The sequence below is a fragment of the Lytechinus pictus genome, chromosome 3 (assembly GCF_037042905.1).
Source record: "Lytechinus pictus isolate F3 Inbred chromosome 3, Lp3.0, whole genome shotgun sequence".
NCBI lineage: Eukaryota > Metazoa > Echinodermata > Echinoidea > Temnopleuroida > Toxopneustidae > Lytechinus > Lytechinus pictus.
In genome coordinates, this window is record NC_087247.1 from 32,426,207 (window position 1) to 32,490,696 (window position 64,490).

A 64,490-nucleotide genomic window follows, 5' to 3' on the forward strand; every position below is an offset into this window, starting at 1 on the left:
CAGTATAATTTTTGAATTAACTGGGTCTGAAAAAAGACTTTGGACTTATATTATAATTTTTGAAACAACTGGGTCTGGAAAAAAAAATTTTGAAGTATATTATAATTTTTGAAACAACCGGGTCTGGAAAAAAGACTTTGGACTTATATTATAATTTTTGAAACAAACGGGTCTGAAAAAAAGACTTTGGATTTATATTACAATTTTTGAAACAACCTGGTTTGGAAATAAGACTTTGGACGTATATTATAATTTTTGAAACAACCGGGTCTGGAAAAAAGACTTTGGACTTATATTCTAATTTTTAAAACAACCGGGTCTGAAAAAAAGACTTTGGACTTGCATTATAATTTGTGAATTAACCGGGTCTGAAAAAAGACTTTGGACCTATATTATAATTTTGAAACAACCGGGTCTGGAAAAAGACTTTGGACTTGTACTATAATGTTTAATTAACCGGGTTTGGAAAAAAAGACTTTGCACTTTTGTGCTATATGAACGCATTACTATAGGATTTTAGTTTAGAACGGACTCGCCAAAAATCCCTTCAAATTTATTACATTTGTGGGTAAAGTCATTATTACATTTGTGGGCGATCAAAAATTATTACATTTGTGGGTAAAGTGCATTATTACATTTGTGGGTGAAATTATTACATTTGTGGGTAAAGTGTTATTACATTTGTGGGCGTTATTACATTTGTGGGTAAAGTGTTATTACATTTGTGGGCGTTATTACATTTGTGGGCGTTATTACATTTGTGGGTGCAACAGGGGCACTTGTACCCAAAAATTTCTGTACGAAAAATGTGGCCTTTTCAAAATGGAAAATACCCTTTTTTTAGGATGAAATATGCCTTTTTATAAAAATGAAATACCATTTTTGAAGTAAAAAATAATACATTTTACCGGGTTAGAAAATCACACATTTTTTGGCTCGCGCTTATTCGCTCTCGCATCAATTATTTTTTACAAGAATGCTTAGAAATTAATGTTCAGTTTTCAGGTTGAAAAATCACAACTTTTTGGCTCGCGTTTCGCGCTCGCAGCAATTATTGTATAGTAAGGTCCTTAACAGGTTACTTTTCTGGTCAGTAGGCCTATACAAACAAATTACAGCTCACGCGAAGCGCTCGCGTTAATTTTTTAGTTAGATACACATCTATTTATCTATCTATACATGTATTTTTATGACAGAAAAAACCCAACAAATTAAATTACACCATAATTACAAAGCTTGGTTTGTACGTACATTGTGATCATCCATACTTTTGACAATTCTTTACAAAAATGAAGTACACATCGATAAAGCGATATCGATATACGATAGACGATAGCTTGCCTAAATGTTCGAAAGATGGCTGTTTCTGCTTCGTGGACGTGGACATGTAAAAGCGTTCGCATAGTTTGCTTGATTCTTCTCATTATCACCATTCAAGTCCATTGTGAAACTGTACAAGATGAACTCCTTTTCGCGCCTGGAGGACAACTAAATATGAAAATGGGACAAGCAAAACCGCAAAGGTAATGCGCCCGATAATTTGTTCAGTCCCACATATTGATAATTGTGTGTCTCATCTGAATCCTCAGTGAATGAGTGGTACGAAGTTGTCATTGCTGCTTTAAGTTTAAGCCTTAACGTTAGAGTCCTCTGTTAGATCTAGAAATTAGAAGAAAGCTGTTGTTATACTTAGTTTAGTATCTTCCTGTTCTTTTCATGAAAACTTGTATTAAGGTTGGTTAATGTAATTCCATGGATGTCAAATTCTTTCTTTGCCAAAATGAGTTTGCTTAAGCCTTAAGTTAGACTTAATTTTAAGTTAAGTTAGACTTAACGTCCTGCGCAGTGAGTCGCCATCGGCAGTCTTCAACCTTCAATTTTGCAACCAAAAAAAAAATTCTTACCCAAATCTTTGTATGAGATGAAAGTATCCACAAATCCTTTGAAATATATGATAAACTTTTCTCCTGAAATTGCTACAGTTTTTAGTAAGAACATCTTGAATTACACACTTCCGGAACGGCGACACAATGATGATGGGTATATTTTGAGTCGCAGATTCAAAAAATCCAATACATTTACTACACAGACATATCGCGCATGCGCACACACACGCACCGATCGTACACAAAAGTGCATTGACTCAGCTGCATTGTTGAAACCTCTCCGTGGGTTAAGATATACGTTGAGTCGCCAAACCCTCTTATTTTGATAACAATTGTCACCCCCACCTTCAAAATGAAATGATCGTGAGCATTTTTTTATAATCTATATTTTGATACCAAATATTGGTAACTTGAGCGGGCAGTTTTGGAAACATCGATTGCTTAGTGTGGGCGTCTCAAATCGTCGCCCGAGAAAAATGGCAGCTTAAATTCGCACCGTAAGGACCAAGTTTGCAAGTCTGATTTTGACTGCGCTTAACTCCTTTGTCTTTTGCTGGATCTTTTAACCAAACGTTGCAGCATTTCAGGGAATTACTGAGGATTAATATCAGATGCCACAAGACACTTTTCAACATTGCAAAAGATTTCTAGAACCATTGTAGTCAGGCAGTGACAGGTGAGTGGCGCAACAGTAAAAAATTGCACATGGCGACTCACTGCGCATGGACGTTAGTTTAATTTCTAACGTTTTTTTTCTTCGTATTTTTGGCAAATTGTCCAGAGACCAGACCAGGGGCAGGGTCCACTCAGGGAGTATGTCTTATTATTCTGAGGCCGTGTTAGGGGTAATAAAAAGCTCTCCTGACCTTGGCCTGACTTTTGTAACTTTTTATAAGAGCAGTAGCACTACAAAGTCAAAAGTCTCTTCTTTGACGTAAATAGGGCATGCAAAGAGGTGCTTAAGAAGGAAAATAGGGGGGGGGGTGAAAGAAAGAAACAAATGATGAGAAAAGGAAGAAGGGATGAAAGTGAGAAATTAAGAAATAAAGCCAAAGAAAGAAAGAAAATAAATAATGGGAAGTTACAAAGAAAGAATGAAAGAAAAGGGGGGAAAGGAGAATGAATGAAAATGGAAAGAATGAAAGGTAAAATGAAAGAAAGAAGAAAAGAAAAAAGGACACAAATAATCTGGAAGAAAGAAAAAGGAGAGAAAAAAAGTGATAAAGAAAAAAAGGAGAGAAAAGTAGAAAAGAAAAGAAGAGGAAAGAAATGCTAAAACAAAAAACATCACTCTATATTTTACGCTGGCAGCTAGAGGTCATGGTCCTGACACAAAAATCAAAATTCGCCAGGCTAGTGTTATTGAATCGTACCGGTACTACAAAAATATAAACAAAATAAAATAAATATAAGTACATACACCCACTTGTTTACACACTCCCTACCATCTAATCATGATTCATAGCTCTTTTCCCCCCATCTTCTCTTTATTTTTTCTTATATTTAATAAATTATATCATTTGTTCACAATCATTTACGTATATTCACTTTTGTCTCTAAATTGATACAGGTTCCTATTGTACGATGTGAATCCAGGAGAAGGCTTCAATCTGAGAAGAGATGTGTACATGAGAATAGCAAACCTGGTCAAGAGGCTTCTAGAGAAAGACAACTGGGTTCTTGTTCTTCCACCCTGGGGCAGGCTCTACCATTGGAAGTCAAGGAATATGCAGCAAATCAGAATACCGTGGTCTACCTTCTTTGATGTGGAGAGTTTGAATCACCATGTTCCGGTCATTGAGTTTGAAGATTATATAAAGAGTAAGATCCGCAGATCAGTTGAGGCTTCATTCTTCATGTATAAAACTTTTATTACTGGCGCAAGGTCACTTTTCAAATGGGCATAATTTTATATTACAGCATAAATGGGAAAAAATTAAATGGTACAGAAGTATCCAAGGCAAGTAAAAGGGGCATTGAGGCATGGCCTTGGATAGCCTTGGGTTACTTAAGCCCTGACTCTATACCTGTATGTGTATTTATGTTTGAAATTTTTGTTATGTCTATCAAAAATGTATTGCAATTTTTACATTGAAATTCTTCTATAAATCTACATGTATAAGTGCTTGGATTGGAGATATGGTTGCATAAATTTTGAGGTGACTTTTGTAACCTGCCTAACCTTTTATGATTAAACTTGCCTAACATTTAAATTCTGCCTAAACTTTTATAGTTATCCAATCTTCCTAACCTTTTATATGTATCCAATGTTTTTTTGCTTTGAATTCCATCACAGTTAATGGGGGAGCAGCTATTGATGAGCATGTGTACCTTCAGAGTTACAAGGAAGGTTGGACCGATGGTAAATGGGAAGAGAGGATGCATGAAAGAGAGTGCAACGATCAACCCACTTACCAAAAGAATGGCGAAGGGAAATACAGGGGCTGGTACTGGGGGTACTCAGAAGCCTATGCAAGAAACTTCAGGTGTCTTTCAATTCAGGGTGTTGCTGGCACCCTCGTCCCCTACCTCACAAAGAATATTACTGCTAGGTGAGTCCAACATGTGATCAATGTCTCCCTTGTTTCGTCTGGATCCATTTAATTTACCTCAATAATTAGTGCTGGTTTTTATTTTTATTTTTTTTTTATCAAATAAAGTATGAGTCTGAAGCTACTTCATGGCCAAGACTGATTAATGTTAGAAATGTTAGATTTTATGATGGGGATAATATACATTTGTTGTGGAGATTACAGGTGACTGTCCACATGCAGGTCAAATCTCTTTGACCACAGAAGTGTGTTTGACAAAGGCAAACTTTGACTGAGCATATTATTGTTTTGCCATATTCTGGACTTAAATAATGCTTCAAACAAGTCATGCGATTATTTGACATATGGAAGGTTGTATAGAATACAGAGTCTACTATACGATTCCATGTGAGGCAAAAACATTTTATACTTGTAGATAAAAATTATGACATAATGCAAAAAGACAATAGTTTAAGCTTTAGGATCTTGGTCACATTGGAAAATAATCTCAGATAAAGTATTTTGATGAACCTGTTAATGGAAATTCACTGATGCAAGGATGATGGCTGTTGTAGGAAGAAGCACATACGGGTATATACACTCGGCAAAAAAAGTTCTTGGACACTTAAAAGAAGTTAAAATATTCTATATAGATATTTGATTAAAGGCAAATTATTGTATGTCAACATGACCCGACAATAGTCCTCTTCCAGTATAACATGACATTTTCATGTGAACAGTCATGCATGGGTGGTTAAATGCTTTAACCCTATCTAGGCCGGGGGGGGGGGGGCCTCCGAGGCCCCCCCCTCAATGAGTCGCGCAATATTTTCGCCTCGCAAATTTTTTTAACCGCGATGCTCGCTGACTTTTTACTTTCAAGTCTTGTGCAACTTTTGAGACCAATTTTGTGTCACCCGGATACGCGGTTCCGAAATTACGCAACGTTATGTAAGTGCATGTCAGACCAAAAATTGCTCAAAAACGTGATTTCGTGTACAAAGTCAATGTAAATTGTGTTTTCAACCAAAAATCATAAATGTATGATTATTTTTAGTTTTGCTGGTCTAAATGTATGTATTTTATGCTGTTTATGATCTTAGAAGAGTCCCCAACGAATTTCATTGAAAAAACAATGAAAAACAAAGGGTCCAAAAAACAACGAAATACATAAGAAATTGCAAAAAACAGTATAATACATAAGAAATTGATCTGATATCACAATTTTTTTCATGTAAACTTGCTAAGAAAAAATGCCAAAAACTAGAACATTTGGAGCTTTATTTATGGAGTTAGAGGAAAAAGTATGATTTCACATACTAATTACGCATAAATTAGCATAATTACTCAATAAGTATTCGCATGAAATAAATTACTATACAATTTTGTAGATTATATCCCAGACAACCTGCGTGCCAATTTTCGGCGCGATCACGCAGTCGACGGCCGAGATCTCAAGGGGGGGCCTGGGAGCCCCCCCCCCCCCCCCGGCCATGGGAGCCCCCCGTGGAGCGTTGTGGCCCAGTGGATAAGTCTTCGGACTTTGAAACAGAGGGTCGTGGGTTCGAATCCCAGCCACGGCGTAATTTCCTTCAGCAAGAAACTGATCCACAGTGTGCTGCACTCAACCCAGGTGAGGTGAATGGGTACCGGTAGGAAGTAATTCCTTAAAAAGCTGTGTGCGCTATGAACGCCTAGCTTAGCCGGGTAATATAGGAGCGCCTTGAGCACCTAATAAGGTGGATATGTGCGCAATATAAATACCCTATATTATTATTATTATTATTATTATATGAACTCCCAAAATACCCCGGCCTAGATAGGGTTAAAGTTGAATTAAGAAGGGGGTGAGTTTCCATAAATATAGGTTCTACATACAATATATAGTATATATAAGTTGTTCAAACACATAGCATGTCACAATAATCCTCTGCCTTCTCGATATTTTGCTTTGAAAGTCTATGAAATTAGCCACCTGTCAGAGCCCGAGAGACGAGTGTACAGAAAAGTCACTCGGAGTGTGACGTCACCGGGGGGAATTTAGTATAAGAGGTGCCTGAATGTCATACAGAAATGCTATGCAGAGAGAGAAAGATATTTTACAATTTTTTTTCAAAGCAACTCAAATCAAACAAATAGGACTGATATGTACAAATCTTTACTTTCCCTGTATAAAAAACAGTATGAATAACCACCATGAACTCTTCAATCATGATGTAAGATAGCAAACAGTGAGTTATTGAATGATATTTTCACTATTTCTCATTTATTTTATAACGATGTTCAATCAAGTGAGTAGCTGGAAAGTAATTCCGGCGGCTAGCTCAGCGCGCGCTGAACGCATAATACTAGTACACACAACACCCAGGCATTGAGTGTACTGTTATGGTCTGGTATGTCGACTTAGTTCATGGCCGTGCAGCGATCCCCTGGCGTTTTTTCTTCTTTTCTTTTGTCTTTGACTCCACTTTTATATCCTCTGGATCATTTCCACTCATAGCTCATTCCACAGAACAATCTTGAACCAAACGTATAGTATTCTTTCTCGGCCTTCTGAGTTGTTTTCTATATTTAATTACGCTAGGGGTCACCGTCACACATACAAACGCAATTCGGAAGTGAGTTGAAGACAGAAAGATATATAGTAATAATTAGTATACATCTCTATGGTTGAAGACAACAAGAACGGTACGGTAGCTCGACAGCTAGCTGCGCCGGAGCGGGCGGCCGGTCGGCACAAAGCAATTCCGCAACCAACTGTGTTTTTTTGCAAGAGCCGCGTCACACGCGGATAAATATGTCATAATAACACGTCTGCTACGTTATCGACTGGTGAGAAGATCTCGATCAAATTTCATATTATTCACCTTGAAATTATTCCTTTAGGGTCTATGGTATCATTCTGAGGGAATTCACATATTTGGAATAATAGTACGGCCACAAATATTTTAATCATTTCCTCTTTGCAAGTTCTATGGCTCGCAGATACAACTTCAACTGCAGTTATTCCATATGAAGGAGTACGTGCATAGTACACAAAACGGCACTGCCTTGATTACTACACCGGGACCGAATACCCCCCGGTGACGTCACACTCAAAGAACACCCGTCTCGGTAGGCATTGCAGGAGCGAACTCAGGGAAAATGGGTAGGGATAAATCGTTCAAATTCACTATTTTGAAAAAAGAAAATGGGGGGTCGAATCACCTATTAGTGTTTGGGGGGTTGTAAGGTTGCTATTAATGTAAATATCTCAATATTTGGAATCGTCTTCTTAATTCAACTTTAAACAATAGCAATGTCAGTAAAAGAAAATTACAAGAAATGGATCAATCAGTGCATGGCTGGTTACAGGCATTAAACAATAGCAATGTCAGTAAAAGAAAATTGCAAGAAAACGATCAGTCATTCTTTCAGTTGTGAAAGTTTATGTGGCATAAATATCCATTAAACGATAAAAGCAAACTTAAAGTAAAAAACAGTACCACTCTAAAAGAGAAGAGAAAGTTATCCACCTTGGATGCATCACTATTCCTCTGAAATTTTAAGTCAAAGTTAGTCGATGAAAAAAATGTCAAATTTCAGTATCTTGGCATACGCAAAAGAAAATTCAATATCTCGTTTGTCCACCCTGGCTCTGAATGAGTGCAGCACATTGACGTCGCATGCTTGTCACAAGTCGGCGAATTTGCTCTGGGGTGATGTTGTCCCATTCTTCCAGGAGATAATGCCTGACATCTTGAAGAGTGTCTCCTGGTTCAATTCTTTGAAGTTTGCTTAGATTATCGTTTAATGGATATTTATGCCACATAAACTTTCACAACTGAAAGAATGACTGATTGTTTTCTTGCAATTTTTTCTTTTACTGACATTGCTATTGTTTAATGCCTGTAACCACCCATGCATGACTGTTCACATGAAAATGTCATGTCACACTGGAAGAGGAATATTGTCTTGTCATGTTGACATACAATAATTTGCCTTTAATCAAATATCTATATGGAATATTTTAACTTTCATAAGTGTCCAAGAACTTTTTTTGCCGAGTGGATTTGTTGACATGAATAAACCATACACATGAATTTGAATACATGCTACCTAGCCTACCAAGAATTCAAGCAATAAAATAAGAGATTAGTTTAGGAAACATTTCATTCTTTTACATGTGCTTTGATCTTCAGATCAGTTATGATCGACAGAGCAGAAACTGCCCTGCATGACACATTTGGGAGGTCTCGATATTGGGAAGTAAGTTGTTTGTAGCAAAAAATACTAAATCGTTTTTTTGCCTGCAGTGGGTTCTGCGATCACTTATATTTCTTGGACAAGTTTGTTTGTCTTGTGAAGCTGTTTTGCATTCGAAGGCACCTTTACTCACACCTTTCACTTTCAATGGCTTGTTTCCTTTCTTATCAGTGGATGCTTTAATAGTTATATGCAATCATTGCTAATTTCAAAATCATTGTCGTATATTATCTTCTCTGTAAGTTCCAGTCTGAAATCAGTATCACCATTCATAATATGTACATCACAGATGTATGTGGACATTACAATTGTAGCATGGTATGTGTGGTGTATTAGAAGTAGAAACCAGTTTGGGATCATATTTGTAGCACATTGATCAGTGTTTCACTGTAATGGTGGTGGTTGCCTTAATAGCATAACGAGATGAATCATAACATTGTTTTCTACCAAGTGAGTAAAAAAAAATTATGCCTCTAAAATTGCCAACTATATTTCCTGAAAGAGTTTCTTTCAAATATTCTGTACTTTTTTCATATGATGTTAAGTGCTTTTATCAGAATGTATTGTATGAGTTGCTGTGGTGTGAAATTCGATTTAAGATGCAAAGATGGTATAAAGATTTGAATGAGTTCTTGTGATGTGAAATTTGATTTAAGATGCAAAGATGGTATAAAGATTTGAATGCAGTGAAGGAATCTAGATAATCCTACAAGAATTACAGTAAAATTGATTGCAAAATACCTATTTAAACATGAGCATTGTTTGATAAAAACAGTTCAGGATCAATTATCATGTTAGTTTAATTGGAAAAGTAAATTGCAATGAAGTTTACTGGAACTCATCTAGGATTGAGATCTCATGGATTTCTACATTCATTCATTGCAGTCATGCTTTACCTTGACACAAATCTAATCGTACAGTACATCAAAGAACACCTCCTGATTTTCCAGATATGACTGATATCAAACTATTAGGGAAAATATACTCTTTTAGGACATTTACAGTATGTGCTCATGACAAAGACATTCAGCAAATTGTCAATTTTAGAGGTGTTATTTTCTTTTACCCACATGTTAGAGTATACACATATTCATGTACATGTTGTAACAAAATGTCCTATTTTTGTACAGTCTTTTTGGTCAAACTGAGGTGACTAACCCTTCTTTTCTCTCATTTCTTTTTACCGAGCCACTTTGGATCAAACAAATTATAATTAGACATTTTATTTTACATCATGCAATTTTCCTTTTTTTTTTCTTTGGAATGGTCAACAACATATAGTAAACAAAATGTTGATAACATAATATAACTTTTAATTTATGCTATATTGTTATTATTCAAGCACAAACTATTTTTTTTTCTTTATGTTGCCTCATTCCTTTTGAACACAGAGGTAGTCTTGTAGGTTCTTTATCCCGAATTCTAGCAATCACACATGAAATAGGTATTAATAAGTAACACAACATTTTCTGATGCAAATCATATGATTCACAGTGCAATAGGTTCTTCTGTATGTGAGTAAAATCTGTTTGATGTCAAATTGGCAGTGCAAGGAAAAATGATGCAATCAATATTAATGCATTTATGCATGTTGGTATTTTTAATTAAAAAATATTTTTAAATTCAAACTGGATATCATAAAAGATAATGAAAATATTTAACTCTTTGCAATCTGCAGTGTGGTCATTTTATTCCGCTTAGATTTCAAGATTTCACAAAATTAGGTCAAGGTGAATTAACCAGGTTTAGATATATGGTGACAGGTAACCTTGATATTACAAACTTTATATTGAAAACTTTCTCATGAAACCATTGTTTTCTGCAATTACATTAATTTAGCTGTAATCCATTTCTGTAATATTTTCCATCACATTGTTATCCTTTACTCCCTGTATCCATCATTATTGGTGAAATCCTTTGTAGATCTGTTGTATTATCCCGCTGTGAAGAAGTTCTTCATGATTACTATGGACAAACCCAATACTGGAATGTAAGTTCACAGTGGATTTTAAAATTAGCATCACTTTGGATTATTGTTTCGATATTTCAAGTTTCACTCGGGTTCTCGATTTGACGTTGTGTGGAGGTGTGTCCTATTCCCAAGCACCTTCATTAATTCCATCATATCAAACACGATGTATTCATGAAATTCATCAAACTTCAAACATACATAAATACCTGCAGAAAATAAAGATGTAAAAGTTTTGCCAAGATCATGACCATTTTTATTGCATGTGCAACATTTTAGTGACTTGAAAATGATAATGTATTTCCAATATTTTCTGTGAGAAAATTTAGACAATTTTATTTTTTAATGGCTATTTTGGCCATCTTGTTTTTAAGAAAAAGAAGGCATTGAAAATTGAAATTGTGTTTTTACCTTTTTTTGTTATTGTTTTTTATAAATTCACTTTAGGAAAATGTTGCAAAATTTTAAGCATCCTATTTGAAGTTATTCCTGAACATTGCGTAATTTTGTGCATTTGGTAATGAAATTCTGGTCGGCAGTGGCGTAATGAGCCAAATATCTTGAGGGGGCTCTATATGGCGAATCGCATAAAATTGATAAAATGTTGTGAGCAAAGCAAGCAAGCAAGCAAAAATTAGGACACTTTATTACAAAAGTCCAAGTTTGTGATAGATTTTGAAATAATATTCAGAAAATAATATAATATTTCACCCTTATCCCTTTCCTTTTCTTTCTTTTCTCTTTTTTTTCTTGGTTGTTAAATTCTTTTTTTATGGGGGGCAAGAACAAGAGACCCCCCACCCCATCTGTACGCCAGTGCTGGTCGGTAATACAAAAGCTTTCTATACCTTCATGTATTCTCACTTTGTGGGCTATAATATAAAGAAAAGTAAAAGGAGCAGAAAGATACAAGGAGTATTATGATATATATCTGAGCATTGTAAGGAATAAGCAAAAAGAGGAATTACAAAAAAAAAAAAAATTATGAATCATTTATAATTGAATGCATGAAGAATAATAATTTGCAATATTTTAATTACATTTTTGCATTGGTGTTAATATTGTTTTGATTAATGGGCTATATTTTCCAACTATTGAATGCACATGCTTAAAAAGGGAAATGGTATTTCTTTGAAAGAGATATGGCAATGCTACAGCATGTCTGATACTGCACCTTTTATTTATTTTTGTACTGTTAACATTTGTTGTGTTTGTGTGTCAGCTCACTAAAACCGGTCATGTTTACCACTTAAGTTCATATGTGCCCAACAATTTTTATTTTCCAGTTTATGATAACTACATTAACTACCTGTATTAACATAGACAACTGTACCAGGGGGGGGGGGCGACTTTCATTGACGAGTGGATACCATGCGCGACCAAAAAAACATGTAAAAAGGATATCTTTTTCAAGATAGGGCACGTTTAGTACGTAACGTAATAAGGGTGTCAAAAACACTAAAATAATGAAAAAAGGGTATCTATTTTGCTGGGAAAGCTACGTGTACAGGGTCAAATTTGTGAGGGTAGAAAAAAGACTAAAATGTTTTATAAAGGATGTACTTTATGTAATTTTTCTCTTATTTCCTTTTCGCAGCGCCTTGAGCACATAATTAATGTGGATTTGGCGCTTTAGAAATACTCTATATTATTATTACTTTTTGCCCCAACAGTCAACACTACGTGTTTAGAATCCGATTTGCGCGAGGTGTGGCCGTACTAAACCCAATGATGTAGGTAAATGTAAAACCGACGTCTGTGACATAACAATTAAAATATTGCTGTACTTGTTTAGGGATTCAATTCAGGGAATACTTGCCAAGGGTATCATTTTGTTTCCAATACTTGTTAAGGGTAGGGTTTCAAACGCCAATACTTGTTAAAGGGTGTATTTTCAGAATATGGAAAATACTTGTTTAGGGAGCTTTTCAAGACCCCATGGTCGCGTATGGTATACACTTGTCAATGGAAGTGCCCCCCCCCCCCCCCCCCCCCGGGCAACTGTACTGATTCATGTGAGGGAATTGTTTCAATGAGATCTTTATGATTGTTTGTAAGAGCTGTCTTCAGCTCATACATTAGGGTCTGTTGCACAAAGTGCTAAATTATTGGGAAAAAAAGGCCAAAACTTTGCTTACTCTATATGTTTCTTCCTGTGGACAGTCTTCTTTTCACATGATATATTGGTAAAGAATAAAATATCTCATCATTCCCAGACAAATGACATAAATTATAATCTATTTTTAGTGCTTAATGTGTAAAATATTGATTTTTTTTTTTAAATATGTACTTGGATATATCCATACTAATACTGCAGTGTTATTAAGTTACACAGGAGTGCTGAATACAGGCCCAAATTTAATTTTGTCTGTATTATTTCCCTTAGTTTGCTAACCAATTTTCATTCTTTAAAGAAATAACTTTTCCTTTAGCTCACTTAACTGTATAATTGTTCATTTTTCCAAATAACCATGCTACAGGGGCTTTCTTGCATTTATCAAAACCATGTCTGTGAATGTGTCTTTTACCAAAGTTCAATAATTCTTTTCAAATCTTTTGAATCTTCTATTGCTATTTCTTATCCTGTGTGGTGTTGAATGCAGTAGAGCAGCTCTCTGTTGCATCTTTGTCTTAGGTATTCATTCTGTCACAAATATGCATTTGATTTGCTGCTTGAAATGGTGAAAATTATTGTAACTTACTTGTATGATAACGCTTGTATTCATTTTTCAACCACAAAACATTTAAATCATATATGTGTATTCATAGTAAAACAAAGTTCCATAAAAGTGGACAAAATATTCCAGAAAGCGTTTTGATGTTTTTATTTGATCTAATTGCATGTTTTGGTTTTTAAACCCATATATTTCATCTACTATGAATTTGATCTAATTGACATTAGGTCTGCAATACACTAAGTCTAATACACACTTAGTTTTAGTCTACTCTAATAAAAATTTGGTAAAATTTCCCCTTTTTCTTAAATTTATTTTGACATTGTTTAATAATTATTTTTGTTTATGAACTAACCATATAAAGACTGAGTGGTATTAGACCAAGTGTATGTTAAGACAAAATAGGTATAGCCTAACTGGAAATGAAACAAATTGGTTAATGTGCTAAATGGTCCAAATGACATTTAGAGCAAATGGTTAGTAGGGTATTTGAACAGGTTTTAGATTAAGTAAGATTAGACCATGTCTTGTGGGATGAGACCAAACTTAAAGTTGACAAAAGAATCCATATTGAATTACTTTAAATTGAAATTGATTCAGAATTGTAATGGATTTACTCAATTATGATATTTGTTTTATTTTAGGCAAGGCGAAGCTTGCGGTTTGCCAAGCATCTTAGAGACATCGGTGATGAGTTCCGTAAAACATACTTGGATTCTACTGATGCTAAAGATAAAACACCCGTTTTAGAAGACTGGAGAGAAATGAAGGTAAGGTAAAAACAATGAGAAGAAATTGGCCAAAATGAATGAAATTTTGCTTTTTTTTTCATTTGTAAGAACAATTATTTTTGTGATAGATTTTCAGCTTAGATTTCAAAAAGTTTAGTTTGTAAAACTAGACCAGATCTAGGTCCATGATGTTATAGTGACAACTGATCTTGATTTTACAGACCAAACTTTTTGAAATCTAATCTGAAAAACTATCACAAAAATTTATTTCAATTATCTTTAAGACAACAAACTTAGCATTAAAACTTGGTATTGCCAGGAATTTGCAGTCACCACTCAGAAGTATCTAGTTTGAACACTGCTTGATTCTTTAAGAACAGCCCCTTTTGTCTTTATTTGTCCCAGCCAACTCCAGGAAGTGCTGTAGGTGGGCCATATATCGCCGTTCATCTTCGGAGGCAAGATTATGCAAGGAGTAACAGGAAAGAGGTAGCATCCTTACCTAAAGCAGCTACACATATTAAGGAGAAGTTGAAGGAACTGAAACTAAAGAAAGTCTTTATAGCAACAGATGCACCTGTTAGCGGTATGTAATGCTTTCCTCTGGCAATAATATGTATAAGTCCATGTACTGCACACAGGCAGGACTATAAGGTGGTGATGGGGCGACTGCCCTCCCTCCCCCCTTGTAATTTTTTCAATGAGTAAAGCAAAAAAAAATTGAAGGGAGAAAGAAGAAAAAAAAAGTTTAGGTCATGTAAATCTATATCACCTCTATTCAATGAAGTCTTCATGAATGTCAAATTAAAAAAAAGAAAAATATTAAAAGGAAAGTAAATTGCCATAAGTTTGAAGAAAATAGTTAAGACAGTGTTACATGGCCGCAAATTCATTTCAAATGTATCCAAGGATTAAAACAGCTAGAGATATCTATCAACATTAGTTAAGACTTGAAATTAGCTGAGGAAAACAATTGAAAAGTTGAATAAATGTACTTATTCATCTTTCAGGTGGTACTATTAAATGGCAGTATATGAAAGGGCCTTTGAGCTTTGTGCACACGTCAAGCTTTTGAAAATATCCACCGACGCTTTAACTATGGTTGATTTTATCTCTGTCTCACACAGAAATTGACCAGTTAAAAGTTCATCTGAAGGGGTTTGAAGTATATAACTATATACCTCCCAGGACTGTTCATGATAAATTCATGGATGGTGGTGTCGCTATTATAGACCAATGGATCTGTGCCCATGCAAGGTAGGTACTCTTTGATTGCACATTGCAAGAATTATATTCTCCAGGAAGTGGAGACTGTGCACACATTGCATGTGGTTAAGCTCGGTTAAACTATATGCATGTACTTCGACATACAGTTCTTGATAAATTCTTGCAGAGCTGCCAGCCAGTACTGATTTTCAATTTTAGTACTGAAAAATGAGAAGAAAGCTTGTGGTTTCAAAAAAAATACAAATTTTCAAATTGTCAGTTTTATGTGTTTTCCTGTGGTATTTCTTTGAGAATATTGATTTCCTCACCAAAATACTGATTTTCAGTTTTTAAAATACTCAACAGTTCTTGTTCAGGTTGGCAGCTCTGTTTATGAATGATGGTGTTGCTATTACAAACCAATGGATAGCTTGTCTTATTGCACATTGCCTAAATACTCCCCAGGAAGTGGAGTTTGTGCATACATTATACACTGTTGGTCATAAAGGTGGAATATTTTTTTTCACCAAATTTTCTCAGCGTAATTATTACAACATGATTTGAATATGGCATTTATGGTGCATGATAACCACTTTACTTTATAATTCTGCCTTTTACACACGTTTGACAGTGATATCTTACAAGTTTATGTCCTAAGCGATGGATGTCATGAGCATAGAACAACACTGACGACAATATACAGTAAATTAAAGGATCATGAGATATTTATTTTCAATCTCTCTCAGTTTTCCAGATGACTTTTTTTGTGATTTCATGGACAAATTTGCATCAAACTTGAGTCATTGTTCTTACTCGGTCACTAGTATCGGGTATGTCCACCCCTGGCACGAACCAGCGCATGCAGACGTCGTTACATGCTGTCCACTAGCTTGTTGATGACGTCAACAGGCATAGCGTCCCATTCTTCCCTCAGAGCATCTGCCAACTCCTGCAGATTTTGAGGAATGACCTCTCTGTCGTTGATGGCTCGGCCTAGGGCATCCCATGCATGCTCTATGGGGTTAATATCCGGCGAAAAAGCTGGCCATGGCAACTGTACGACGCCCTCTGCCTCCAGGAATTCCTTTACTGCAGCGGCCCTTTGCGGTCTAGCGTTGTCATCCTGCAGTCGGAAATTGTGCCCATACACTCGTCTTGCATATGGAAGACAGTGGAACTCCAAGATATCCCTGTAGGCGGCGGCGTTGACGTTTCCGTCCGGAACCACCATTGGCGTTTTCCCTCCATAATGGATGACGGCCCATATCATCACTGAGCCGCCTCCGACTTGAGTCGTCTCGTGGATACATTCATCACAAAGTTTTTCCCCGGCTAATCGACGAACTCGTTGTCTCCCATCCTTTCGGTCAAGGATGAACCGGCTCTCGTCCGTGAAGACCACATGTTGCCAATGTCCTGGATGAAGCCTTCTGTGCTCCCTAGCCCAAAGAAGACGAGCTACTCTGAGGTGAACAGACAGGCGTGGACATTTGGTCAACCGTCGTGCTCGGTAACCATGTTGGAGCGATCTGCGATTAACGGTTGACCGGGAAACGTTGATCCCAAGATATCTCCTCCACAAGCGACGGAGACGGTTCTTGGGCAATTTCCGGTTTCTGCGGCTGAAATTCAACAGTTGGCGATCATCTCTTCTTGTGGTCAATCTGGGACGTCCTGGAGATTTCCGTGGCCGCACATTCCCCGCCTCACGTTGACGTTTCAGGATCTTAGAGACTGCACTCTGTGATATCCCTAGGACTTCTGCGGTATCAGTCTGCTTGTAGCCCTCCTGTCGCAGTGCTACCACTCTCTCGCGTGTTGCTGTTGCCGTTGGACCAGGCATAGTCCAGGGAACGTCTCTACCGATTTTTATTTCAAACGGTACAAGGAACTCGAAATAATGCAACCTTCTTATACACAGTGCTAAATCAGGGAAAGGGACAGAATGTCATATGCACAGGCTTTTATAGTCTACAACAAAATAATTTATTACGTAATCCAAATTTCTCATGTTATAATGTCACCTGTGTAATGGGGAAACATTATGTAATCACTCAATTACCATTTTGTCTACGCGTAGCCTTTCAAATACCAACAAAACTGTCGATTTTTATTCAAAAATATTTTATTCCACCTTTATGACCAACAGTGTATGTGGTTAAGCTAGGTTAAAGTATACTACTGTAATTCTGTGGAATGAGTTTCTTCGTAAATGAGGAAAATAAGTCATGCAACTTAAGAGTTGATTCCTTTTGTCATGAGACGGCAATATAAACTTCCCAAGAGTGTTCATGATTTTTATCAAATTTGGTATCTGTCTGCAGGAATTCTCTTGGAAAGGTTTTTGAAAATGGAGATGATTTTATCATTATTATTATTAAATGAATCTGTAAATTTTATTCACCAATCTTGCTGGAAAAACAAAATTTGAAAAAAGTCTTTTCAAATAATATATATGTTTTTGTCTATCATCAAGCAACATATATTTTTTTGGACAAAAAAGGAAATGACCTTAGTTAAGTAATCGTAATATCAGATAAGCTGTGATTGAATTTTCTCTTTTATTTCTATTTGACTTCTGGCTGCTATTATACAGAATGAAATTGTTTTATGTGAATAATTACAGATTGTGAAACTGCTCCACCCCCTTCCCACATGATAGGATATCTGTCATTTCTTTGAGAAAATTATTGAACGTATATTGTAATGTCATTTAAAATTATCTATATAATTTGTCTTCTTCTACTTTTCTCCTTTATTCATTTTTGTACTTCAGATATTTCATAGGCACTGGTCAATCTACTTTTTCATTCCGTATCTACGAAGAGCGGCAGCTACTTGGGTTTGACACCAAGATGACGTATAATAGATTCTGTGGTGATGGGGAACCAAAAGACTGCGAACCCCCATCGGTATGGCCAGTCGTCTACTAATCCATCCACAATGGACATTATTTATTTGGCTGAAGAAACTTTCACCCTTAGATTGGCAATAATAATATTTGTATTTAATGCTTATTTAATGTAATGAGATGAAGGATGTTTGAAAGTAACCCTTGCCAGGTTCATAGAAAATTAGTAATTTTGGACCTTTTATTATACTGCCAAACTGAGCCTGTGCTTGGGTTGACACCAAGATAATAGATTCCGTGGTGAGGCCTTAAAAAAATGTTTGTTTTCCATAACAGAGGGGAAAAAATAAGGGTTCGTCATTTTTGTCTTGCCTGCATGGCAGAGCAAGACTATTGGTGCTGCTTTTCCGTTGGTGGTGGCAGCGTCATCAACAGTGAAATCTTAATAAAGATTAAGTTTGTTAAATATGAGCATAACTTACAAAGCATATGGACCTATTGTTTTGGAAATCAACATTGAAACCTTAACCAATTTAAGTTTTAGAAATGTCATAACTTAAAAAGTATATACCTATGTCATGAAACTTGGACATCTGGGTAAACAAGTATCTCTGATCATATTGCATGACTTTCTGGTCACATGATCTAGGTCAAAGATTGTTTAGGGTCAATGAACTTTGACAATGTTGTGGTATTGAAAACTTAACTAAGGTTAAGATTTTGAATTATTAAGTTAATTTTGCAAGTATAAAACCTTCAAATAAAAGTACGGGCAAATGTATGAATGTTCAAATGAACACAAACACATACATTAACAAAAGATCCAAGACACATTGTAAGAGGACCTTGCCAGTTGATAGAAAACATTCCTTTATGATTTTGAAATTTTCAATATTTTTTAAATTCTATTAAGGATAATAATTTCTGATTTGAGTATTCTGACGCAATGGATATTCATCAAAATGTTGACACATTGTTTAAAAAAAAACTGCTGTTTTTACTTCAAAATCTTGAGTATTTTTAATGGCTTAAGTGAAGTGTTAAAGCGACCTTTCATTGACAAATCATGGGGAAATCAAGGCTTATCTTAGAACAGAGAAGGGATTCAAGTCTTTCACTCAGCTGCATGCCTGGGGGTGTTATGTAATAGACGCCGGCATGTCTGGGAGCTGTAGGAGAGCAATAGCTAGTAGACTAACCAACCAGAAGTAAACTGCGTGTTTTCACTTTGAAACATGTTTCTACTCAGTGGTTATTTATTTTGGTTTAGCAATCAAGAGACCTGCTATGAGTCTAGGAAATGGGATTTTTGGAAACTGGTACTGCGATGATCCAAAGTAAATAACCATCACGAGTTCGGTCAAATTCATGCTGTCCGAACTTTTATCGCATTAGTCCGACGGGCGCTCATGACGGACGGATTATATTATGCAAGTCAATTGGCCTTTTGCAAATTTCGTATTGATTCAATTTCCCCATGATTTGTCAGTGGCTGGGCCCTTTAAACCAAAATTTATTATGAAATTATAGATATTTGAGAAATGGGTGTGCCTTATGTGTGCTATTATCACATCTCAGTATTGTCTTCCAAGTGGAGGGATAGTTCTATCAAACTCCATGGTTCTATTGTAAGATATTGAATAACATTACATAGGTCTTATTGAAATCCTTATTTTTTTATGTCTGTTGTCTATAATGTTGTCTGTAATGAATGAAAAACACCCAGGAAGAAAAAAAATTATATTTGTGCCAGCACTTTCAAGATATCTTGGATTGACAAATCATTTGACTAATCTCCCGGGAAGATTAATTTTAACACATGTAGAATATTGAAGAAAATTGGGAAGGTGTTATAACCAATGCCTTTAAAATGAAGATAATGAGAGGAACATACCTTTGATATGTGAATAAACAAATAGATATTTTCAAAGTTTCAATCAATCTTGCACAAATGTGAGATACATGTATGTCTGAAGTCATTCATTGTGCACTGCAGGAGAAAGGGGGAATCCCTAGATTTTTAGTGAAAAAATATTTTCTTTTCACCTGTAACCTATCAATAAATTTCAAAAATATATTTATAAAACTATGGAAAAGGAAACCCTAATGCTGTATAAAATGATGAAAAAAATGTGGAATAACTTGATTAGCTTGCAAGTTATGTCCAAAGATTTATTAGATTACAATATTATTTCATACATTCTTTAATAGTTTCATCATCATTCTATTGTACTTTAATTACTTTTTCCTATATTTTCTTCTACTTTTACATAAACCAAATCTAAGTCAGGAGGATGTTTCCCTGAATAATGTGTTTGTGTTACTATATGTGTGTCTATATTGTGATCCGTGTTAGCATATTGGTTTTATCAGGGAATCAATAATATATTTATTATTAATAAATGTCACTTTATGCTCATGTATTTCCCCATGATTGAAGACATTATTAACTTAATGACAATATTTGCTGCATTTGTATCTATTTGAATAGATGTACTTTCTGTCATTCACATTTGCTGTTAGTCTAATCAGTTGGTCTATTTCTAAGATAATCTTATACCACATTGGCTGAACCCATTTGGTATACTATCAATTTGGTATAAATGCTGAGAAGTTTTACTTCACCTGGTTTAAAATAGCCATTTAGTCTGGTAATTCTCAGTTGGTCTAATTTCCAATTTGTATTAACATCGTCAAATCAAATTTTAGCGTAATAGCAGTTCATCTAACCATATAGATGAAGTGGTGCTACGCCAAGTGGATGTGATATGAAATGGGTGTTACTGGAAATTAGGCAATTGTTATTGAGCTAAATGACGATTAGTTGATGAGTTGATAAGATTAGACCATGTGAGATGAGACCAAATGGAGAGTGGACAAATCTGATGTAAACCAATCAGCATTTGCCGAAATTTATGCAAGTTGAATAATATTGTAATTCTCGTACTATGGGATATGCAAAAACATAGATATGTTATTTATTACTCACTGTCAGAGTTATTTCATGATTAATGTAGAAATTAGAAGGAATATTAAACCTGGACAGAATCTATTAGCAGTGCTTTAATATTGTTTAGAAATCTTTTTTGTTTCAAGAGACTGTTTACGTTGTGATGTGAATTAATTTATATTGATTATTAATTTCAATTTTTTTCTTATTGTCACTGTTGCTAATATTCCTGAAAATAAACAAAGAATGCATGAATTAAGGCCAAGTTGACCAACATGTCCTTTCTAATATCAGTAGTTTCTGAGATATTTGCATACATTTAGTGGTAATTAAAGGAAGTTGATTTTGATAAAAGCTGAAAAACAATTTTCTGATGAAGGGTTGGCAAAAAAAAGGTCCATGAACAATGACTGATAATTTTTACTGAAGTTTTAGCTCTATCCCACACATTATTTTATTACAAAATCATTTATTTGTTTTCTATTCAGTTTAATTTCATTCAATTAAATTCTACGAGAATTGCAGTAAACTTTATTCTGAAATACCTATTTTCATTTATATCAACATGAAAATTCACAAAAAGATATTAAATATATGAAAAACCCTTTTTAATCTGGAAAAGTATTGTATTTTCTGTCCAAACACTATTCTTATCTTTAAGACAAAAATATATCATACTCTACATGTTTTACCAAAATTATATGTACAAGTTATCAATATGCAATTTTTTTTTTTTTCAATCATATTACATGACACTTTTCTCATGTGTCTTATGTTCTGTTTGTAGGTATGTGATATCAAACTATTTACAAGTTAGTTTGTGTTATTGGGATATTATATCTAATGTAACATTGAATAGTTTTTTGTCTAAAATTTGAACTAATGTTAATATTCCTTGTTTTTATTATTTTCTTTTTCCTTCCTGTCAAGGAAGATGAAATCCATTGAATACTATTAAATGACACCAATTTTACTTCAAAAGTTGCAGTCCTTTTCATATCTCTGTCATTAAGCTAGGTAAATGGGAAGTTTGTAGTTTGCCAATTGCAAATATTGATTGTGAATTATCAACTTATAGATTTATTTGAACAACATGCATAGCAAATTGAATTATATGTAGTATCCATCGTATAAGTAGACCTCGGGCCCGTTTTACAAACTTTGTAAGACGGGGCCCTGTGATCAAATGCAAACTTGACTTCTGGTTGATTTTTTTACTATTAGTTGCAAATGACTTGCAATTGAAAATGATACATAATGGTATTTGAAAACGTTCAATTACCTACATTTTAAAGTTAGGAGAGGGGGTAAGGGAGAGAGGTGAAGAGAAGGGGGAAAAGGTTGAGAGAAAAAGAGTATGGAAGGAAAAGAAGAAGGAGAGATGGGCGGGAGAGAGAAAGAAATTGAACTATACACAGTCGAAGAGTGACAATGTTGATCGATAAGAATAATTCATGTTCATCATAAATGAAGAAAACAGGAAGTAAAGGAAACGGTCGAGTCAAGTAAAGGGGAAAAAAAGAAGACTTGTCGAAAATATTTTTGTAAAGAGGATTCCAAATGTTGGCCTCGATGACCCGGGACGCTAAAGCTCAGCGATGTGGGAACAGGATTTAATATAGGGTGTTACAACGGTTCCATGACAATTGCTCCGCCGACATCTGCTCCGCCGACAATTGCTACGCAAAATACGACAACTGCTCCGCCGACAATTGCTCCGGACAGTTGCTCCGCCGACAATTGCTCCGGACAGTTGCTCCGCCGACAGTTGCTCCGTCGACACTTGCTCCGCCGATATTTGCTCCGTCGACATCTGCTCCGCCGATATTTGCTCCGCCGACAATTGCTCCGCCGATAATTGCTCCGCCGACATCTGCTCCGATTATACGACAATTGCTCCGCCGATATTTGCTCCGCCAAAATCTGCTCCGCCGATAATTGCTCCGCCGTCAGGTGCTCCGATAATACAATTGCATGAACATCTTTTACAAATGGTTTTTTTTTTTCTTATTAGTCGTTAATGTTTTATTTATTTATTTCTTTCTCCCCTATCATTACAGCTTTCTGCTTAAAAAAAATGTTCTCCCTGCCGCCGCCACTTGACAAATTGTAACGCATAAGGGAAATGACACCCTCCCCATTGAAATTGTGAATCTGGATTTTTGTTCATATACTATTATCATTGGTTTCAATCCGGACTTGAGCGGGGAGAGAATGGGGGGGGGGTGCTGGACACAATATCTCTTCCATAGGCGGATCCAGGGGAGGGGCCGTGGGGCCCGCCCCCCCCCCCAAACTATTGGCGGAGCAAAAAAAAGATGGAAAAGAGAAGAGTAAAAAGAAGAGGAGGAAGACGAGTAAATAAAATAAGATGAGGGAAAGACTTGGAAAATAAAAAGAATCTTTCATGTCACTGTATAAAATTGCCTGTTAGGGGATTTTCATATCTTGTTCAATAATTATGGAGTTCAAATATCAAGTTTGGAAGTCAATATACAAAACATATTTCACCTCGGGAATCGAACTTTCATTATTTTGTGTGATTTACAAATTGATTTTTAAAAAGTGCTCTGTAAAAATGTTAGTTTTATGGTCTGATTTTTAATATTTTCTGCTCGCGCTGCGCACTCGCAAATTTTGACCTATTATTTTCGTGTATTCCGTAAAGTTTTCAAAATATCCCTTTTCAGGTCTGATTGTCAAAACGTATCAGCTAGCGCTGCACTCGCATTTGAATGGAGAGTTATGTATGTCTCAATATTGAATATACAAATAAACTACTTAAAATCCCCATTTAATGACAGTTTATCAAAAAATTTGGCTCGCAATTTGCGCTTGCATTAATGGATAAAAATATATTAACTGATGCATCCTATTCATGACTACAAAAGTGCTTGAAATGTCCAGTTTTCAGACCATAATATCATCAGATTTCGTGCCGTCATTAGGCATTAATGAGTAAGATATTAATTTAGAAATTGAATTGTCCCTTTTGTTTTGTCTCGCGCTTAGCAAGAGAAATAGGAAAATATTCATCATTTTCATATGATGGCATGTCCTAAGGATGTCCCGGTCCTATATGTCAAAACTCAAAGTAATAATAGAACATATCAGCTCTTTATTAAATGCAATCCATATCCACCTCACAATTTCCCTACAAAGTGCTTGAAATTGACTCTGTTTTTTAGTCGGAATATCAAAAAGTTTAATCTATTTAAATCATTATCCAGTTTCAGATCACAATATCAAAAAGTTTCTGCTCGCGCTTTGTGCTCGCATTATCAAGTTAGGAAGATCCCATATTACTCATTCTTTTCATGATTTACAAAACATGAATAGAGTGTCCCGTTTTATAGGTCTAAATCTCGATTTTTCCGCTCGCGCTTCGCGCTCGTATAAATTGGTTAGTTATATAGCCATCCTGTTCACGATTACAAAAATTAATTGAAATTTTCCATTCTTTATGTAGAAATTTCAAAATGATTCAGCTCGCGCTCGCATTATTTGATTGTTGAAATATGTAGCGTCTTCATGGCTAAGTGCAAGCAGTCCTTAACAGGTACCTTTTTGATCACATTAAATGTATACATATAACAATTTTCTGCTTGCGCTTTGGGCTCGCATTATTAATGTAAGGAAGATCCCCAATTACTCATCCTTTTCATGATTTACAAAACATAGAGTGTCTCGTTCAGTAGGTCTAAATCTCGCGCTCGCATTATTTGATTTTTAAAGTATTTAACGTCTTCATGGCTAACTGCAAGCAATATTTAACAGGTACCTTTTCCATCAGTTCATTTCTGATCGCGCTTCGCGTTCGTAGTAATTATTTAGTTGCATACACGTCTTTTTCAGGATAACAAACATTGACCAGAATGTTCAAATTTTAGGAAAAATACATAAAATATCCTAAAAAATTTAGCTCGCGCTTTGCTCGCATTATATGAATAAGGATTATATTATATATTTATGTTGATTTATAATAAAGCTAAGAAGTGATTATTAGGACTACCCCTTCAAAGAGACCAAAATCATCATCGAGCGGCCGATCGGGGAAAATATGGTTTGAAAAACCCCGCCCCCCTCCCTATTGGCGAAGGCTGGATCCGCCCCTGCTCTTCTGCTTTCCAGCAACTTATACACCATACATTCGCGCGCGCCCCTCTCTCTCTCTCCCTCTTTCTCGTTTTGTTCTTTCACACTATTTATTGTCATTGGTTACCGCTTGATTTATTTCACATTTATCAGCATTATAATTATTAATATTTTTATCAATATTTTTAATACGTATTGGGCTTTATCTACCCTTGCACCTTTTTTCATTCAAACGAAAGCATGATCATCACTGGCGTACAGATAGGGGAGGGGCGTGCTAGGGGTCACGGATCCCCCCCCCCCCATTCTCCCTACCAATAAAAAAAAAGAATAAAGGAAAGGAAACTAAATGTCATCCTTGTCTGGCCCCCTCCATTTTTTTTGGGCTCATTACGCACCTGGTGAGTTACTATAAGACGAGACTTCGGTTGTATTTTATTCTATTCTGTGCAATAGCAACAATATAAATATATTTCAATAAATGAGTATATGTATGTTTATCTCTCATAACGTATAAACAAATAATGTTGTTTTTAAAAGAAATAATATATATACCTACCAGTAATAATATAGTAACATATTCATGAAACCCAATAACACATCGCACTGAATTTATAATGCGAGCACGAAGCGCGAGCTGTTATCAACCTGGAAATGGAACATTTATACGCATTTTTTGTTTTAATTGTAAACATGAAGCATACCTATTGAATTTCACCTGGAGCAAATATCTCCACTTCGGAGCATATTTCGCCAGAGCGATTTTGACGCTAAGAAGTTTTCTTTGTAGGCCCTACTGTCATAATAATTACATGAACACGCGTAATTTTTTTCATTTTAATCACCAGGCACGTAATAAAACTTAAACAAATGCCCCCAAGGAATAAGAAATTAAGAATATCTATCCCTCATTTGTGCTTATCCATTTTTTCTACTTCTTTCTATGTTATGTATCAGGGGCCGGGAGCTGGGGGGCTTCAGCCCCAATTTTTTTTCCAAAACCGTGTACAAAAACGTAAAAATTACCATATGATTGTGATTTTTAGCATGGTTAGCCCCCACTTTGAAAACCGTTCCGCGCCCCCTGTGTATGTCATGTAATATATCATGCAAGCATAGTCTAAGTTTACTTTGCATTGACGTCTTCATCCTGTGCTACAATATTATTGTTACGCGCATTGTTACGTACGAATAGATGAATAAATAAATGTCGCATTATCGGAGCAATTTACGGCGGAGCAGAAGTCGGCGGAGCAAATATTGACGGAGCAGATTTTGGCGGAGCAAATATCGGCGGAGCAATTGTCGTATAATCGGAGCAAATGTCGGCGGAGCAATTATCGGCGGAGCAATTGTCGGCGGAGCAAATTTCGGCGGAGCAGATGTCGACGGAGCAAATATCGGCGGAGCAAGTGTCGGCGGAGCAAATATCGGCGGAGCAATTGTCGACGGAGCAACTGTCGGAGGAGCAACTGTCCGGAGCAATTGTCGGCGGAGCAGTTGTCGTATTTTGCGTAGCAATTGTCGGCGGAGCAGATGTCGGCGGAGCAATTGTCGGGTCACCGTTACAACAGATAATTGCCACCTTTCGCAATCCTCACGGACGCTAATATTAGGGTCCCCTAACACAAAAGTTGACGCTTAATCATACACTTGATTTTTAAGATTGATTGTACATTATACAGTGCGTATCCAAAAAAAGTTTACACTTTGAAAAAGCCCTGGGAATTTAAAAATATACAACATGTGAGTAATTTTTTCATATATATTATTGGGTTTGGGTCTCATCTATCCAATGAAAGTAAAAGTTATGACAGAATGTTACGCTTGAGTGAGCACTGTCCCAAGCTCGCAGAAATCTGTTTTCGCAGAAATGCTCGTTTTCACGCTATGTCAAGGGGAACGGGCGAAATCAAACTTACCCTGCGAAGAATTTCTCATACATTTCCCTTGCACTTTTAGTCAATTGACATAAAACGGTTGCATTCAAGCATTTTGTAACAATTTTGCCATCCAAATTGAAATTTCAACACTTAGTAAGCACAACCTTTACCCTTTTGTGTGCCAGCTGGATCTGAGGACATAACTGAATCTGAAGTTTATAGCAGACATTTCCAGCATTTTCACTATGTTTTTATCATTTAAAGTGGGTTTATATTTAATTTTTCATGTAATACTTGTTTATCCACGCTTTTCCCAAGCTTGAAAATTATTTAAAAAATAAGTATCAAGCCTAAGCCATTTCATGTAAAGCACAGCTAAGTGTAAGGCAAATATCGTCACGATGGCCTCGGTGTGTGTGGGAGTGGATGGGGCGCAATGCACTCTTCGAAGTGTTTTGGGCAAGGAAACAAGTTAAAAAAGGTACAAGATATCTTCAAATCAATTTTACTAGCTAAATTCCACGTGTTCTTCATGATTAGGGTCTACTTATATTCGCATAACTATTTCAAAGTTCTGCGCAAATGAATTTTCACTAACTTTTCAAAAGTAAGTGGTGCTCACTCAAGCGGAAATATTTTTCAACAGTTATATCGTCATTTGCTTAAATTGACCTGTACCAATGTTAAAATGTGGAAAAATCTTAAGGATATTACAAATGTATAATTTTACAGGATTTTTTCTAAGTTTAAACTTTTTTTTGATACGCACTGTAGTCAATAGAATCAAACGTAGAAAACTGCTCTACAATCAATGCTAAGATTTGTGTTACAGGGGGTTACAGGCCCTACAGATCTGCTTTTCGTGTGCAAAATTCTTTCCCGCGACACCCGCACCATACATGCATGTATTACGACTGATGGCTGGAGATATTCGAAATGCAGGACCTGAATAGAATACGACATGGATAAGAAAGTGGTTTTTCAAACACATCGAGTACATATTGAGTGAGGAAAAAGTTACTGAATTAAGGCTTAGATAGGCCTATAGATCATTACAGTCCATCGAATCAATATTGCATTTAATGTGGATTATTGGTGGATGACTGGCAATTGATTCCATGGGTCACATTACCTCTCCAGCCGAACCATTTCGCATGCGTTGATATGTACACAACGTATGCAATACGTTTGAACATGCGGGTTTCTTTTGTTTCTTTTGTTTCCTCCTACACAAACGCGCCTCTAGCACACGATGTAATGGGCATTATGTTTTACTTTCCCCAGAAATGGGGGATTAGATTCAAATTTCGGGGGGACCACTTCCATTGATGAGTGGATACCAGGCACGATCATGGGGTTTCGAAAAGTACCCTAAACAAGGGAAGCAAGTCTTTTCCAGATTATAAAATGCATCTTTTAACAATTATTTGGCTTAGAAAGTCAAAATGGGCCTAAGCTTTCGATCCTAGCAGAATCTTCCTATGGAGGCAAAATGACAAACATATAAAGTGGAACAACCATAATATAGACCACAAACAAGCTACAGCAACACTAGAAACAAGGAGACAAAGGGGGCATTAGTGAGCAGAGAAGACCAATCAGGTTAGTGAAGGGGGTGAAAGAAAAGGAGTAGGCAGACACAAAGGGAAGTTAGTGTAAGTAAGGCCAGTAAAAGACCTCAAGCCAAGAGGGATTAAGATAATGAGGCAGGCAACATCAAACAGGATCTGGAACAAAACAGTGATAGAGGGTATGAGGAAGAGATGAATAACAAGAGAATTAGTGAGAGGTGGGTCAAACAGACTATAAAGAAAGGCATAATAAACTGGTGCATAAGAGTGGGGGGAAAAAACCCTTTATTCATGTATGATTATTTGGCTTGTGAAACCTTACAAGTATTGGAAATATATCCCTTTTTTCAGTATTTTAATCATCGTTTTTTACACCTTTATAACGTTACATAGGCCTATACGTAACCAACAAAAACAGCTCATAGCGGCCGATCGAGTTAAAAGTAGATGAAAACATTTTTTTCTAGCCTATCCCCTATCGTCGAAAGCTGGATCCGCCCCTGACAGTATTGCTATATACTTCTACTATTAATACTACTACTATCAATGATGATCATAACACTATAATAAAAAGGATAAGAGTATAGGTATAATAATCATAATAGAAATAATAATGAAAGTAATAATTACTACTGTAGACGCGGATCGAAGATTTCGCAGGGGGGGATTTGAAAACCCAAGAGCAGATTTTTGGTGGCGAGTAGCGCATCAATATAGACCCTACCAATTTGCGGATCTAGCTTTTGCGTATTAGTGGGGGGGGGGGGGGGGCTCGAGAAATGTTCATTCATTAATATATTCCCCTGTCGGCGGATGGAAGGGGGTTAGAGTGCGCGCGCAAGCTGATATGAACGTGTATTGTATTTCTGTACCTGAACCACAAACCAGGAGTAGTACTTTAAGCCCCAGTCACATATAGATCCCGGACCACCCCGGACCATCCCGGATCTGATCCGGGGTGGTCCGGGGAGAGATCCGTGTTGGCGCCTTGGGCATCCTTGGAGGTCCGGGGTGGTCCGTGTTGGTCCTTGAACGTCCGGGAGGCCAACACGGCAGTTTTTGACTGTCAAAAACATCCGGCGTCATCCGTGGACTGCCGGGTTGGCAAAGCCATCCGGGATGGTCCGTGTAGGTCCGTGTGGCTGCCGCGTAGGTCCGTGTAGCTGCCGTGTAGGTCCGTGTGGCTGCCTGGAGTATCCTTGGCAGTCCGTGTTCTTTTTTCCCATCAAATCTTTACAACGCTATTTACTTTATGAACTTTTCAGGAGTTGTTAAACAGTTGACACAAACATGCTTAATTTATTTATGATTAAATGGATGATTTAACGATTCAGGATATTTTCTTACGCTTTGGAGATTGGCCCCAACCTAATATTTGTAAACTTAGTGCATGTATCAATAATTCTTTTTTGTTGTTGAATATTTACCCCAACTTTGTCTGTTATTACTATTTCACATTTCATTTTCTTAAAATAAATGTTATGTACCTGTTACATCAAAATTGTACATTAAGTTTTATACCACTGCCCTGCATCGACAGTTATGCGTCATGACCTGGGCCTATCTTAATTTTTTATTATGTTTTCTATTGACTTTGTAAATTTCTTTCCTTTACTGTGATTTCAATAAAGTGATATCAAATCAAATCGAAATTAAATTTGTCGTTCAATATTTAAAGTACTTAACAACTACTGTTAAAACAGTAAACTGCGTTGTATAAAAAACAGCGTTTTTACTGGTTAAAAAGGAAGTTTTAAGTTTTGATATCTTTTTTAAAAACAACATAATATAATGTTGCGACAAGGATGAGAAAAAATAAATAAATATCAGCTCATTATTATGAGCAGATTTTCATTTGCCATGCTGGTCAATATAGCTGCCGTGTTGGTCCTTGAGCTGACGTGTTGGTCCGTGTAGCTGACGTGTTGGTCCGTGTAGCTGACGTGTTGGTCCGTGTTGGTGACGTGTAGGTCCGTGTTGCTGACGTGTTGGTCCGTGTTGGTCCTTGTAGCTGACGGGTTGGTCCGTGTTGCTGACGTCTTGGTCCGTGTAGCTGACGTGTTGGTCCGTGTAGCTGACGTGATGGTCCGTGTTGCTGACGCGTTGGTCCGTGTTGGTCCTTGTAGCTGACGTGTTGGTCCGTGTTGCTGACGTGTTGGTCCGTGTAGCTGACGTGATGGTCCGTGTTGCTGACGTGTTGGTCCGTGTTGCTGACGTGTTGGTCCGTGTAGCTGACGTGTAGGTCCGTGTTGCTGACGTGTCGGTCCGTGTTGACGACGTGCTCTGCCGGCATGGTCCGTGTAGATCCGTGTGAAGCTGCCGTGTTGATGCCGTGTTTACAGTCATCCGGGGCAAAGCTATCCCGGACCTCCCCGGATCATGCCGGCGTTGCCGTGTTGATCCGTGAGGATCCGTGTCTATATGTGACTGGGGCTTTAGCAAGTCGGGAATGATATATATAGTCACCGTAGAGGGCTAGTGCCAGTGGCCCACTATGGTTATAAGACGAAATGAATATTGGACGAAATGATAATTGGACGAGATGGTAATTGGACCTATAGATGATTGGACCCAGGCGATTGGACCATATGGCAACGATACCAAATGATTGTTAGCCGCCATGGGTTTAGACAAAGTGATAGTGGACCAACTGCAGTTAGACCAAATGGTACATGGACGAAATGAAATGAGACCAAGTGGTTATTAGACCAGTTTGCTATTAGACCAAAGGTAATAGATCTAATGATATTGGACAAAGTGGCTCTTGGACCAATTGGCAAAAAAATTCAATTAGACCAAATGATAATAAAATGGCTATAAGACCAGCTGGCTATTAGACCAAATGGTGATTGGACGAAATGGAAATTGGACTACTAGTATGTTGACATTTGACTAAATGATGGTAAATGAAATAATGCTAGACCATGTAATAGTGGACAAAATGACAGTAGACGAAATGGCAAATAAGGCGATAAATATCCATACAAAGAGTAATCCTGATTTCCAAATCACTTAATTCTTTTTCTCGTGTCTCAACCGAAAGAGAGAGAGAGTGGTAATGTAAACAAATATGAAAACTAAATAGATGCATAAGGGACAAGGAAGAAATATATGATATAGAAATAAGAGGAAGAAGATAATAAAAACATGTAAAAGGGTCGAAAGTGCAATGACTCACAAAAAGGTAGACCTATTCTTTCCAGCATTAAAACAAGGGTCGTGAATTTTCCCGCAAAGCTTTGAATCTGGGAGCCGAAAGACCATCCCAGAAAAATGAATATAGTTGGAAAGGAAATGGAAAGAAGAGAGAACGAATCATATTGAGAGAGAAAAAAATAAATAAAGGGTTAGGGAGATCGGTTTCGATGAAAGCTATAGATTAAAGAGGAAAGGGGGTGAAGGAACAGTGCCCCTAAGAAGGATAGACGAAAAAAAGATGTTCAAGGAAATATGGAAATATGCATGATCTTTGAATAGTTAGTTTAAATTATCATAGAATACATTTTGTCAGGCATTAGCTTGACCCATGAATTTCATGCACGTTGTTCAGTAATATCCTATTGTCAGACAGGAATTGCCATCGTGTCCCCCCACCATGCAGCTAAGTAGGGCCATGTAATTATTTTTATGTGCTCCCTCAACCCCGGGAAATTTTTGGTTTAAACATTATTGTTCCTACGATACAAATTCTGATTAACAATATGAAATATAATTTCTTTATTAAAACGTCGTGAACAGCGATGAAATAGAGTTAAATTTGTCTTTAATATTATCTTTAAAACATCATGAAGAGGTACTCAATGACTTCACTCTCTCGCAAAATAAGTAAAAATACATGTTCACACCCTCTTCCTCCAGATAATGAATTCGATATTGGGCCCACTCCCCTGCACCCGCGCTTGCCCGAAACACACACACTTTCAAAAACGTTAGCTTGAACAAAATATTGAGTGAAAACATAATAATTTTCTTATCTGTATTCGCTGTGACATTATGCGTTGCGACGTGTGACATTATGCATTAGAAAAGTTACGACATTATGCGTTGACTGCAACATTATGCGTTGGTGTGACATTATGCATTGCTGCGACATTTTCGGTTGTAACAGGGCCTACTATTTGTCAACTCATTCATCAGTTAAAAAGAATTCTTATCCTGCTACAAAATAGTTGTCACACAATTATTACAAATGCCATGAATATTGAAGAAATATTATGAAGCCGAGCTTTCCATAAAATTCTATTTCAGACTAGGTTTAGTTATCAGAATACCACCCAAGATGTCTATAATAATAAGACTTACTTGCAGGCTTCATTGATCGATTGACTGGCAGACTGGCTGACAGACTGACAGGCAGAGAGTCTGACAGACAAAAAGTCTGACAGACAAAAAAAAGTCTGACAGACAAAAAATCTGACAGACAAAAAAAGTCTGACAGACAAAAAAAGTCTGACAGACAAAAATCTGACAGACAAAAAGTCTGACAGACAAAAAGTCTGACAGACAAAAAAATCTGACAGACAAAATCTGACAGGCAAATGTCTGACAGACAAGATGGCCGACAGACAAAATGACTGACAGACTGAAAGATATAATGATTGACAGATAAATTGACTGACAAATATCTGACAGACTTTCTTACAGACTGACCGATTCACTGATTTGGTGATTGCTTGTTTATTTGTTCATGTATCGATCAATTGACTGGCAGACTGACAGGCAGAAAGTCTGATAAACAAAACGACTGATAGACAAAATAGCCTGACAGACAAAAAAATCTGACAGAAATGTCTGACACAAAAAGTCTGACAAAAAAAATCTGACAAAAAAGTCTGACAGACAAAAAGTCTGACAAAAAGTCTGACAGACAAAAATCTGACAGACAAAATGACTGACAGACCAAATGTCAGACAGACAAGATGGCCGACAGAAAAATATCTGACAGACTGACTTAAAGAGACAGGTGTGATCGTTTTGTTGATTCGTTAGTTGATTTATTGATTGACTGACTGGCTTACTGACAGAATGACAGACAGAATGGCAAGCAGAATGACTAACAGATAACATGACTAACTTATTGGAATACTGGTTGATATACATGTACGTGGTAAATGCGACTTGCATTGTTTCTTTGTTCACATTTACATTTATCAATTCAATGAAACAACTTAATGCCAATGTATTAATATTGTGTTCTATTAATTCATTTGCAATCTATCAAACCCACAAAACCATTCCTATTTTTTATGTATCGCTCATTATTCAATCATTTAAAAGTTTTAGCTCGCGCAATCGGGCTTCGCGCTTGCATTAATTATTAATTGAGAAACACATCTTGTTCTTGATTCAATAACGTGCTTTGAATTTCTAGTTTTCCGATCGAATTGTAAAAGAATAGTAAAGCTCGCGCTTCGGGCTAGACTCATTTGTTTAATTAGATACACCAGCTCGCACTTAGCACTTTCATGATTACAAAAAATGCACATACTGTATAATAGTGTCCCGCTTTTAGGTCTAACTCTAGAAATTTCAGCACACGCTTCGCCCTCACAAGATAATCCAATCTTGTGATAGATTTTGTCATAATGTTTAGAATAAGATATTTCACCCATTTCCCTTTTCATTTTCTTTCTTAACCTTTTATTCTTGGTGTTGAATTTTTGTTTGCCCCACCCCTTCTCTAATCCAGTGTGACCCTTTAATTTTTCGTAATATTGATGTTTTTCAACTTGAATATGAAACAAATTATAGAGGCCTATGCAAACCGCCACTCGATTTTACATGATTTCAGTGATGCATTGCCTTCTGCTCATAAATATTATCATTGATCAAAATGAAGCCCATACAAGAACCATGGAGTTTCTTTAAAACGATGCAGACAATCACCGCCCATGTACAATACGCCTAGTGTTCATTCACAATAGGTCAATGTGGTATATGCACTGATGCGAATGAGCACACAATGGCGGGAAATTTTGAAAAGCTGATGGGCAGCCGAAAGTGAATGTCTTTTGTCGACAGGAATGCAAGCCATTTGACAACAGTAATGGCGTATGAGAAGGCGCCACAACGACCATTAGGACAGCAAATCTATAAACAACGGATAAGTGTTCTCAAATAATTAGATATCAGAGAGATTTTCTTTTCCTGATATTATTACATTCATGGTAGAAATAAATGGAAACTGCAGTGATTTCAAACATGAGTTTGGTGATGACAAGGTAAGTGAAATACATGTAATTATCTAAATATTCTCCAAGGAGTAAGTGTCATTACCAGTTGGACACCTTGCTTGTTCTGTTATCCATAATTATAATGCACGATAGGCGATCATGTACGCGAGTAACAGTAAAACGAGTATCAAAATCGCACAAATCACTGGGAAATTTTATACTTTTTACCAGCCCAGTCCGCGTAGTGAATGAAAATGGGGTTTATATTCACCCTTTTATGAAAAAACGAATATTTGTAGGGCTGTGAAACATGACAAAATGCTTGTTTCAGTAGTGTAATTTGAAGTCGAAGCGAGATTTCTAGTGTTTGGTCCTTTTTTATAGTGTCCACCTTGTGATGACAGCGACCCCCTGGGAAATGTTCAAAACGGTGAACTTTTGCGACCTTTTAACATTGCTTCAAAGCAATACACTTGTTCCAACCATTTTACCAATGACGAGAAAACATACAATGTGTTGGTGTTTGTCAATATCAATTTAAATGTTCATGTCAGTTATGCAAACATTAAGAAAATCTAGGTGTCGATCCGGGGGGGGGGGGTACGGGATATATCGCCCCAATATTTCAGGTGGGGATGGCCTGTGTCACTCATTTACCAATAATTTAAGGTCGAAGATCATAATTTTAATTCAAATTCAAATTCAAATTGTTTTATTCTCTCAGTAAAACCTTACATAAAAACAAATATAATACAAAGTTAAAATACATGTATTACAAATCGGTGTAAAAGACAGTCTAAAAATTGCATTATGGTTCAGAATCATACTGAGGGGTAGCTGCCAAAAAGGAAAAAAATCCTTATAATTAGGCCGACCCATTATTAAAACGAAAAGGTGACATAGAAAATGCAATAACAGGGAAATAGCAAAAACATTTCTAAAAACAAACAAAATAACTTAAAAATGCACATAAGCAATGAATTAAGATATCAAAAAGTGCCATGCCCTAACATAATAATACAATCATTATAATAATACAAGTGCAATACATAATTCATACATCATTCAGCCACTGTATTTCTCAAGAAGGTATCTTTTTAACTTTGTTTTGAATAAATTAAGTGTTTTTGCATTACGTATTTCATCTGTTAGTGAATTCCAAACTACAGGACCTTGATAAATGATGGATTGTTGTGACAGGGACGTTCTTATTTTAGGAAGATGAAAATTATTTGCATTTCTCGTAGGATAAGAATGTATATTGCAATTTAAGTAAAAATATTCCAATAGAGAAGTGGGTAAAAGTTTCCGATAACATAAAAACAAAGATTCCAAGCTGGTATGGATATATGTCATAAATATTTAAAAGTTTCAGATTATAATATATGGGTGAAGTATGGGCTAAAAAGATGAATGATTAACTATTCTTATTGCACGTTTTTGTAATTAAACAGTCTATCGAGATAAATTTTGGCTGCACTTCCCCATACATAAATACCATAATCAAGAAAAGGAGCAATGATAGCATTGTATATCATTTTTAAAATCGAAGATGGTAACATTTTAATTCTGAATAATATTCCTATATTCCTTGATATTTTATTGCAAATGATGTTAAGATGGGATTTCCATGTTAACTTGTCATCTATTGTCACGCCAAGAAATTTCAGAGACGAGACATGTTTAATTTCAGATCCAGCAAGGCTAATGCTTATTTGATCGATATCAACATTTCTATTTGTAAACATCATGAAATTGGTTTTCTTTACATTAACTGTGAGTTTGTTCATATATAACCAGTTTGAAATGTTATCAAGTTCATTGTTAAAAATACTTTGTAATTCAAATGGATCTTTATGTGACATAAAAATGCTAGTGTCGTCTGCAAATAAAATGTACTTTAAAACCTCAGACGTATTGCACAAATCATTGATATAAATAAGAAACAACAGAGGTCCAAGAATGGACCCCTGGGGCACTCCACACCTCAGATGCCTCCTTTCAGATTTAAAACCATTGACAATGACAAACTGCTCCCTATTTTGCAAGTAACTTTTGAATAAATCTAAAACAGCTCCTCTAATACCATAAAGTTGTAATTTGTAAATCAAAATATCGTGATCGAGCGTGTCAAATGCTTTACTTAAATCTAAAAATACGCTTAGCATCACTTCTTCATTATCAATAGAATTTGTTACATTGCGAATAAAATTAGTTAAAGCATGAGATGTGGAGTTCCCGGCTCGAAAACCATATTGATTTAAAGACAGAATATTGCACTTCTGAATAAAAGATAAAAGACGATTGTATATATATGCATTTCCCAAAGACCGTTGAAAAAACTGGCAAGACGGAAATTGGCCGATAATTTGAAAGCACTTCTCGAGATCCACTTTTAAAAATTGGAATTACACGAGCTAATTTCAATTTATCTATGAAAACACCACAGATAAAACATTTATTAATTATTTCAGACAATGGTTTACATATAAAAATATTGATTTTCTTAACAACTTTCATACTAATATCGTCATAACCGGCACTGGTATTGCTCTTGAAATTCTTTATGATATCAAAAATTTGACATGGAGAAGTAGGATTTAAAAATGCAGATTTATTATTTCTGATAATGTACTTTCCAACATGGTTATTATCAACTGAAACAAATTTATTATTCAGGTTTAATCCAACATTGACAAAAAAATCATTAAAAACATCGGAAATTATCTTTTCATTAATAACACTACCATCATCAAGAACTATTTTACTAACATGAGTTTTCTTATTCTCTGTGCCTAAAGCCATGTTAATAACATTCCATGTTTTGGTCATGTTTCCTTTGGCATTATTCAGTTGGTTTCTATAATATTCTTTTTTAGCTTGCTTAATCTTATCAACAGTTTTATTTCTAACTTGTTTATACACAGTCTTTCTATACATGGATTTGTTCTTCAAATATAGTTTATATAACCTGTTCCTCTTTTTTATGAGTTTATGAACTTCTTCATTGAACCAAGGTGCACTAATAACCTTTTTTTTTTATTATTCTTACAGCTTTTACAGGAAAACACGACTCGTACGCCTTTGTAAAAATATCATGAAATTTATTATAAGTTTCATGATGAATCATGAAGTATGATCATGATGATACTAATAAATATCTCTTTATTATTATTATCATAATAATTATTATTATCAATATTATTATCTTGATAATGATAATGATGATTATTATGATGATGGTAGTGATAGTTTTCATAGTTATCATATTTGGGTGTTTCCATTATATAAGGGACAAAATGGGTATCAATCACGCACGGGGGGGGGGATAAATCCCCCTTTCAAGTGGGGGTGGCGTGTGCTATCACCCCCATCCAATAATTCAAACATAATATTTACTACGAATCATATGACGAGTATCATCACGAAGAGTACAAGCTCACGGTTCGTAATTGTGAGATTAAATTGTTGTATACATGCATTTTTTTTCTCTCTGAATTTACGTATTTATTAATAAAACCACTCCTTACAGATATTGTTAGAAACAGATAGATAGAAAAATAGAAGAAAAAATCCAGGATAAAAGAGAATAACATTTTCGTACATGACATTATCTTTTTAGAATTTAATCCTCTCCGCAACCAAACGCTTGTGTTGTGCCCGCGCACCCTTTTGTACGTCACCTTATTTTTTTGTTAGTAACTTCTTTATCCCGGTTTGTGATGCAAAATAAATGGAGAACATATACATTAGTATATTGTAAAAGCATAGGCGGATCCAGGGGAGCCCGAGGGGCCCGCCCCCCCCCCCTATTGGCGGAGTAAAAAAAAGAAAAACAAGGAAAGAAAGACAAAAAAGGAAAAAGGGGAGAAAAGAGAGGAGAAAAAAGAAGAGGAGGAAGACGAGTGAATAAAATAAGATGAGGGGAAGACTTGGAAAATAAAAAGAATCTTTCACGTCATAAAAAAAATTTCGCTCGCGCTTCGCGCTCGCATTGCCTGTTAGGTGATTTTCATATCTTGTTCAATCTGGAGTTCAGTTAAATATCAAGTTTGGAAGTCAATATACAAAACATATTTCACCTCGGAAATCGAAACTTCCTGATTTTGTGTGATTAACAAATTGTTTTTAAAAAGTGCTATGTAAAAATTTCAGTTTTATGGTCTGAATATTAACATTTTCTGCTCGTGCTGCGCGCTCGCAAATTTTGACGTATCAGCTTTTCGTGTATTCCATAAAGTTTTCCAAATATCCCTTTTCAGGTCTGATTGTCAAAACGTATCAGCTAGCGCTGCACGCTCGCATTTTGATTGGCAAGTTATGGATGTCTCAATATTGATTATACAACAAACTATTTAAAATCCCCTTTTCATGACAGTTTATCAAAAAAAATTGCTCGCGATTCGCATTAATGGTTAAAATATATTCACTTGATTCATCCTATTTATAATGACAAAAGTGCTTTAATGTCAAGTTTTCAGGCCATAATATCATCAGATTTCGCGCCCTCATTAGGCATTAATTAATATAAGATATTAATCTAATAATTAGATTGTCCCTTTGTTTCATCTCGCACTTAGCAAGAGGAATAGGAAGATATTCATAATTTTCATATGCATGTCCTAAGGATGTCCCGGTCCTATATGTTAAAACTCAAAGTAATAATAATCGTAAATATCAGCTCTTTATTAAGTGCGATCCATATCCACCTCACAATTTTCCTACAAATTGCTTGAAATATAGAGCTGAAATTGACTCTTTTTTTAGATCAGAATATCAAATAGTTTAAGCTCGCGCTTTGCGCTCGTTTTGATTTTCATGATAAAATAAGAATTTAGAATGCCTAGATTCGAGGTCTTAATATAAAACACGCTCGCGTTATTAATGTAGGAAGATCCCCTATTACTAATTCTTTTAATGATTTACAAAACATGAATGTCCCGTTATAGGTCTATATCTCGCATCAATTGTTTAGTTACATACCTATCTTGTTCACGATTTCAAAAATGGATTAAAATTCCACATTCTTTATGTAGAAATGTCAAAAGTTTTCTGCTCGCGCTTCCTGCTCGCATTATTTGATTGTTGAAATATGTAACGTCTTCTTGCTAAGTGCAAGCAATCCTTAACAGGTACCTTTTCGATCAGTTTAAAACGTATATACAAATGTTCTGCTCGCGCTCTGCGCTCGCATTTATTAATGTAAGGAAGATCCCCACTTACTCATCCTTTTCATGATTTACAAAACTTGAATAGAGTGTCTCGTTCATTTAATAGGTTTAAATCTCGAAATGTTTAGCTCGCGCTTCGCGCTCGCATCAATTGTTTATTTATATACCTATTCTGTTTAAGTTACAAAAAAGTGCTTAGAATTTCCATTCCTTAGGTAAAACTGTCAAAAAAATTCAGCTCGTGCTTCGCGCTCGCATTATTTGATTTTAAAGTATGTAACGTCTTCAAGGCTAACAGTTACTGCAAGCAGTCTTTAACATTACCTTTTCCATCAGTTCATTTCTGCTCGCGCTTCACGTTCGTAGTACTTTTTATTCATTTGCGTACACATCTTTTTCAGGATAACAAACATTGCTCAGTATGTTAAGAATTTTAGGAAAAATACATAAGATTTCCCCAAAAAATAGCTCGCGCTTCGCGCTCGCATTATATAAATAAGGCTTATGGTATTATATATTTATTTTTATTCATAATAATAAAGCTAAGGAGTGACTATTAGGACTACCCCTTCAAAGAAGCCAAAAATCATTTTCGAGCGGCCGATCGGGGAAAATATGGCTGAAAAAAATCCGGGCCACCCTCTTGGTGAAGGCTGGATCCGCCCCTGTAAAAGAAATGAGAATTGAAATTTTAAAGAGAGTATGAAAGGCTAGTAACCCCCCAAAACCGATAAAATGGCTCATTTTCAGGTCATTAAAAAAACGCTAGAGATTCGCGCTCACATTGGTCTAGTACATGTACGTAGTATACATAGTCTTGGAGAAATACAGCGGACTTGTACTTAAAACTGTAGTGTTAAGGACTACCCCCGGTGGCGTACAGATGTTGGGCTTGGGGACCATGGAAGAACAGGGGTTAAATTTGAGATTTATATATATATATATATATATATATATATGTAAATGTTTTGTGAAAGAAATGGACGAAGAGAAACAATGGTAGGCGCAGCTTAAATCTCTTCGTCCGTTCTCTTCGTCCATTTCTTTCAAAAAACATTTAAATAAGAGTTGCCAAAGCTGTTGTACATGTACAATTTCTCACATTTGTATAATTTCTCCCGTACGTGTACTGCATCTAAGCAATAGCTTTGATCCAGCTGAGGCATGGCGGCTTGTCATTGTTCAAAACCCACCTACACCCGACAAAGGAAATTATAATTGGTATGGTGTCGAGAATCTGTTTATCCGACGGTCAATCGGATCGGGTCGCCCTTGCCACGAGCCCGTCTCTGTGGTCTAGTAGTTAAGGCACCGGCGTTCCAAGCTGGGGGCCCGGGTTCGATTCCCGGCAGAGACATTTTTTCGGTATCACAAATTTTTCCAAAGGGAAGATAGCTCTGGGGAACCTTGATTTAAGCTACGCCTATCATTGTTCTCTTTGTCCATTTCTTTCACAATATATATATATATTCCTGCATGCGATTAAAGAGCAGATTATTGAACTTTTTATGTATGTGATTTTCTTTTTGAAATTATGATACATCCCGCCAAATGACTTTTTGTTATCCTTTCTTCAAATTGTTTTTACTCACTCGTGCGTGGATGAAAAACTTGTATGTTATATCAGCTGAAAGAAGACATAAGCTTTACAATGATAGGTCATTTGTCTATTGCATTTATTTGTGCTTAAGTTATGATAAATCATCGATAAACCTCGATTTCGTTTTTTGTGCGACGCACTGTATAAATAAAATAAAAAGAGAATACTTAGTGGGGGATGTGTAGTCATCAGCTTACTCATTGCATATTCATGAGGACATGCACAGAGCTGTAGTGCCGAAATAATGCAAAGTTTTAAAATGTCATATCTTTGTTATTCCTTTTCCGATTTTGAAGTGATTTTCAGTGTTTCGTGCGTCTGATTTCTTTAATCTGTTTAAATCATTATATTTACAACCTGGAATACCCTTTCAACCAAAGGTCAAGATTTTGAAATTCCAAGATAATTTTGAAATTTTCAGTATAGTATCATGTTAAACATGAATAGGGGTAATAAATCTGGTAGTGCCGAATACCATTCGATTTTTGCCAGTACACCGTTGCATGACTGAGACAAAAGTAAAATTAAACCCTGAGAATGGTTTTTGTTTATCACACATAATATGAAAGGAAAACAAGTTTCTTAGTTAAGGTCAAACATTATTTGAGGTCGGCGAACTTAGGATTTCATTATCATATGAATGTGTTTATCATTATTATTATTCATCTTACATGTAATTGTTTTCAAAGTTGGAACTGCTGCTATATTGAATTTCCTAATCATGGTAAATACAGGCGAGACTCCCAGATGCGTTCCACTCGTTCAATTTTCTACCTCAACGTACAAATGAGAACCTCATAATTTTCTACTTTATTTTAAGTAATGAGTATATTTGACGTTGTGACATTGACATTGTGCCACCTTTTCCCCGAATAAAAACTTTTGAGCAATTTTAATTGTAGTGAGGCTTTGCATATAGAAAGCTCAATATTTGATCTACTAGATACAAATTTCAAGATTTGTGGATTCTCGTACTTAAATCAACTAGGGGCAAATGAATTGCTTATAATCACATATTAAAATACACCAGAAACCTATTTAATTTACATGAAATTCATGCATTTTATTTCTGGAAGAGAAGATATCAATATATCTAGATCCCTGATGACTATTCTTTTGATTGTTTCATGATTACAGGATTACACCGCGCATGCTTCGGCCTTCTTTGATGAAGAGATATATGAACTCCCTCATGAATCATCAAAGACTGTACCCACCAAGCAACCAGATATCATCCATACAGCAGTCAGACAGCATCTAAGCACCATACAAAGCAACCAGACTGTATCCAGGCACAACACCAAGCAAGCAGACAACATCCAGGCACATCACCAAGCAACCAGAGCATCCAAGCACCACACCAAGCAACCTGACAGCATTCTAGCAGCCAGACAACATCCAAGCACCACATATATAGCAACCAGACATCATCCAGGCACCACACCTAGCAACCAGACATCATCCAGGCACCACATTAAGGAACCAAACATCATCCAGGCACCACACCAAGCAACCGGACATCATCCAGGCACCACACCAAGCAACCAGACATCATCCAGGCACCACACCAAGCAACCAAACATCATCCAGGCACCACACCAAGCAACCGGACATCATCCAGGCACCACACCAAGCAACCAGACATCATCCAGGCACCACACCAAGCAAACAGACAGCATCCAGGCACCATACCAAGCAACCGGGTATCATCCAGGCACCACACCAAGCAACCGGACATAATCCAGGCACCCTACCAAGCATCCAGACAGCATCCAAGCAACCGGACATCATCCAGACACCACACTAAGCAACCAGACACCACACTAAGCAACCAGACAGCATCCAGGTACCATACCAAGCAACCAGACAGCATCCAGGCACCATACCAAGCAACCGGACATCATCCAGGCACCACACCAAGCAACCGGACATCATGCAGGCACCCTACCAAGCATCCAGACAGCATCCAAGCAACCGGACATCATCCAGCTAGGCACCACACTAAGCAACCAGACAGCATCCAGGTACCACACCAAGCAACTAAACAGCATCCAGATGCCACACCAAGCAACCAGACATCATCCAGGCACCACACCAAGTAACTAGGCAGCATCGAGGCATCACACCTAGCAACCAGTGTCATAATATAATCGCTTATGCTCCATTCGAGGCCCCGAGAGATAAGTTTAGTTCAGATGAAAATAACGTATGCACTTATTTGTTATTTCAGAAAACACAAAAATCAACTTCTAGTAGATTTGTTTAGATTATCCTTTTAATTTTAGACGATCGGAGTAGCAAGGTTATTGGCACCAAAATGATGGGATCTGGGATATTTCAGCCACATTTTCCCCGATCTGCCGCTCGAAGCTGATTTTTGTTTGTTTCTTTGAAGGGGTCATTTCTAAGCTTTATTCTTATAAATCAACATAAATATGTAATAATCTCATAAGCCTTATTTCATTAGTGCGAGCTATTTTATTTATTTTTATTTCATGTATTTTGTCCTAAAATTTAAACACTCTGGGCAATATTTGTGTTCCTAAACGAGATGTGTATCCACCTAAATAATTACTGCGAGCGCGAAGCGCGAGCAGAAATTTTTAATATACTTTTTGATCTGATCAAAAAAGGATCTGTTAACGGCTGCTTGCAGTTAGCCATGAAAACGTTACATATTTCAACAATCAAATAATGCGAAGCGCGAGCTGAAAATTTTGACATTTCTACCTGAAGAATGGAAATTCTAAGCACTTTTTGTAATCGTGAAAAGGATAAGTATATAACTAAACAATTGATGCGAAGCGCGAGCGGAAAAAAATGAGATTTACACCTAAAAATGGGCTCTCTATTCATGTTTTGTAAATCATGAAAAGGATGAGTAATTGAAAATATTCCTACATTAATGCGAGCAGGAAATTTTTTATATTGTCATATGAAACTGGATAATGATTTAAATAGAGAACAAGCTGCATATCTGAATAAACATGCGCGCGCGTGTTTCAGATTTCGACCTAGAATATGGGCACTCTAAATACATTTTTTATCATGAAAATCAATAAAGCGAGCGCGAAGCGAGAGCTTAAAATATTTGATTTTCCGATCTGAAAAATGGGTCAATTTAAGCTCTGTATTTCAAGCACTTTGTAGGAAAATTGTGAGATGATATGTTTCATTATTATTATTTTGAGTTTTGACATAGGACCGGGACATTCTAAGAACATTATGTCATCATATGAAAAGGTATGCGAGCGTGCAGCGCTAGCTGATACGTTTTAACAATCTGACCTGAATAGGGATATTTTGAGAACTTTATGGAATACAGGAAAATAATAGGTACCTGACAAATCAAATTTTGCGAGCGCGCAGCGCGAGCAGAAATTATTAATATTCAGACCAAATAACATTTTTTTTTTACAGAGCGCTTTTAAAAAATCAATTTGTAAATCAATTATGAAAGTTCGATTTCCGAGCTGAAATATGTTTTGTATATTGACTTTAAAATTCGATATTTTAAGCTCCATATTGAGCAAGATATGTAAATCCCCTAACAAGCAATGCGAGTGCAAAGCGCGAGCGAAAATTTTATATAGTGACATTTAAGATTTTTCTTATCATTTTCCAAGTCTTCCCCTCATCTTACTTTATTCATTTGCCTTCCTCCTCTCTTCCCTTTTTTTTTCTTTCCCCTTTTTTTCTTTTTTTGCTCCGCCAATAGGGGAAGGGGCCGGGCCCCTCGCCCCCCCTGGATCCGCCTATGAAGCCCACCCCAAAAAATGTATATTTTAATGAATAGAGAATCAAACATTCATAACGTTAAAAACTTCATCAAATCGTTTTGCTTATTTATCACAAAACAGTTTTATGGATAACTCGGTGACATGAAAATGAGAGAGTTGATGATGTTCCTCGCTTACCATTTTTTTAATTGTTTTAATTATACACATATTTTAATTTGTACAGATACAGATTTGACATGAAGGACCAACTTGACTGAACCATAGAATGTTGAAACAATGGCAATACCACATGCTAAGGGAGAAACAAAACTCATTTGCATACCGACCAGGATGTGCATATCACTGTTTTGTGAAAGTAAGTGAAACTTAAAACATGCAATTACTTATTTTACACCCGATTTGATGAAAGTTTCAGTGTTATGCTTGTTTGATCTTTCTATTTTTATTCAAATCAATTTTTTTGTTGGGGTGGACTTGTCCTTTAATATTCAGCTTGTGATCATCTCTAGCATTTAGTTCAGTAGTTTTTTTTTTGCAAGTTTCATGGGCAAAAGACTTTTAATTGAATATGACGACGTGCATATGCATGTATATGTATTTAAAATAGATTTAACTTTAAAATGTGACGAACAAAAAGAAAAGCAGCCAGAATGAAAAAAGATATTTATATCTAAATAGATAGAGTAAAATTCACAGAGCAAAAAGGTGAAAATTTCATCAAAATCGGATAACAAAAGTTATTGAATTTTAAAGATTTGCATCATTCCGGTGAAACAGTTGTAGGCATGTCTTCATGAATATTCATTAGGTGGGCTGATGATGTCACATCCCCACTTTCCCTTTTCTTATGTTATTACATGAAATCATAATTGTTTCATTTTTTCATATATTTATGTGCAAATGATGTGTCTCCATTGATATGAGATAAGTTGCAGCAAGAAATTACTAATGCACTTAATCAGTTGTAAATCCATTTTTTTTGTTTTTGGTAGAAATTTTTTGAATAAACCTAATTTCGTATAATGAAATACAAAAGAACAAGTGGGGATATGACATCATCAGCCCACCTAATGCATATACATGAAGACGTGCCGAGAACTGTTTCACCGGAATAATGCAAATCTTTAAAACTCAATAACTACGTTATTTGTTATCAAATATTTGATCAAATTTTCAGCATTTCGCTCTGTGAATTTTACTCTATTTATCGAGATATAAATATCTTCAGCCCGGAGCATCCCTTTAAGGATCTCCTTGCCATGCGCTTAATGTGATTATTTATTTTGGATGCCTTGAAAATTATGACGAGAAACCTTTTTTTTTTCTTCTATTAGTCACAATTGTAATGATTATTGTTTGGACCAAACCATAGAATGTAGACATAATCTGGTGAACACTTCAGAATTGAAATGAATGAATAGATGAATTCATACAATGTGAATAAATAGATGAATAAATAAATGAATAGATAAATGAATAAATAAATAGATCGATAGCTAGTTATTGAAAATAAATAAAATAATGAATGAATTTGATAAATAATTAGATTAAGTAATTAATCAATAGACGAATAATTAAATGAGCAGATGAATAATATTCATGAATACATGAAACAATGGATAGATAAATAATTGAGTAGAGTATTTCATATGCCTTTTCATACAGGCAAATCGGTTACTCTTTTGTACCAGTAATGTACGATTATTGATGCTTTAGTCTGCTTACTTTCGTGGGGTAGTTATCTTCATCGTGGTACAGTTCACAAGATAAATGCAGAAATATAGGTCATACTGCCCCAATGAAAATTCAGATAGAAAATGAAAACTGCGATGGAGACAAAAATTGAAATAGATCTGGGATCGCTTTCATGAAGCTTGTTATAATAACAAATTTGCATTAACAGTTAAAAGCTACTGAAATCATTCAATCTGATTGGATGATAGTAAACTGTCGTAGAAATTGTGCATTTGTTATTATAACATTTTTTTATTAAAATGGAATCCTGATCGTTTAGTGAGTAAATTTCATTTTCTGGCAAAGACATGGATATTCCTTTTTTTAGGAACTCTGTTATAATGTATTTCTAGAATGTTTTATGAATGTATTTGTACATATATTATTCTTCTGAATTGTAATGATATCCGTATCAGCTTTAAAGGGGCGGCAAATTGACAGACTCCATTGAATGTATGCTGTAAATAGTCTTCAAAATTAATACACATTTTGCAACTAATTACTGCTTGTATGGATGCATCCAAAAGTGATTTCAGCATGTCATCATAATAAGTTGGCCTATGTATGGGTACAATCAGGGTATACTGAGCCGTCTCATTTGACTACAAAAAAGTTGCCCTTTCCCCCTCAATGGTAGTGTGTGTGTTGTAAACAAGTGATATGATAATCATTTCAAATTGTGTGGCATAATGTCACCCACATTTTTTTTTTTTTTTTTATAGGGGTTCAATCTTTTAATTACATGTTCTTCCAATTGCTTCATTTTAGGAGAGGACACTTTGGAACATTGGAACCTCTGTCTGGAAAATGAGTGGATGTGGGGTAAATGAACATTCTCAGTTTATTGCATCCATACAAGTGTACTTATACACATACATACACCCACACACAAAAAAAATGTTAATCAAATAATGTATTATCTAATAATAATTATTATCCAATGTATTATCTAACAGTGCGTATTAGCACCGAATTCGGAGAGGATATTTTTGGACAGATTCGGCACCCTATTTGGGTTTTTTTATTAATAGAAGATCAACTTATTGGTAGCTTTTAGAGTTTTCAGTTTTTGAATATTTAATTTCAATAATCAATTCTGATTGGTAGAACAATGCCTATGCCTAATGATCACTAATGATAAAGATCTGAGGGCTCGAAATTGGGAAAAAAAATTAGACTAATTATGGCCCTAAAATTCCAGATATGGTCACTTCTGAGAAGTAAATGTGTATTTCAATAATGGAAAAAGTTCTCTTGCAGGTTGTTCTAACAGTGTTCTAACAGATTTGAGATTGCAATTCAATTATTTCTTCTGATGCACAGTAAGAATTTTGTTTTCAAAGTATACTCTGACTGTAAAAAGAAACCATAATAAGAATACAATGCTTAATATAGGTTTTGCACTTGGTTAGATTTGAGTAGTTGAAGATTCTAGGTGGTGCAATTAAGGCTGCTAGTTCGTATCTGCTTCAGATTATCAAAAATAGTTTTGTTAAGAATTATGTATATCATTTGAAAATTGATTTTTCTTATGTATTTCCCAAAATCGTCCAGGCAAAATAACGAATTTTAAAAATAAGTAAATGTATCATCAGAGGAATTCATCGGTAAATCGGTCTACCATATTCTACCTAATTTCTTAAGTGCACTTGAAAAATCTGAACTACAAGCACTCTGCAAATAACATGTTTGTAAATTACGTTATTGGCCTAAAGTTTTTATTTATTTTGCCTGGACGATTGATTATTAAATGATCATATGACACCTCCTTGTTGTAACTTGTATTTATTACCCCTCCACCTCTCTCTCCCATCTATCCCTCTCTCTCTCTCCTCTCCCTTCCCTCTCTGTCTTCCCCTCATCCCCCCCCCCCCCTACCATCTACAGGGGCTTTCACACTTGGTTGCGCGAGCTTTTGATTCCACTATATTTTGCAGACAATAGTATTTCTCGCAACTAATTGTGAAAGCCCTTTATACATCCGGTGAACTTCATGAAATGTATGTTCTCATTTTAACAATTACTTCAGCAAAAAATGTAATAAACTTCCAATTATTGATTTAAAACCTTTTGTGACAGATGCAAGAATGCAAGAAAAATTTGAAAACTTAACGTTATCCAAAGAAAATTACTTCTCTTTAGCATTGTCAATTCTTGTCTTGTAACTGGTATTTTTTTTCACACCATTTTAGTGAATTAATAATTATCAAAAATACAAATCATATACTTGATTAAAAAATAGAATACAAATCAAATGTGTGACAAAGTATGCAGCACATTGTCAGAAAATGATCTTCAAACGAATCTAAAATTTATATTTTGTGAAATTCACCTTTGTAAACATACCTGTAATGTTGCAAAATGTATTGTTGTTGGCAATCAAGAAATTTTAATACTTCACACTTAAGGAACATGGAAAAAGAATGGGTCGATTGATCAAGCATTCATTTGAGTGGATATTGCAATAATTCATAACAAATAATTAATTCCACATGGTTGCTATGGTAGAAAAACTCATTTCATTGAAAAGCAGGAAAAAAATCTGCCATCAATATCAATCCATTTTGCAACATTCACCTCCTCACCCAAAAATAATCTGGAATCTGCAAGTCAAAATGTGGCATTGTCCTTGAAAGTACTCTATAAGCTGAAATTAACGCAGTACTTATATTTCACTAATTTTGTGAGTGCACCATTAAATTGCCCCCCCCCCCTCGAAAATAAAAATGGGGGCTGAATAAATTTAATCACTCGACCTCTGATGAAATAGAAACTACACCTAAAAAACAAAAAAAAATCACAATGATGCACCTCGACTTTCTAAATTTACTATTTACACAATGTACAGTACCCATGATAAAACTAAGAACAATGTCACATTTGGCTTGCAAATAAGGGTTCCTTGACATTTGCTCCTGAGACGATTGCTCTTGAGAAAGATCCTTAATGAAGCCAAACATAACCCTGACCTCTAACCCAATGCTAATCCTACACCCATGTCATAACACTAACCCTATAAGGAAAGAGCAATTGACCCAGAAGCAAATGTCACATTATTACAGAAGGGGGGGGGGGGAGATTGCAATACAGTAGATAGAAAAGGTGGGGGGATCACAAAGGATAGATGAGGGGGGGGGGGAGATCACAAAGGATAGGAAAAGGGGAGATGACAATAGAAAAGGGGCAGGCAAGACAGAAATAAGCATCACTAAAAAGCAAGAATTTGTCATTTTCCAAGAGATTTATTTCTCAAATAAAAAAAAATTTAAAAAAAAAATGACCAGCAGCCAAGAAGATTCATTCAAGTAAGGAAGTTTCCATGGCAGCTGACCTCTCAATTCAATGGAGCAAACCCAAAACCTCACAAAATGGCCAGCAGCCTGATCTGAGCTGGGGGCCTTCTTGACAGAATCACACAATACATGATGCCACTACCCAGAGTCTAATTTTCAAGTGTGCAGGGCGGGGCGCTGGACACTGTCATGCATGATACCCCATCCTTGATGCAGGTGCTTTATTTTCAAGTTCAATGATACCCTGCATAGCTAAGGTTATGGAAGACAATGCATTGATTTTCCAAGCAATTTTGTGTTTGGGGGGGGGGGGGGACTTCACCCACATAATCTACATTTTGCCCCATCCCCCCATCTTCTCATCCCCCATCCCCCTACCTTTTCTCTTCCCAAATGAATCGGTGTGTTAATCTCCATTGTAGTCTCTCTATTCACCCTTGGACAATACTACCACCTGATTGCCTTTAATCTGCTCATTACCCCCCCCCCTCCTTCCCTCTATTTCCCCTCTTCTACAAGTTTACCTGTGAATCCACCAATTGTGTTCTCTCTCCATACCTCCCTGTACTATCCATCCAAGGGAGCATTCCATAAATATCCATATCAGTGATTTTCAGTCAGATGTTATAAGCTACTGTAAATCAATGCATCTGATTGGCTGAGAGCAAATTAGTGATAATCACTGATAAAACTCTTCATGAAATGCCCTCCATATCCTGTCAATCTTTCTTCATTTCACATCCTTTCAACATTTATTCTCCATGACTGATATGTTCTAAGTAATTTATTATAATTTCATTATATTCATAAAAAAATGAGTATTCGAGTATTGTCACAATCCTTTGTGTGTTTTTTCATTTACATATATATATATTTTTTTTTTTGGGGGGGACGGTTCTTTTCAATTGAGCAAATGGAAGATTTACAATTTTACAAATGACTACTCACTTTTCTGTACATGGTGCAATTGTGTTCATATGAACTTCAATGAACACTGCATTTTGGTGAAAAGGAAGAACAATTTTATGGGGTTTTTTTCTGTCATGGGGACACCTAATGTTTGTATTTACAGTATTCATCACGTATTTTCACACAACTCTGAGAGATAAGGCAAGGGGCAGTTGGAAAGACATGGCTTGTGAATCTAGACCTAATGGGTTAATCCTCAACATAGGCTCGTCCAGAGGATGTGCACTTAATAATCCCACAATGGTTTAATAATGGCCTATCAATCATAACAGTACAATGCATGTATTCTAGTTGTGAAGCACAATGTCAAATTTCAGAGACGCCACCAAATAAAATGTAGGAAATCATTCCTTCAGCCAAAGGGTCAATAACAAGCAATGTCACACTTCAGAAAGGACACGATCAAGTCTGAAATTCCTTTCACACTTGGATGTAGGAAACCACTTCTTTGGCAAAAGGGTCATTGAGAAGCAATATCAACTTTCAGAGACAGCGCCCTATAAAATTTCCCAGACTGGTTCTGAATGTATGTAAGGAAACAATTTCTTCTGCAAAAGGGACAATGACAGTTGAAACAATCTGACAGGAGAGGTCATCCAATCACACTCCTCATCTACAAAAGAAACTTTAAAAACTGGGTTAACCATAGGCTAAAATACCTATGCCACACTTTCAAACTCTGGCTCCTTCTCGTAGAAAATGTCACCATCCTTTATTCACAGTGAGTGATTCCCTAACTAGAATCAATTTGTTTAGGTTTCTCCATAAAACAGTGCCAGATTTGATGAAATATGTGTTCTAAGCCCAGTAGAGAACTTATGTACATTTGAAAGACACCTTGATCATCTAAATAAGACATGCCAACTTACATCAAATGCCTTCCAAAATAAAGCAACCACTTAAACCAAGTGAATAAATCAAAATTCTTGTTGACACAGGATATGACAATAGATGTTCAGAGAAAAAAGTACCAGACGATTCAATGATAGGAAAACACATGGGGAAAAAACCCCATAAATTGGAGAATTCAGAAGGCTGACTACCAGGAAGATCACTGTCCTATCCACATACCTAAATACAAAAGAACAGCCAAACACCATCTCAAGCCAAGCCCCAGAACCTGGTTAAGAAACTCCAACTTCCTTGAGGTGAAAGACATGCAAGTTCCCGTGAAAGATTTTTAGATGAAGGGATACAGATGTCATACTGGATCGTTTCCATGTGAGGTCAAAGTTGGAGATGAGACTAGAAATTATCAACTAGATCTATATCCACCAAGAATTTTTCTAATGACACAACAAATAGGCCAACACACTCATACAAGAAGAATACCAAAGAAGTCAATTCCACAACTCAAAAGTTAAGATGGCATGAGCCATATATGTCAGAGAACCATCATGTCTCTAAATTATTACTCAGACCAACCAAAAAATTACTTTTTTTCTTTCCAGGGCTCTTTTTGGAGAAACTTAAAAATTTTCCAGGGCTACTTTTTCATTTTCCAGGGCTCTTTTTCCACTTTCCAGGGCTACAATTTCTGGAGCTATTTCGCGGCTTTTTTGCGTTTGTGTGTGTGTGTATATATATATACACGGTAGCTAGCATATACCAGGGAAGTATAACACTTCCCTGGTTTGACCTTCGCATTGTTTCTTCGAAGTGATTGTTTATGATTTTAGTGTTGTGATGATAGATTGATTTTGATGCTTGAACGATATCTGAGTTGATTCATGGACCTAATACAGACCTATTCAGATTAAATCATGGAGGTAGAACCTCCATGAATTAATCCAAGTTTGAATGTTTGATACTTGGTTGACGTGAGCTTTGCGTGTTTACTATTTAGTGTTATAGCCCATTTGCTAAATTAATCTAGAAAGATCTGTATTCGTGTCTAAAGACAATGTAAAAGAAAAAAAAAGTTCTGAATTTGTACAATTCTGAGGTAATTTATTTTATCATACAATATAGGTACCTGCAAATGTTATGAAGTTGAACAAATATCCTTCGTACATATTTGACTGAAAGTTATTTAAATGACACCTTTTAAAAAAGACTAAAAATTATTCATACAAAATAATGATATAAGTCATAAAGGTCATTGAATTGTTAAGCGTTCGTATCAGTTACACAGATTCATGACAAAAAGGCTAGCTACCAGAACCAAAACTGGCAATTTCCATCATCCATCATGAATGCCTAGCCTTGCACGGGCCTCTAATTGAAATGAACTTATCCACGTCTTTGCAAATTTTACCTGACCTAATTTCTCCACACAGTGAGAGAGGCCATGTGGCAGCCAAACCAAAACAGAATGAAAAGGGCGGCAATCTCGTACCCCCCCCCCACCACCACAAGAATATCAGATTTCCAAACATGTGCTTCTCAAGATTGTGCAATACATGACGGAGACAAAGAAAGTTATGTAAACAAATTGCCGAGGGTTGATGTCCCTGAATTAAGGGGCTAGTCTACGTTTTCAGTCACTTAAGAAAATGGCGAACTGGCCAAAGGTGAAATACATCATTGAAAAAAAAATGAATGTTTGGATTAAAATAACGAAGATTAAATGAAATATGACTGAAAAATATCCATAGTTGAATCTCTACCTTTATTACTGACAGAACAATAACATCATTTTTTTTATTAACTTCTTGCCAATATTCCAATAAGGCAAGACTCCCATTTAAGACTAGCAAGCAAACGTTATCAATGGGATTTTTGAATGAAAGAAAAAAAAATCAAAGCGTGATTTTTTTTAAAGGGATAGACGAGACTCTTGTTTTGAACAGAGATATAAAAATATTTAAAAACAAACAAGAGGTGATAAACACTTCATTAAAATTATAATGAAGTTCGTAGTGAATTACAACTTGTAAAAGGAGAAATTAACAAGAATAATAGGGAAATAAAGTTTGGAAGAAAAGAAGGAATGAGGAGAGACAAGCTTTGGGGGGAAGGATCAAGATGGGTGGCTGCAGCTCGACATGGGGCTAGAGAGTGTACATAAATGGGAGGGGGGGGGAGCAATCATCTATCAAGTCGCCCAAAATCTTACACCTTCAAACTTCTCACACAATCCACACACAAATCCCAGTTCATGATACAATCACAAGTGTCGCTCAACACATGCGCACGTGGTCTCTACTGGCATTTTACAGTCACACACACAGAAATACACACTACACACAATGCACACGATGCATCCCCATACCACATGCAGTCACACTGAGCCTAAAGCACACTTGTAGCAGAGAAACGTTCTGCTCGAAGTGTATGACTCCTCTATGGAACGCGGAAAGGCTAAAATTTGATCACTGTCACTTTTGATTTGATGGACCTCCGTACCAGCCATCATCAAATCAAGTGCAGCCATCAGTAAATCAAAAGTGGCCATCATCATATCAATTTTCAGCATCATATCCCTCTGTACCAGCCATCATCAAATCAGTTTCTAACATCAAATCAATGTTGTCCTTTCGGCGTTCCTGATGTGCGCGCCAAAAGGACACCTGTAAGTTGATGGCAGCCACTTTTTATTTGATGACGGTTACTTTTGACTTCATGACGGCCACTTTTGACTTGATGGCGGCTGCTTTTGATTCGATGATGGCTGCTTTTGATTTGATGATGGCTGCTTTTGATTCAATAGTGGCCACTTTTGATTTGATGATGGCTGCTTCTGATTTGATGATGGTTGCTTTTGATTCGATAGTGGCCACTTTTGAACTGATGATGGCCACTTTAGATTTGATGATGGTCATTTTCAATTTTTTTATCGCTTTTCATTTGATGGTCACTTTTTGTTTGATGGTCACTTTTTATTTGATCACTTAATTTGATGGTCACTTTTTATTTGATGGTCACTTTTTATTTGATGGTCACTTTTCATTTGATGGTCACTTTTCATTTGATGGTCGCTTTTAATTTGATGGGCACCTTTTATTTGATGATCACTTATTTGATGGTCACTTTTAATTTGATGGTCACTTTTAATTTGATGGTCACTTTTAATTTGATCATCAATTCTTATTTGATGGTCACTTTTAATTTGATGGTCGCTTTTTATTTAATGGTCACTTTTTATTTGATGGTCACTTTAAATTTGATGGTCACTTTTTATTTGATGGTCATTTTTAATTTGATGCTCAGTTTTTATTTGATGGTCACTTTTAATTTGATGGTCGCTTTTTTGTTGCTCACTTTTTATTTGATGGTCACTTTTAATTTGATGGTCACTTTTTATTTGATCATCACTTTTTATCTGATCATCACTTCTTTGACGGTCACTTTTTATTTGATGGTCACTTTTTATTTGATGCTCACTTTTCATTTTATGCTCATTTTTCATTTGATGCTCACTTTTAATTTGATGATAGATTTTTATTTGATGGTCACTTTTTATTTGATGGTCAATTTTTACTTGATGGTCGCTTTTAATTTGATGGGCACCTTTTATTTGATGATCACTTATTTGATGGTCACTTTTTATTTGATGGTCACTTTTTATTTGATCATCACTTTTTATCTGATCATCACTTCTTTGACAGTCACTTTTTATTTGATGGTCACTTTTTATTTGATGCTCACTTTTCATTTGATGCTCACTTTTTATTTGATGGTCGCTTTTTATTTGATGGTCACTTTTTATTTGATGGTCACTTTTTATTTGATGGTCACTTTTTTGTTGGTCACTTTTTATTTGATGGTCACTTTTTATTTGTTGGTCACTTTTTATTTGATGGTCACTTTTTATTTGATGGTTATTTATATTTGATGCTCATTTTTTATTTGATGATCACTTTTTATTAGATGATCACTTTTTATTTGATCATCACTTCTTTGACGGTCACTTTTTATTTGATGGTCACTTTTTATTTGATGCTAACTTTTTATTTGATGCTCACTTTTAATTTGATGGTCGCTTTTTATTTGATGGTTATTTTTTATTTGATGGCTACTTTAAATTTGATGATCACTTTTTATTTGATGGTTACTTTTTATTTGATCGTCACTTCTTCTTTGATGGTCACTTTTCTTTTGATCGTCGCTTTTCATTTGATCATCACAATTTAAGTTGATGGTTTCGGCATTCCATACATGGTCGCTTTATATTTGATGGTCGCTTTTCATTTGATCGTCGCTTTTATTTGATCGGCACTTTTCATTTGGTCGTCGCTTTTCATTTGATCATCACTTTTTACAGTACGTGCGCATAAACGTGTCGCAGTGAGCATGCACTGAGCAAATCCTCATATCATGTACTATGTACGTATAGCTAGCGCGCTCTTTTTGCTTCCGAGAATTGAAGTGCAGGTGCATATATATGAATCTATTGATCGTGAAAAAATAAATCTGGAAAATGGAGGGTATACTTAATAGTTTAGGGATGCCTCAATCAGTTATTAACAACTTTCAACGGGAAGGGGTAAGTTGAAGTTAGAATTTACTTAGATCTAGACCTACGCTTTAGATCTAACTTTGTTTGTCTATTTTGTTGGTGTGAAACGGTACTATAGGCCTTGCCTTGGCCTAGGCCCTACTCCCTCACAACATTGTCACTGGGGCGTTGCACTGGGGCCTATGCTCTAGTATAGACCGGCTAGGCTAGGGCCCTATCTATAAGTGTCACTAGGCCTAGTCACTAATAAGCCTAGACCAACCTGACTCCATTGTTGAGAACTGTGCTAGTAACTTAGTGTTAGAGCCAGAGGCTACACACGAAACCCATGCAAATGCAGAAAAAATACAGTTAGTGTTCAGTTCTTAAATATTTTCAGATCTCTAGACCCTAATAATATTAATTTTAGCTGATGATTGGCATTGCCCATTTTGCAAATGCAGCGCGGCGGGGGCAGAGGGAGGGGGTAACACTAACGAGTAACGTTGAGTCTTATCCATTGTAGTTATACACTCAAGCCTAGCGCCTATAACATACAGTTCAATTGTTACTGTTAACCCCCTACCCTCTACTCCTGCCCCCGTTGTGTTGAAGAAAACCTTTTTTTTTTTTTTTTTGCTATAGGCTATTCATATTTATATATATATATATAAACAAGGCCATAGATATGAATAACAACAAACCGAGTCGCCCTTTTCCAAAACTCCCAACCCCCCTCCCCCCAGAAAATTTGTTGCGTCTATTATTGGGCTTATTTTCTTTTTACCCAAAATTAAGGGGGGGGCTGCGTGCGCAACCTCCCAACCCCCTTGGCGACGGTCATGCAGTTGACCCACAGAAATTTAGAAAATTTATATTTTTCTTGCAAAAATGCATAAAATTTACAAAAAATTGTGCAACAAATCCTTCAAGTTCTGCTCGATTGCTTCGCTCCCTCACTTTCGAATAGGGTCTATTTTTGAAAATTGCAAGAGTTTTTAACAATGATGGGATGAGGATGTTTTAAACACTCTATCAAAAGTAGGTTCAATTTTGCACCTTTACCAATGTCACACCTGGAACACATTTAATGATGCAAATTTGCACCTTTCAGAAAAATAGGTGCAATTAAGCTGTACCTTTTAAGGTGATTTCTTTTCTGAAAGGTGCAAATTTGCATCATTAAATGTGTTCCAGGTGTGACATTGATAAAGGTGCAAAATTGAACCTACTTTTGATAGAGTGTTTAAAACATCCTCATCCCATCATTGTTAAAAACTCTTGCAATTTTCAAAAATAGACCCTATTCGAAAGTGAGGGAGCGAAGCAATCGAGCAGAACTTGAAGGATTTGTTGCACAATTTTTTGTAAATTTTATGCATTTTTGCAAGAAAAATATAAATTTTCTAAATTTCTGTGGGTCAACTGCATGACTGTCGCCAAGGGGGTTGGGAGGTTGCGCACGCAGCCCCCCCCCCCCCCTTAATTTTGGGTAAAAAGAAAATAAGCCCAATAATAGACGCAACAAATTTTCTGGGGGGAGGGGGGTTGGGAGTTTTGGAAAAGGGCGACTCGGTTTGTTGTTATTCATATCTATGGCCTTGTTTATATATATATATATAAATATGAATAGCCTATAGCAAAAAAAAAAAAAAAAAAAAAGGTTTTCTTCAACACAACGGGGGCAGGAGTAGAGGGTAGGGGGTTAACAGTAACAATTGAACTGTATGTTATAGGCGCTAGGCTTGAGTGTATAACTACAATGGATAAGACTCAACGTTACTCGTTAGTGTTACCCCCTCCCTCTGCCCCCGCCGCGCTGCATTTGCAAAATGGGCAATGCCAATCATCAGCTAAAATTAATATTATTAGGGTCTAGAGATCTGAAAATATTTAAGAACTGAACACTAACTGTATTTTTTCTGCATTTGCATGGGTTTCGTGTGTAGCCTCTGGCTCTAACACTAAGTTACTAGCACAGTTCTCAACAATGGAGTCAGGTTGGTCTAGGCTTATTAGTGACTAGGCCTAGTGACACTTATAGATAGGGCCCTAGCCTAGCCGGTCTATACTATAGAGCATAGGCCCCAGTGCAACGCCCCAGTGACAATGTTGTGAGGGAGTAGGGCCTAGGCCAAGGCCTATAGTACCGTTTCACACCAACAAAATAGACAAACAAAGTTAGATCTAAAGCGTAGGTCTAGATCTAAGTAAATTCTAACTTCAACTTACCCCTTCCCGTTGAAAGTTGTTAATAACTGATTGAGGCATCCCTAAACTATTAAGTATACCCTCCATTTTCCAGATTTATTTTTTCACGATCAATAGATTCATATATATGCACCTGCACTTCAATTCTCGGAAGCAAAAAGAGCGCGCTAGCTATACGTACATGAGGATTTGCTCAGTGCATGCTCACTGCGACACGTTTATGCGCACGTACTGTAAAAAGTGATGATCAAATGAAAAGCGACGACCAAATGAAAAGTGCCGATCAAATAAAAGCGACGATCAAATGAAAAGCGACCATCAAATATAAAGCGACCATGTATGGAATGCCGAAACCATCAACTTAAATTGTGATGATCAAATGAAAAGCGACGATCAAAAGAAAAGTGACCATCAAAGAAGAAGTGACGATCAAATAAAAAGTAACCATCAAATAAAAAGTGATCATCAAATTTAAAGTAGCCATCAAATAAAAAATAACCATCAAATAAAAAGCGACCATCAAATTAAAAGTGAGCATCAAATAAAAAGTTAGCATCAAATAAAAAGTGACCATCAAATAAAAAGTGACCGTCAAAGAAGTGATGATCAAATAAAAAGTGATCATCAAATTTAAAGTAGCCATCAAATAAAAAATAACCATCAAATAAAAAGCGACCATCAAATTAAAAGTGAGCATCAAATAAAAAGTTAGCATCAAATAAAAAGTGACCATCAAATAAAAAGTGACCGTCAAAGAAGTGATGATCAAATAAAAAGTGATCATCTAATAAAAAGTGATGATCAAATAAAAAGTGACCATCAAATAAAAAGTGACCATCAAATAAGTGATCATCAAATAAAAGGTGCCCATCAAATTAAAAGCGACCATCAAGTAAAAATTGACCATCAAATAAAAAGTGACCATCAAATAAAAATCTATCATCAAATTAAAAGTGAGCATCAAATGAAAAATGAGCATAAAATGAAAAGTGAGCATCAAATAAAAAGTGACCATCAAATAAAAAGTGACCGTCAAAGAAGTGATGATCAGATAAAAAGTGATGATCAAATAAAAAGTGACCATCAAATTAAAAGTGACCATCAAATAAAAAGTGAGCAACAAAAAAGCGACCATCAAATTAAAAGTGACCATCAAATAAAAACTGAGCATCAAATTAAAAATGACCATCAAATAAAAAGTGACCATCAAATTTAAAGTGACCATCAAATAAAAAGTGACCATTAAATAAAAAGCGACCATCAAATTAAAAGTGACCATCAAATAAGAATTGATGATCAAATTAAAAGTGACCATCAAATAAAAAGTGACCATCAAATAAAAAGCGACCATCAAATAAAAAGTGAGCATCAAATGAAAAGTGAGCATCAAATAAAAAGTGACCATCAAATAAAAAGTGACTGTCAAAGAAGTGATGATCAGATAAAAAGTGATGATCAAATAAAAAGTGACCATCAAATAAAAAGTGACCATCAAATAAGTGATCATCAAATAAAAGGTGCCCATCAAATTAAAAGCGACCATCAAGTAAAAATTGACCATCAAATAAAAAGTGACCATCAAATAAAAATCTATCATCAAATTAAAAGTGAGCATCAAATGAAAAATGAGCATAAAATGAAAAGTGAGCATCAAATAAAAAGTGACCATCAAATAAAAAGTGACCGTCAAAGAAGTGATGATCAGATAAAAAGTGATGATCAAATAAAAAGTGACCATCAAATTAAAAGTGACCATCAAATAAAAAGTGAGCAACAAAAAAGCGACCATCAAATTAAAAGTGACCATCAAATAAAAACTGAGCATCAAATTAAAAATGACCATCAAATAAAAAGTGACCATCAAATTTAAAGTGACCATCAAATAAAAAGTGACCATTAAATAAAAAGCGACCATCAAATTAAAAGTGACCATCAAATAAGAATTGATGATCAAATTAAAAGTGACCATCAAATTAAAAGTGACCATCAAATTAAAAGTGACCATCAAATAAGTGATCATCAAATAAAAGGTGCCCATCAAATTAAAAGCGACCATCAAATGAAAAGTGACCATCAAATGAAAAGTGACCATCAAATAAAAAGTGACCATCAAATAAAAAGTGACCATCAAATTAAGTGATCAAATAAAAAGTGACCATCAAACAAAAAGTGACCATCAAATGTAAAGCGATAAAAAAATTGAAAGTGACCATCATCAAATCTAAAGTGGCCATCATCAGTTCAAAAGTGGCCACTATCGAATCAAAAGCAACCATCATCAAATCAGAAGCAGCCATCATCAAATCAAAAGTGGCCACTATCGAATCAAAAGCAGCCATCATCAAATCAAAAGCAGCCATCATCGAATCAAAAGCAGCCGCCATCAAGTCAAAAGTGGCCGTCATGAAGTCAAAAGTAACCGTCATCAAATAAAAAGCAAGTAAAAAGTGGCCGTCATCAAGTCAAAAGTAACCGTCATCAAATAAAAAGTGGCCGTCATCAAGTCAAAAGTAACCGTCATCAAATAAAAAGTGGCTGCCATCAACTTACAGGTGTCCTTTTGGCGCGCACATCAGGAACGCCGAAAGGACAACATTGATTTGATGTTAGAAACTGATTTGATGATGGCTGGTACAGAGGGATATGATGCTGAAAATTGATATGATGATGGCCACTTTTGATTTACTGATGGCTGCACTTGATTTGATGATGGCTGGTACGGAGGTCCATCAAATCAAAAGTGACAGTGATCAAATTTTAGCCTTTCCGCGTTCCATACTCCTCGGCTCCAAATTCTACATTTATTTTATCTCAGTGCTTGGAGTCGGCGCTGGGGCCGATTTTCGTCCACGAATGAGAGAGCATGGCAAAGACTCGAGTCCCTTTATCTCAGAACCGCCGCCGCTTGGTACTCGAGTCTCCAGAGATCAGGGTCGACTCCCCGACTCTGGCATTGAGAATCGGGTAGACTCGATTACCCTGCGCTGGCTCCCAAGCCTAGTTGACGGGGGCGATTATGAGTTTTGCAGTCGCCCTCGTGTGAATGTTTTTAGCCCTTTTCCGGGGCTCTTTTTGGACTTTCCGGGGCGAATTCGCCCGCCGCCCCCGTGTAATTTTTTGGTTGACTCAGACCACCTGTAACGGCACCAGAAATCAGTAAAACAATCAAATACAAAGACAACCCATGAAATATTACCATTTGAATGGCCAATAGAAAATGTGTGAAGTATGAGCTGAAAAAAAACTCCATTCCTTCAGTCAGTACTTGGGGATTTTCACAACATTACCAGACACCAGATACAAATACTTCAAATGCGGTTGAAACACATTTCGAGAATTCAGGTATGCTCTTTTCAAGCACTCATCAACATTTCCTTTCTGCCCTTCTGTGTGCAGACAGACACAAATGGTTGACTAGACCTGGGTCAAATCAAAGTGCAATCAGTCTTGATCAATGCCTCCGAGCCACAAAGTCATCTTGACTAAACTGCTCCATTGATGAAATTTGACACAAACATGCAAAAGGCCAATTGCAAATATCGATCAGGGTGAACACGAAACACTGAATAAGCAACACTCCTGTATAACTCCTTGAAAAGCAACTGACAATTTGACATTGCGCTCCTGAAACTAGATTCAAGACTAAAATATATTGGTATGGTTGATTTAGCATTTTGTCCCCCCTTTTTACACATTGTGGAACAACCATTGAAGTGCACAATCCTCATACCAATGGGTGAAAACTTAATACTTTACTTTTGATTTTGAGTGGATATATATTTTTGGGCAGACGAACCGGTATTGGGTCACAGATCACATCATTCCAAGCAGCAGTCCATTATCTCTACACATTGTGTGATTACGTGATGAATACATGCTTACACAATCATGAGGTTTATAGCAAACGGGGAGAGGATCAACACAATTGATTCAAATAAGTACATCCAAAAAAATTGACATGTACAGAAAAGGGAATTATTTTGTAACATTATTAATACCACTTTCTCATGTGGTTCTGCAATTAATTAAAAATAATGTGATTGAAATCTGTAAACATAATCACAAATTGCCTTTTTAAAGAATTTGCATATGTATTCATAGCACATTATTATATCAGTCACGGTAAAAAGATGAATTCAGATTGAGTTACATGTAGAATGGATAGTACAGGGAGGTAAAAGAGAGACGGCAATTCATGGACAAACAGATAATGCTAGTATTTTCAAGGTGAAACCGAAGAGGATTTAAACATGAGGGGAGGAGGATGGAGTAATGGTATTGTTTTGATGGATTTTCATGGAAAGAAGTTCATTCCAAAAAGTAATGAAAATGTCATGAATTTAAAAAGTGCAATTTAGATATTTTCAGAATAGTTGTTGCCCCAGAATACCATAATTGCTGGAAAATCGTTTGCATAGTCTCACATACTCTAGGGCTGTACAAAATATCATTAAAATCATCAATAAAGCACTTACATTATGGAAGTGGTATCCCATGCACAGCAGTGTCCGGTGCCCTTCTCTGCACACTGAAAAATAGATCTCTTGGTAGTGACGTCACTAATTGTGTGATTCTGGCAGGAAGATCCCAGCTCAATCCAGACAGAAAGCCATGTTTGTGAGGTGATCAGGGCCTACTGCCATCAATGGGATGAGGTCAACTGCTATGGTCTTCCAACTTGAATGAATCTTCTTGGCTGCTGGTCTTACATTTTTCAGGATTAAAAAAAAATTAAATCATGAATACAAAACAAGTATATAGTATTGACAATCTTACCTATCAGAGCTGCCAACTTGAACAAGAAAATTTCAGTATTTTAAAAGCTGAAAATCATTATTTTGGTTAGGAAGTCAAGGTTTCCAAAGAAATACCATAGGATAAAACTTGATATTTTGAAATCAATAATTTGCATGAAGCTATCAGTATTTTTCTCATTTTCAGAAATAATTACTGAAATCAGCACTAGTTGGCAGCTCTGCACAATAGGGCAGGTCCAAGCTACCTGACATTACAATATTATACTATCTTAGAAGACATAACATTGGAGTGTTTCACAAAGATTTTCAGTGTGAATAAAATTTACACTGGCTTGTAGAAAATAATGGATCATACTGCGTATGAGTCAATGAGACTAGGCATTAAATATCACGTGCGTGCCAATGACTTAATGTTGGATTTACCTATTTGTGAAACACTTCCTATAATTGTTTTGCCAGAGTTATTAACTTTTGAAAAATAGAAAACAATATGAAAGTATGAAAGCACTTTCAAGCACCTCCTAACATTAGGCCTATATACTGTGAATTTTTTTTCTTCAATAAAATAATAAATTTAATGAAATTAAAAAGAGAAACACATGACTGGCACCGTATATTATTGGGACAATGGAAAATTTGAAACGAACTAGAAGGGATTCTCAGATGCATGCAGTCAAAATTCATGCCTTCGCCATTGCCAGACTAAGAATGTATTACAGATCTAACTTCTAAAATTTCAAATTAAGACCTTTGACCTTGTGACCAAAATAATCTGATCAGACCCTCACTCACATATACACATTGGAGCCAAGTTAAAATCGATCCCTCAAACAAATACTATTATTATATTATTACAAATAAATTATTGT

At 36.0% G+C, this 64,490-nt stretch overlaps 2 protein-coding genes and 1 non-coding gene across 6 annotated transcripts; all 3 read left to right on the plus strand.

Annotated features, from left to right (window-relative positions):
• The first annotated feature begins 1,279 nt into the window (after positions 1–1,279).
• On the plus strand, positions 1,280–21,303 carry LOC129257432 (GDP-fucose protein O-fucosyltransferase 2-like). Of its 2 annotated transcripts, none has more exons than XM_064096834.1 (8): positions 1,280–1,523; positions 3,457–3,707; positions 4,183–4,438; positions 8,599–8,665; positions 13,951–14,076; positions 14,443–14,623; positions 15,165–15,294; positions 18,020–21,303. In XM_064096834.1, exons 1-8 carry the CDS (start codon positions 1,357–1,359, stop codon positions 18,174–18,176), a joined length of 1,335 nt encoding a protein of 444 aa, XP_063952904.1. In that variant the 5' UTR covers positions 1,280–1,356; the 3' UTR covers positions 18,177–21,303. The 2 variants fall into 2 exon arrangements, with proteins under 2 accessions (XP_063952904.1, XP_054751729.2); XM_054895754.2 differs by lacking the exon at positions 8,599–8,665 and adding an exon at positions 10,586–10,652 and having other exon boundaries at positions 1,320–1,523.
• A 13,286-nt stretch (positions 21,304–34,589) lies between these two features.
• On the plus strand, positions 34,590–50,054 carry LOC135153574 (soluble scavenger receptor cysteine-rich domain-containing protein SSC5D-like). Of its 3 annotated transcripts, none has more exons than XR_010293042.1 (4): positions 34,590–34,814; positions 42,675–43,721; positions 45,501–45,632; positions 47,780–50,054. XR_010293042.1 is itself a non-coding variant. In XM_064096835.1 (2 exons), the coding sequence occupies exons 1-2, from the start codon at positions 34,758–34,760 to the stop codon at positions 43,275–43,277; spliced, it is 660 nt and encodes a 219-aa protein (XP_063952905.1). In that variant the 5' UTR covers positions 34,600–34,757; the 3' UTR covers positions 43,278–45,905. The 3 variants fall into 3 exon arrangements, 1 of the variants encoding a protein (XP_063952905.1); XR_010293041.1 differs by having other exon boundaries at positions 34,627–34,814; positions 42,675–43,743; positions 47,780–48,235; XM_064096835.1 differs by lacking the exon at positions 47,780–50,054 and having other exon boundaries at positions 34,600–34,814; positions 42,675–45,905.
• Positions 41,223–41,294, plus strand: TRNAG-UCC (transfer RNA glycine (anticodon UCC)). The gene has a single exon. It is a non-coding gene; the product is annotated as a tRNA-Gly (tRNA).
• Positions 50,055–64,490: the final 14,436 nt, after the last annotated feature.

Coding starts and splice junctions, on each gene's coding strand:
- LOC129257432 (XM_064096834.1), top strand. CDS start 1,357: ATGGCTGTTTCTGCTTCGTGGACGTGGACATGTAAAAGCGTTCGCATA. Junction 1,524..3,456: donor GGACAAGCAAAACCGCAAAG/GTAATGCGCCCG, acceptor AAATTGATACAG/GTTCCTATTGTACGATGTGA. Junction 3,708..4,182: donor GTTTGAAGATTATATAAAGA/GTAAGATCCGCA, acceptor ATTCCATCACAG/TTAATGGGGGAGCAGCTATT.
- LOC135153574 (XM_064096835.1), top strand. CDS start 34,758: ATGGTAGAAATAAATGGAAACTGCAGTGATTTCAAACATGAGTTTGGT. Junction 34,815..42,674: donor ATGAGTTTGGTGATGACAAG/GTAAGTGAAATA, acceptor TCATGATTACAG/GATTACACCGCGCATGCTTC.